Source organism: Ylistrum balloti, unplaced genomic scaffold, assembly GCF_031769215.1.
Source record: "Ylistrum balloti isolate Yb309-2 unplaced genomic scaffold, AGI_CSIRO_Ybal_v1 Utg370212, whole genome shotgun sequence".
Taxonomy (NCBI): Eukaryota; Metazoa; Mollusca; class Bivalvia; order Pectinida; family Pectinidae; genus Ylistrum; species Ylistrum balloti.
The window spans coordinates 380,736-440,745 of NW_026782181.1; the positions used below are offsets into that span (position 1 = coordinate 380,736).

The window sequence follows — 60,010 nt, forward strand, 5'->3', positions numbered from 1 at the left end:
GACCACCAACACTATCAGATAGTTTAGTCCTGGGGTCGCTCGGGGTGGGGAATCTGATGAAGATATGGTATACGGAATTACAACGGATTGGGTATGTTTACACCACTATGTCCGTGCTCAATTTGTACACATAGGGGAAGATAGCACGAAATAGCAGTCTTATGTTTGTGAAAATAGTTACATATATGCCCCAGGTCCTTTTGATGTTCCTGGCACGACTCGTTTTACCGTTTTGAAGTCCCTGTCGCTACATATGATACTCGCCTTGACGTCCTCGACTCCACATGTGGTACCCCTCTTGACGTCAAGTCAATGCACGACCTCTGCTACCTGTTAAGTAGGTGGTATGTATGGTAACGATATGATATTCATGACCTCGTAACCGCAAGTAAGAATCGTTTTTTATAGAAGCACGACCTTCATTTGTGGGTATAGCCAGTCTGTAAGGAAATTAGAATATACAGAACATCCAAGACGGTAGTCTTGGAAACGCCCAGTTGTCCAATCTCAAATTGTTTATCACGTTTTGGATTAGCTTCCTGATGATAGGGCGTCCGCGTCATCATTCAAAAAATCAAATCCGTTGGTGTCAAATGCAATTCTTGTCGACTGTTGAGTATTGGCAATGGCAGTTCAGGAGCCAAAACTAGTGTGAACTCGTCTTCGTTCTCTGTCTATGGTGTGGCGTGTTTCATACGTTATTCATGAATCGCAAATAAATGTTTTTCTTTGTCTTCGTTCAGACGGTACTAGGATGTTTTAAATCTTTTTTTCGTGAATCCAACTCGGCCAGTTGCAGCATGAAGTATCAAGACTTCATTAAAAAATTATAAATGATGAAAGCATATTATATAGGAAGTGGTTTCTGACGCCCTGCTCGCTCGTAACGCCACAAAAGGCTATCATGCTTGTGCTTCAGATAGATAAATGTTTGGGGTCGATCGATGAACTGCTTTATATAAGAACAAGTCCGCGTGAAATAATTTGCACGTATCACTTTAAAGCTGATTTTAAAGTAGATGTGGACAAAATATTTCATGCTAAGCGAAAGGAAATTCGTATCCTGTTCAGCACAGATTGGTCTGAACTTGTATCAAATGAAATCCGTATCATAAGATATGTATATTTAAAAAATGCAAATAAAAACACTATTTAACACACACACACACACACACACACACACATAAATATACAGTATATATAATTCATACTCAATGCGTTATGTGTCCATATTTAACTTCTAAATCTCAGGATAACCTTTTATGTTAATTTGCACAAATTTAATACGACATTCTAGCATACACAGAACGTGAACAGTGCTAGAAATAACAAACTACCGTGCCTTTTTTTCCTCTGCTGGAGTTTGTATTGTGTGATAAATTAACTTCGTTCTCCGACGAAAAGGATTTATCGTGTTTCACGCTGACGTTAACGAACTAGTGTGTATCAGGACTAACCCTTGATGATGTCTACGAATAAAAACTATGTTATATTTCACTATAACCATTGTTTTTCATCTTTTAGTAAACTATTAAAAAATGACACACCAATACAAGTTTTGAAATGTATTTGACGTTTATAATCTCTAAATCTTTTCTAAAAACAGATTGATTATGTAACAGAACAAGGAAAATACCTCCCTTCCAAGCGCCCGTATAGGAATCGAACCCGTGTCTTCAAAGTCATTACCAACGGTGAGACTTTCTCTCACTACTTTACTTTTTATTTCAAATTTCCAACACCAACACAGCGGAGAGTCACGGAACCTCGGGTTCATTAACGCATTAAAGAATCACGTCAAATACACCCACTCATAATGGATGTCAGAAAACGTGATGGAACAAACACGTGACCGATATTTTACACGTGTTACATATGAGGCCATTATCGCTATTAATCCTAGAGATTATTTTAACAGACCTGGAAACATCATGGTAAAATTTGTTACAATTTCAGCCATTTTCTCCCTTATTATTAGGTTTAATGTTTTATGAAAGTTTGGAAACTGCGTTTCAGAAATTATGTAAAACCATTTATTGAAGAGATTGTAATGTAAGTAGCATATTTATAGAGATTCGAGTTTGTAAAGTCTTTGTGACGGTTTAAGTGTATATCATTTCAGAATATTTTGTTGATATAAACAATCAACAGGATTAGATAGCAGGTTTAAGCCTATATAAGTCTTCTCCCAATACAACATGGTGGTCAGACATAAACATAATATACCATAAACATACATACATACATACACACACACACACACACACACACACACCCTCACACACACACACACACACACACACACACACACACACACACACACACACACACACAACACACACACACACACACACACACACACACACACACAGACATACATACATACATACATACATACATACATACATGCATACATACATACATACATTACATACATTACATACATACATACATACATACATACATACATACATACATACAAACCTTACATTACGTATATACAATCATAAATTAAGTGTTGACAGACTGATCAATTCTAATCAATTTTAAATTATGAGAGACAACTCTCTTATGATTAAGATAATTACCAATCCACCAGCTTTTCAGTTTACTATGTCTTATGATATTAAAAAAATGTGCAAAACATGTACTTTCTCTCTCATATAAAAGGGGTTGGGGGGAATAACTATTAACCAGCATTCATCACATTATTGATAAAAGTTGAAGTAACTATGATTATGGAAGGATATATTTTTTTCCAATTAGATTTTGCTTTAGGTTTTAGATTTGTTCTATAATTTCAACTCGTGTCAGTAGATATTTAGTAAGACATTAAAGCATTTCTGTATCATCAATATACTTAATTACAGCATCAAACAATGATTTATTGATGTGGGTGGTACAGATTGGGCAGCCATGCAAAACATAGTCTAGTTCATAGCGGTTATGATTATGGTTGTTAAGGGTTTGTAATATACTTTGTCTAGGGTTCACATATCTAGGGCAGTCAAAAAGGAAATTTGATGTATCTGGTAGCATGGTATTAAAACAGTTTTTCAAGCTAATAATTATCATCGTTACACATAACATTAACATCAAGGACACTACCTGTCACATGTAAACACCTGAGAGGAACACATACTTAATTGTTTCCTTTTGTCATTTTTATTTCCTAAAACGTTTTCTATTTACTTTCAATATGCTGTCAGATAACTGCCATAAAGATACACATTTTAAAATGCATTCATATTGCATTTTATCTGAAATCAGATTGTATTTATTGTGCATAGCAAAGAAGGGGAAAATTTTACATTACGTTAGAGACACGTTCTGAAAGGCATTACATTATCAACGGTTTCTGATTAAAAGTTTGTATAACATACATGTGCCTTCTTGTTTACTTCTGAAAATACAGGCGAGGGACATATCGTTTATCTGTAAAAAAAATAACTGAAACTATGAGAAAACAGTCTGGGTTTTCTATTTTTCTGAAATTACAGGCGCGAGACATAACGTTTGTCTGTGTAGAAATTAAATGAATCTATAAAGAAAATAGTCTGGGTTTTCTATTTTATATGCTTTGGGGGTGTATATTGGAGGAAAATTACATTTTAATCAGATGTATGTACTCAATACATAAATATCAACGATGCACTTTTAGTCATTTTCATGTTCTACTGTATATAATTCTAAATATATATTAAAAGGTGTTATTCACTCGTGTTTCTTTTATACAATCTTCGAGATCGCAGGTTGTAGTCACCACTGCTTGACTTTTAGTCCCCGGGGTTTGCCGTAACCAGCATGTCAGCATGCCACGTTTTAATTCCTTCGAACAGATGCACGGTTCAGAAAATACATATGTATATAACATTGGTATTCGATTATCAGATGTATGGAAATTGAAAAAAAAAAATCAAATTGTTGAGCTGGTGCCCATCTTTTGACTTTTGTGCACTGATGTCTATAGTCACGTGACCTGTTTCATCAACACCATTATAACTGTTATCACGTCAGCAGTAGCGAGTGGTTTGCCGTGTTGTTGCAGCAGCCATAACACGTGTTCTTAATCCTACGACTCTTATGGACTATTAGAACACGTGATGATAAAACCATGTGACCAATCTTTTGTTAATGCTCTCAATCTGCCTATTTCAAGTTCAGTTAACTCAACGTTCCAAACCGCACTTGTACTGACAGATAATCTATGCAGAACCGGAAACATCAAGGTAAATTCTGCTTTAATTTCAATAATTGTGTCCTCTACCTTATTTTTAAGGCTTGGAGACATTTGTGAAGTGTTTGTGTAAACCATGCATTGGGGATTTGAGTTTTAAATTTTATTTCATTCATTTTATTTCATTCATTTCATTTCAGTACAAATTTTAGATATGATGAGAGTGGCAAATACGATCAAGAGAGTGAATGACACATCTTTCAATCAAAGTTTCTTCCTGCGTTCATCTTCCCAACCAGGCAGTCCAATCATAAGACATTTTGGTGAGATAGGGTCTAACGCTATGCCTCCGATGGTTCACCATAGAAAAACATACCAGAATCAATTCGGACTGAACAAAATTGTCTTGAATCAAGTCTGTCTACCACTCCATAATGAGACATCGCCGATATGTCACCAAGTGGAAACCAGCTCAGATGTCGGTATTCCTGTGCGCGCAAAACGACAGTTTGTACCAAGCAACAAAAAGGACGGTTCTTACTGGCTAAAACGATGTAAGAATAATGATTCTGCCAGAAGATCTAGATTCAAACGGAAATGCATGGACAAAATCCTAGAGAAAAAGCTAGCTGTTTTACAGAGCGAAAATTGCAGGTTAAAACTTCACCTCAAGATGTATAAACAAAACTCGGAAAAACATTCATTGACTAGCACAGACCAAACGGTCAGTACTAGAAATGCGTTCGACGCATACTCGTGTTTCCAAAACGGAGATAGCTTTCCGAACAGATCTTATCCGGAGGCGACCAATATGACAATGTTGAGTCATTCTAGTGAGGACGAAAACGACTCGTCACAGAGCCCATTTACCTACGATTATGGTAAGAACATATAATTATTTTTCATGAATCAATGGGTAATTTTAATGATGTAATCGTTTTCATTATGTGCCTTTTTGTACAAACCATTGATATCACGTGAGCATGTATTTATATGGTGTGATTAATATATCAGAATCAATGTGATTAATTTCATATAAGTAAATGGACATTTTTCAAATGTCCTTTCATGAAAACAAACTCGGTAATCTGTATTTCCAGTAAATATCTTTTACATTATATACTTCCCAGTTTAGTTTTTATCGCCATTTGTTGTTTAAATAAAAACAGCCTCGATCATCCCCAGTAGATCACCCTGTCACTGTTGTGTCCAGAAGAAAGACAGGTCACCCCTGTCTACCAGAACATAACCAAGTCAATCTTGTCAACAAAGTAAATAATCCAGTCACCTTTGTTACCAGTAGATAATTTGATCCCCTTTGTTACCAGTAAATAATCTGATCACTTTTGTTACTCGTAGATAATCTGATCACCTTTGTTACCAGTAGATAATCCAGTCACCTTTGTTACCAGTAGATAATCTGATCACCTTTGTTACCAGTAGATAATCTGATCACCTTTGTTACCAGTAGATAATCTGATCACCTTTGTTACCAGTAGATAATCTGATCACCTTTGTTACCAGTAGATAATCTGATCACCTTTGTTACCAGTAGATAATCCAGTCACCTTTGTATCCAGTAGATAATCTGATCACCTTTATTACCAGTAGATAATCTGATCACCTTTGTTACCAGTAGATAATCCAGTCACCTTTGTATCCAGTAGATAATCCAGTCACCTTTGTATCCAGTAGATAATCCAGTCACCTTTGTTACCAGTAGATAATCCAGCCACCTTTGTTACCAGTAGATAATCCAGTCACCTTTGTTACCAGTAGATAATCCAGTCACCTTTGTTACCAGTAGATAATCCAGTCACCTTTGTATCCAGTAGATAATCCAGTCACCTTTGTTACCAGTAGATAATCCAGCCACCTTTGTTACCAGTAGATAATCCAGTCACCTTTGTATCCAGTAGATAGATAATCCAGATAATCTGATCACCTTTGTTACCAGTAGATAATCCAGTCACCTTTGTTACCAGTAGATAATCCAGCCACCTGTGTTACCAGTAGATAATCCAGTCACCTTTGTATCCAGTAGATAATCTGATCACCTTTATTACCAGTAGATACTCCAGCCACCTGTGTTACCAGTAGATAATCCAGCCACCTTTGTTACCAGTAGATAATCTGATCACCTTTGTTACCAGTAGATAATCTGATCACCTTTGTTACCAGTAGATAATCCAGTCACCTTTGTTACCAGTAGATAATCTGATCACCTTTGTTACCAGTAGATAATCCAGTCACCTTTGTTACCAGTAGATAATCCAATCACCTTTGTTACCAGTAGATAATCCAGTCACCTTTGTTACCAGTAGATAATCCAGCCACCTGTGTTACCAGTAGATAATCCAGCCACCTGTATTACTAGTTACCAGTAGATAATTCAGTCACCTTTGTTACCAGTAGATAATCCAGTCACCTTTGTTACCAGTAGATACTCCAGCCACCTGTGTTACCAGTAGATAATCCAGCCACCTTGTATCCAGTAGATAATCCAGTCACCTTTGTTACCAGTAGATAATCTGATCACCTTTGTTACCAGTAGATAATCCAGTCACCTTTGTTACCAGTAGATAATCCAGTCACCTTTGTTACCAGTAGATAATCCAGTCACCTTTGTTACCAGTAGATAATCCAGCCACCTTTGCTGCCTTCCTTAGCCAGTGTGGTATTCAGTTGACGTTTTAGTGGTTTTTGTCCCTTCATTCACACAAGTTCCTTAACAAATTATCTTGACTGTTTAAACGACCTGTTTATCAGAACAATTTTTGCAGATTATTGGTTTTATTAAGTTTATTACCATATTTTTCTTTAATAAGATATATTTTATATCTTCAAAAGACTTCCATTAAGAAGGATTAGATAACTAGCCAACTTATGCAATTCACCCCGAAATAAATTACCTGAATTATGTCTTAAATGAATATTAAAAAGAGACAAGATATAAATGATAAGCAGTGAGAAAATAAATCAGTTAATAAAATTATACACCTTGTCATGATACTATTTTAGTCCAACAGATTTGACGTAATAATAAGGGTTAGCGGTATTTCTATAGATCCAAATGCTATTTATAATTATGTAACATAAAGTAAATATTGACAATTATATACTGCAGTTGAATGCACTATAGGGCTTATCTTCTAAACTCTAAATTTGATATGATAAAATGTATTATTGACTTGTTTGTAATTAATGATTAAAGTGTAACAGCACTGTAATATTGATAAAAGGATGGTTATATAATGACGGATATCATATAATGATGCTATGATCCAGTTTATGTAACTGTAGGAAATATAGATTTAATTTTCGTGCAAAATACTGGATAGGTGACGCCGCCTAATTGTATAGGTCTAACGTCACATCGGTTGCTATGCTATCGACATACCTACTTACATTAACACAGGGAATGCTTCCTTTTGATAAGTTTTGCACTTACACGTGTTGATTAATATCTACAAACCTCTCTTGCAACACTTAGTGTATATATTACATAACGGTAACGTGTCAGGAATATTCAATACGGAAGGTATGTAGTCACATTAGCAAACGAGGATTATCTGTATCGATAACCCCTCTATAATATTTACTTGTCTGGTTCTACCTACTAAGTGTATTCATACCATGTGGTTTGTGATGACACAATTTATGTATACAGTACAAACTGGTTGTTGTTTACTTACATGTACAGAAAAATCAATAGTATTTCGTTTTCATTATTGTCACAATGTCAGATAAGTTTGAACAAACCAAGCGCAAGAAAACCATCTCCACACAATTTTAGAATTAGCTACCGTAGAGCAAAATAATCATACAACTGTTCCGCCCTTCTTGTACTCGCCGTAATGCCTACGTGAATAGATTGTTGAAACTTAGGGCATTAATTGTTGAAACCTAAAGAGAGCTAGGCGCTAAACATACGCACCGTTACTTTTTAAACATGAATATAGCTATGATTACATCAAATATTTACTCATTAATATTTTTTTTTTTTCAAAATATACTTAAAGTGTCTTTATATTTTATGTTCTTCAGGCAAATATCCGAATTTGTCAGGTTCACCATTGTATACATCTGACCAGGAAGTGTGGAGATCGACAGGTTCCAATCAGTTTAATGATGGAAGAAATATTTCGGACTACAATGCGTTGGACTCTGACCGTAACCAAGATGATTTGATGTCGACAGAAAACCCAGACGAGAAAATTTCGAGTCTGCACTCTATCAGAAATGTTCAAAGAGTTCCTCATAAGTTGCGTTTAAAAAAGAACATGTGTTCCATTTTTGATCGATGTTATGTATCAGATAAGAAAGTTTCAAGTGAAGATTAGTGATATTGTCTACCATATCTTATTAAAATCCATCTCCACCATTCCATAACTATACAGATTGTACAAAAGACACAAATAATACGATTTTAGAATCAGATACAAACGAGCCAAACAATGAATGCAACTGCATCGTACAGTTGTTTCGTCCTTCAAGGACTCGTCAGTGATGTTCAGGGCCTAAATTTTGAAATCTAGGTGGCGAGTGAGAGAGAGAAAAAAAAATAAATAAAAAAGGAAAGAATTTGCCAATGTCTTTCAATAAGTCTCGTAATTTTCAGATATCTGATACTAAAAAACACACCCACCCACAGAAATTGTTTTTAGGTACATATGAATACCGTTAACCGTGCAACAATTTGAATTAAAACGCGTGACAGGTGCTAATTAGATTCCACTTTCGTGACAGATGTTATATCTTTATATGTAAATTACAATGGTTTGCATAACGTTTTACTTTTCAATATATATCGGTAAAATAGTCTAGCTGGGTCTTGAAAATACTTGAGAGAGCTTATACATTAGCGAAACATTTACATAACCGGTTTTATAAAGAAAAAAAATAAAAAAAAAAAAAATCCACCTAGATATGCATGTCAGGTTTGAGATGAGCGTACTTTAATCAATTCTAAAACGTTTAGAGAGGGCGCTACGTGAGGCACATTGAAGTATTACTGATTTACCATCTTATGCCATAAATGAATAGAACGAGACGAAAACTTATATTTGTCCCTAAAGTAGGTATAGTGTATGATTTAATCAACATTGAACGCTGTAGAATCATCAATTCTAAACTTTCTATCGCTTATTCCTCTTTGTACATTAAAATTTTGCGATTCTGTTGAATAACATATCCTTTTCTTTAACTTCTTTAAAATCAGCCCGTCATTGGTGATACAATATATTGTTTACGTGAGGACAGAAAACTTAATATTCTTCAGACCAGACACGAACGTAGTGCTCTAATATACGATCTTTATCTTGATAAAGGTAAAATAGCCCCGAATGGTGGCTACTGTTGTGAAAGTGTCTATCGTTTTATGTTTGTCAATCTTATACGTATGTTCATACTGCATCGTTAGATAATTAAGTATGTTTATCACTTTTTAGTTTGTACTCTTTGGTGAAAAAATCTGGTTTTGAATATTGTACAAAACACACAAGTAAATAGCATATTTCAATACGAATTCAGAGCTAGAGTAAAGCTCTTTAAGTTCGAAAAGTTATGTAATGTCTTTTTCCAATTTAGATCGATGAAATATATTTAAAGTCAAAACAAAAGTGAAAGAGAGAGTGAACACTGCCGCAGTACATAAGTATAATAGGCCTACATGTCCCTTGTCCTGTCAACTGTAATTCAGTGGTCACGAGAAGAAAAATGTTTAATTTGAACTCTCTTTGTCATTGTCGGTAAACACAAATAAACTACAAATGAAACGCTTGCATTGAACTGTCTTGTCATGGCATTTATAGACGATATAAATGACAAAGCTTTGCAGGTAAAAATATATTGTGCGCTACCACAAACGTCATAACACGAAATTATGAACATTTTCTAGTCTACATATCTTGTTTCCCTACGATGATTATACCCTGAATGTATTATACGTCATTTTTATTGACAGTGTAAATCGTTAAGTCGAACAGCCATTTTGACGGCGAAACGTCACCAGTTCTATGCCCATTATACTAACGTGTAAATGGTAAATATCTGGATGGCATTTATTGTATCATAAATCGCGCATGTTTCTTGTTAGTTTATATTATTTGCTGTACAAATGTAAATATTAATTATCATTGACTGAAAAAAGATCGGAACATCTTGTAGTCATCCTGTATTTGAAACTGTGTTTAGTGCAAGAATGTATCTATGTATGTACAATTAATATATATAATGAACATGATCTAGTAATACAAATGTTAACGTGTTTTATTTGGATGTACAACACATTATCACTTTCTGGTTCTACATATTTACACGACATAAATGGAATTAGCGCAAAACGTTCAGTGACTAAAGTACTAAATTGAGTTAACCGATAAAACATGCTTGATGCACGTTTTACCATATACACGTGTAGGGGTTGTAACAATTACATTGTATATTATATAGGTAATTGTCTTTTGTTTGTTTCAAAACTTATTTCGGATGTGTTGATGAATGTGTGAAATAAATGATAATTATTAGTAGAGTGTTTTAATCGTGGAATGTTTTAACCTACAGGAAGGACAAGGATGAAATTTTGTTTGTACGGTGTGAAAGTATCACTTAATTTATCGTGTATCTTCTTTGTGTTTCAATCGTAAATAAAAGATTTCTGAAATAATACATCGAAATTACCTTTCTATTTCTACCTCCTTATAAAGATCTCCGTCTAAACACATGCTATTAAGTCAAACGCAGTACGAGCCCAATCTAGTGACCACTGTGCAGTGACAGGTAACAGATAAACGTGGAGTTTTAGAAAGAACAGCTAGAACGACTCTCACTAACAAGTATAACACGAACCAAAGTGGGACAATGTCCAAAAATGAGAGACAACTCTTTGCTCTTTTGCCCTATTGGGCCCGCCCCTTCTGCCCTATGGGACAGAGGTCAACCATTTAAACCAAACTGAGTCTCTTTTACCAAAGAATGCTTCAGACCAAATTTGAATTTGCCCCCTATTAGGCCCGCTCCTTTGGCCCCATAAGGCCGAGGCCTACCATTTATAGGGGGAAAAAGATCACCCTTCACCAAAGCTAGCTTCAGATCAAAGTTGGGCAACATTCATCCCGTGAAGTCCATTATAACCCTTTAATTTCTCTCATCATATGAAAATCTTTGATATTAGCCAAATTGCATGTTTTCATTACTCATGGAAAATCAATTAAATCTAAATCGTTTCTCAACTAAGTTGTATCTTAGATATTTTGGATTAAAATCCTGCAAACGTTGTATAACTACTTGACGTCATCAACGGAGATAGAATTAATGTTCAAACACTACTCTGATTACGATTAAATGTCCACTCTTTAGCTCAGCAAATGTCGACAGAACAGAAGTCAAACACTACCCTTCATCAATTGCAGCCATAGCATTATCATCGCCGTTGCCTATATCAACCATTGCTTTATCATCGCCCTTTCCTACATCAACAATTGTTTTATCAACGCCGTTTCTTATATCAGCCATTGTTTTATCATCGCCGTTTCTTATATCAACCATTGCTTTATCATTGCTCTTTCTTATATCAACCATTGTTTTCTCATCGCCGTTTCCAACATCAACCATTGTTTTATCAACGCCGTTTCTTATATTAATCATTGTTTTAACGTCGTCGTCTTCGATATCAACCATTGTTTTATCATCGCCGTTTCCCACATCAACCATTGTTTTTTCATCGCCGTTTCCCACATCAACCATTGTTTTATCATCGCCGTTTCTCACATCAACCTTTGTTTTATCATCGCTGTTTCTTATATCAACCATTGCTTTATCATCGCTGTTTCTTATATCAACCATTGTTTTATCATCGCCGTTTCCCACATCAACCATTGTTTTATCATCGCCGTTTCCTACATCAACAATTGTTTTATCATCGCCTTTTCCTATATCAACCATCGTTTTATCATCGCCTTTTCCTACATCAACCATTGTTTTATCATCACCGTTTCTTATATCAACCATTGTTTTATCATCGCCGTTTCTTATATCAACCATTGTTTTATCATCGCCGTTTCCCACATCAACAATTGTTTTATCAACGCCTTTTCTTATATCAACCATTGTTTTATCATCGCCTTTTCCTACATCAACCATTGTTTTATCATCACCGTTTCTTATATCAACCATTGTTTTATCATCGCCGTTTCTTATATCAACCATTGTTTTATCATCGCCGTTTCCCACATCAACAATTGTTTTATCAACGCCTTTTCTTATATCAACTATTGTTTCATCATCGCCTTTTCCCACATCAACCATTGTTTTATCATCGCCTTTTCCTACATCAACCATTGTTTTAGCATCGCCGTTTCCTATAACAACCATTGTGTTATCATCGCTGTTTTCTACAACAACCATTGTTTTTTCATCGCCGTTTCCCACATCAACCATTGTTTTATCATCGCCGTTTCTCACATCAACCTTTGTTTTATCATCGCTGTTTCTTATATTAACCATTGCTTTATCATCGCTGTTTCTTATATCAACCATTGTTTTATCAACGCCGTTTCTTATATCAACCACTGTTTTATCATCGCCGTTTCCCACATCAACCATTGTTTTATCATCGTCGTTTCTTATATCAACCATTGCTTTATCATCGCCGTATCTTATAACAACCATTATTTTATCATCGCCGTTTCCCACATCAACAATTGTTTTATCATCGCCTTTTCCCACATCAACCATTGTTTTATCATCGCCTTTTCCTACATCAACCATCGCTTATCATCGCCGTTTCCTACATCAACCTTTGTTTTATCATCGCCGTTTCCTACATCTACCATTGTTTTATCATTGCCGTTTCGTACAGGAAAAGAATAAAAATGAACGTGAAGAAGAGAATGAATGAAGGGTCGTACAGGAAAAGAATAAAAATGAACGTAAATAAGAGAATAAATGAAGGGGTCGTACAGGAAAAGAATAAAAATGAACGTAAATAAGAGAATAAATGAAGGGTCGTACAGGAAAAGAATAAAAGTGAACGTGAAGAAGGGAGCAAATGAGGGGTCGTACAGGAAAAGAATAAAAATGAACGTAAATAAGAGAATAAATGAGGGGTCGTACAGGAAAAGAATAAAAATGAACGTAAATAAGAGAATAAATGAAGGGTCGTACAGGAAAAGAATAAAAATGAACGTAAATAAGAGAATAAATGAAGGGTCGTACACGAAAAGAATAAAAGTGAACGTGAAGAAGGGAGCAAATGAGGGGTCGTACAGGAAAAGAATAAAAATGAACGTAAATAAGAGAATAAATGAACGGTCGTACACGAAAAGAATAAAAGTGAACGTGAAGAAGGGAGCAAATGAAGGGTCGTACAGGAAAAGAATAAAAATGAACGTGAAGAAGAGAATAAATTACCCTACAACATAAGTATCCCTCTCTCAGAGTATAGTGATAATGTTACCTTACAACATAAGTATCCCTCTCTCAGAGTATAGTGACAATGTTACCCTACAACATAAGTTTCCCTCTCTCAGAGTATAGTGATATTGTTACCCTACAACGTAAGTACCCCCTTTCAGAGTGTAGTGATAATGTTACCCTACAACATAAGTATCCCCCTCTCAGACTATAGTGATAATGTTACCCTACAACATAAGTATCCCCCTCTCAGAGTATAGTGACAATGTTACCCTACAACATAAGTATCCCCCTCTCAGAGTATAATGATAATGTTACCCTACAACATAAGTATACCCTACAACATAAGTTTCCCTCTCTTAGAGTATAGTTATATTGTTACCCTACAACGTAAGTACCCCCTTTGACAATGTTACCCTACAACATAAGTATCCCCCTCTCAGACTATAGTGATAATGTTACCCTACAACATAAGTATCCCCCTCTCAGACTATAGTGATAATGTTACCCTACAACATAAGTATCTCCCTCTCTCATACTATAGTGATAATGTTACCCTACAACATAAGTATCCCTCTCTCAGAGTATAGTGATAATGTTATCCTACAACATAAGTATCCCTCTCTCAGACTATAGTGATAATGTTACCCTACAACATAAGTATCCCCCTCTCAGACTATAGTGATAATGTTACCCTACAACATAAGTATCCCCCTCTCAGACTATAGTGATAATGTTACCCTACAACATAAGTATCCCTCTCTCAGAGTATAATGATAATGTTATCCTACAACATAAGTATCTCCCTCTCTCAGAATATAGTGATAATGTTACCCTACAACATAAGTATCCCCCTCTCAGACTATAGTGATAATGTTACCCTACAACATAAGTATCCCTCTCTCAGAGTATAGTGACAATGTTACCCTACAACATAAGTATCCCTCTCTCAGAGTATAGTGACAATGTTACCCTACAACATAAGTATCCCTCTCTCAGAGTATAGTGATAATGTTACCTTACAACATAAGTATCCCTCTCTCAGAGTATAGTGACAATGTTACCCTACAACATAAGTATCCCTCTCTCAGAGTATAGTGATAATGTTACCCTACAACATAAGTATCCCTCTCTCAGAGTATAGTGACAATGTTACCCTACAACATAAGTATCCCCCTCTCAGACTATAGTGATAATGTTACCCTACAACATAAGTATCTTCCTCTCTCAGAGTATAGTGATAATGTTACCCTACAACATAAGTATCCCTCTCTCAGAGTATAGTGACAATGTTACCCTACAACATAAGTATCCCTCTCTCAGAGTATAATGACAATGTTACCCTACAACATAAGTATCCCCCTCTCAGACTATAGTGATAATGTTACCCTACAACATAAGTATCCCCCTCTCAGAGCATAGTGACAATGTTACCCTACAACATAAGTATCCCTCTCTCAGAGTATAATGACAATGTTACCCTACAACATAAGTATCCCTCTCTCAGAGTATAGTGATAATGTTACCCTACAACATAAGTATCTCCCTCTCTCAGAGTATAGTGAAAATGTTACCCTACAACATAAGTACCCCCATCTCAGGGTATAGTGATAATGTTACCCTACAACATAAGTATCTCCCTCTCTCAGAATATAGTGATAATGTTACCCTACAACATAAGTATCCCTCTCTCAGAGTATAGTGATAATGTTACCCTACAACATAAGTATCCCCCTCTCAGACTATAGTGATAATGTTACCCTACAACATAAGTATCCCCCTCTCAGACTATAGTGATAATGTTACCCTACAACATAAGTATCCCTCTCTCAGAGTATAGTGACAATGTTACCCTACAACATAAGTATCCCTCTCTCAGAGTATAGTGATAATGTTACCCTACAACAGAGTATAGTGATAATGTTACCCTACAACATAAGTATCCCTCTCTCAGAATATAGTGATAATGTTACCCTACAACATAAGTATCCCCCTCTCAGACTATAGTGATAATGTTACCCTACAACATAAGTATCTCCCTCTCTCAGAGTATAGTGATAATGTTACCCTACAACATAAGTATCCCCCTCTCAGACTATAGTGATAATGTTACCCTACAACATAAGTATCCCTCTCTCAGAGTATAGTGACAATGTTACCCTACAACATAAGTATCTCCCTCTCAGAGTATAGTGACAATGTTACCCTACAACATAAGTATCCCTCTCTCAGAGTATAGTGATAATGTTACCTTACAACATAAGTATCCCTCTCTCAGAGTATAGTGACAATGTTACCCTACAACATAAGTATCCCTCTCTCAGAGTATAGTGATAATGTTACCCTACAACATAAGTATCCCCCTCTCAGACTATAGTGATAATGTTACCCTACAACATAAGTATCTTCCTCTCTCAGAGTATAGTGATAATGTTACCATACAACATAAATATCCCTATCTCAGAGTATAGTGACAATGTTACCCTACAACATAAGTATGCCCCTCTCATACTATAGTGACAATGTTATCCTACAACATAAGTATCTCCCTCTCTCAGAGTATAGTGATAATGTTACCTTACAACATAAGTATCCCTCTCTCAGAGTATAGTGACAATGTTACCCTACAACATAAGTATCCCCCTCTCAGAGTATAGTGACAATGTTACCCTACAACATAAGTATCCCTCTCTCAGAGTATAGTGACAATGTTACCCTACAACATAAGTATCTCCCTCTCAGAGTATAGTGACAATGTTACCCTACAACATAAGTATCCCTCTCTCAGAGTATAGTGATAATGTTACCCTACAACATAAGTATCCCTCTCTCAGAGTATCCCTCTCTCAGAGTGTAGTGACAATGTTACCCTACAACATAAGTATCCCTCTCTCAGAGTATAATGACAATGTTACCCTACAACATAAGTATCCCTCTCTCAGAATATAGTGATAATGTTATCCTACAACATAAGTATCCCTCTCTCAGACTATAGTGACAATGTTATCCTACAACATAAGTATCTCCCTCTCTCAGAGTATAGTGATAATGTTACCTTACAACATAAGTATCCCTCTCTCAGAGTATAGTGACAATGTTACCCTACAACATAAGTATCCCTCTCTCAGAGTATAGTGACAATGTTACCCTACAACATAAGTATCCCTCTCTCAGAGTATAGTGATAATGTTACCCTACAACATAAGTATCCCCCTCTCAGAGTATAGTGATAATGTTACCCTACAACATAAGTATCCCCCTCTCAGACTATAGTGATAATGTTACCCTACAACATAAGTATCCCTCTCTCAGACTATAGTGATAATGTTACCCTACAACATAAGTATCCCCCTCTCAGAGCATAGTGACAATGTTACCCTACAACATAAGTATCCCTCTCTCAGAGTATAGTGATAATGTTACCTTACAACATAAGTATCCCTCTCTCAGAGTATAGTGACAATGTTACCCTACAACATAAGTATCCCCCTCTCAGACTATAGTGACAATGTTATCCTACAACATAAGTATCTCCCTCTCTCAGAGTATAGTGATAATGTTATCCTACAACATAAGTATCTCCCTCTCTCAGAATATAGTGATAATGTTACCCTACAACATAAGTATCTCCCTCTCAGAATATAGTGATAATGTTACCATACCACATAAGTATCTCCCTCTCAGAGTATAGTGACAATGTTACCCTACAACATAAGTATCTCCCTCTCTCAGAGTATAGTGATAATGTTACCCTACAACATAAGTATCCCTCTCTCAGAGTATAATGATAATGTTATCCTACAACATAAGTATCTCCCTCTCAGAGTATAGTGACAATGTTACCCTACAACATAAGTATCCCTCTCTCAGAATATAGTGATAATGTTATCCTACAACATAAGTATCTCCCTCTCTCAGAATATAGTGATAATGTTATCCTACAACATAAGTATCTCCCTCTCAGAGTATAGTGACAATGTTACCCTACAACATAAGTATCCCCCTCTCAGAATATAGTGATAATGTTACCCTACAACATAAGTATCTCCCTCTCAGAGTATAGTGACAATGTTACCCTACAACATAAGTATCCCCCTCTCAGACTATAGTAATAATGTTACCCTACAACATAAGTATCCCTATCTCAGAGTATAGTGACAATGTTACCCTACAACATAAGTATGCCCCTCTCATACTATAGTGACAATGTTATCCTACAACATAAGTATCTCCCTCTCAGAGTACATAAGTATCTCCCTCTCTCAGAGTATAGTGATAATGTTACCTTACAACATAAGTATCCCTCTCTCAGAGTATAGTGATAATGTTACCTTACAACATAAGTATCCCTCTCTCAGAGTATAGTGACAATGTTACCCTACAACATAAGTATCCCTCTCTCAGAGTATAGTGACAATGTTACCCTACAACATAAGTATCTCCCTCTCAGAGTATAGTGACAATGTTACCCTACAACATAAGTATCCCTCTCTCAGAGTATAGTGATAATGTTACCTTACAACATAAGTATCCCTCTCTCAGAGTATAGTGACAATGTTACCCTACAACATAAGTATCCCTCTCTCAGAGTATAGTGATATTGTTACCCTACAACCAGAGTATAGTGACAATGTTCTCTCAGACTATAGTGATAATGTTATCCTACAACATAAGTATCTCCCTCTCTCAGAATATAGTGATAATGTTACCCTACAACATAAGTATCCCCCTCTCAGACTATAGTGATAATGTTACCCTACAACAACATAAGTACCCCTCTCTCAGAGTATAATGACAATGTTACCCTACAACATAAGTATCAATGTTACCCTACAACATAAGTATCCCCTCTCAGAGTATAGTGACAATGTTACCCTATCTCCCTCTCTCAGAGTATAGTGATAAATCCCCTCTCAGAGTATAGTGACAATGTTACCCTACAACATAAGTATCCCCTCTCAGAGTATAGTGACAATGTTACCCTACAACATAAGTATCCCCTCTCAGAGTATAGTGACAATGTTACCCTACAACATAAGTATCCCCTCTCAGAGTATAGTGACAATAATACCCTACATCATAAGTATCCCTCTCTCAGAGTATAGTGTGTTTTGTTTGCTGGTGATCCGCAGCAGCATTAGTACCCGGAGACAAATCCATCTGAAACACTTGACATATTTATACAAACTGGTGTCAAGTATTATCTCATCACCTCTCTGGGAAGATAGTTGTCATATGGTACTATTGTTTTTTGTCGATGAAATTAATAAAATGTGCACACAAGCCTGAAAAAATTCTGAACTTTCATAAAAAGCAAAGCTGAGATCATGTATTCCATACAAGTATGCGTTTTTATGCACATGATAAATCTATATTGCTTTGACATATATTCACAAAACTTCTATTTTTTCCCCATTTCCTTTTTATATCTACTTATACATACCTGAGATATGGGTATAAACCATATTCTAATATGCAGTGCTTCAGAAGTTGGTGTCAAAAGCAAGAAAACTATATTTTAAAAAAAGATCACTTCCTACTGATCCTAACTTCTTTAAGGAAGAAACAGGAGAGACAGATTTTTCGGGGCTTAGACAGTGCTAAGTCAAAAAGGAGAAATATTCTTAAAATATTTTTGGCAATATCATCATATCTTTTATATTCATCTATAGTTTACGATCATCTTTTGTCCAAAGTTTGTTTCTTATGACCCTGAAATTTGGAACATTCTAAATGTCGATGTATCACATGACTTGTGAATGTCCGAAAAGGGAAATAACTCTCCTGACAATTCATTCCATACATCTGTATCTCATCATCATTCTTCAACAGTTATATTTATCATTACATAAACATTACTGCTGTGTTCACAAGGAATTTGGTGCATGAATATTGATTAAAGATCATAAATGAAGTTTCGATAGAAAGTTATCTGTGAAAAAAAAAAAGACAATACTGAAGATTTTCACTTCACCATAATCGTTTCTAGTAAATCTTATCTTTATAAAACGCCAATTCAAGCAGGAGTTGTTCTCAGATGAAAATGTGACAGACCAAATGATAGACTGAATCACACAAGGGGTTAAAATATTTAGTCTCCTCTGGTCAGTCAAGTAAGAGACTATAGTTTATAAAGAAAAAAAAAAAAACCATCACAATTTGAGTTAAACATTATTTTCATTTAATTCAGTTTTTTTTATCATTTTCATATAAATAATATATATAATATATATACAAACATGTCTGATAAATACATAGAAATGTAAATCAAAACACATTAATGAGTAACATAAACAGATTCTGAACAATGTTTAACGAAACGCCGGTCAAAACAATCTTCTTATGGCAAAAGATGTGTTCATACAAAGAACGGACAGTAGGACACTTACAGAAAAATCAGATTCCTTAGATGAGAAAAAAAAACACATGTAAATTTAACAATGCCTATTTCCTTCTTTTAAAGCTGATAGGTATTAAAATATGGATGAAATACTATGTCCTTGGAATTATTACATAAAAATGTAGTCTCAGTTTCATTTTCTATCACAATATACTTAGTTTTCAGGGAAAATAATCTCTATGCTATCACAGTCAGAAATAGAGACAGTTTTGTATTTGGTATCACAGTTTTGTCTCAATCAGAAAATGTTATAATAATCAAATATCTTAACATAGTTATGAAATTAGATCAATGTTGCCTCCTTTTCATCTTTTTTTTGCAGCTGACAAAAAACTTGGAAAACTAAGCACAACTACAGTGTCAGTTAATTTTGCAATTTCTTTCACAAAATTCAAGTTCAACAATATTTTGATGGTCCCAAAATCAAGGCAACATCAAAATATGTGAAGGAATGTCTGTTGTATGGTTTTATTTGCTTGCTCTTGTATCTTAATCACATGACACCAGTTTCCTTGACAACCTAGCACTCGGTACAGATCACATGTCTTATACAACCAATCCTAGATCATCGGGACGACACTCAACACCGTGATCACTCATCAGCCTTAACTCCTTCCTCCTCCTCCTTCTCCTCGGTGGTTTCTGTTTGAAGCTGTGTAGCCAGTGATGCTTTGATCACGTTGTTTAGTGCGTCAGCCTGGAAGAAGAGAAGTACAAGGTACAGAGTCAATCTAAAGCAGACTAATATACGATAACTGGAGCCTTAATTTCCTCAAATTCAGCATTCTCATAGACTTTTACACTACAGTACTACATCTCATATCATATGATAGTGCATATAGATTATTTTAAATGACATATTAACACAATACACTCCTCAACATGAAATGTTGGTGGCTACTGTTAAGATTTAAACCCAAAACATCACTTCCAGGGTTAAAACCTGTTACCACATAACTATACCACTTGATTTTTTTTAAAACCATGAAACAACAAAAAGTTTTTACAACATAGAAATTTCATGTCATACAGTATCTGGATTCCATTGTAAGAAAAAAATGAAAATCTTTTACCCCTTTCCAGTTTAATTGCACATTAAGTGGCAGATATCATTTTCAATATTGTATCAGTTAAGGTATCGGTATACTCAATATGTACCTGGTTCTCAGGAGGCTCCGGCATACATCTCAACTCGTACACCGTCACTTGTCCCTCACTGTCACCAACCAGGATACACTGTCAACAGTAACATTATAGATACATTATACATATAACACATTCTCTAAATCTATATACACTGTAAACAGGGCCATAGTAACATTATAGATACAACACATTCTCTAAATCTATATACACTGTAAACAGGGCAATAGTAACATTATAGATACAACACATTCTCTAAATCTATATACACTGTAAACAGGGCAATAGTAACATTATAGATACAACACATTCTCTAAATCTATATACACTGTAAACAGGGCCATAGTAACATTATAGATACAACACATTCTCTAAATCTATATACACTGTAAACAGGGCAATAGTAACATTACAGATATAACACAGTCTTTAAATCTATATACACCGTAAACAGGGCAATAGTAACATTATAGATACAACACATTCTCTAAATCTATATACACTGTAAACAGGGCAATAGTAACATTATAGATACAACACATTCTCTAAATCTATATACACTGTAAACAGGGCAATAGTAACATTACAGATATAACACAGTCTTTAAATCTATATACACCGTAAACAGGGCCATAGTAACATTATAGATATAACACATTCTCTAAATCTATATACACTGTAAACAGGGCCACAGTAACATTACAGATATAACACATTCTCTAAATTTATATACACTGTAAACAGGGCAATAGTAACATTACAAATATAACACATTCTCTAAATTTATATACACTGTAAACAGGGCCATAGTAACATTACAAATATAACACATTCTCTAAATCTATATACACTGTAAACAGGGCCATAGTAACATTACAAATATAACACATTCTCTAAATCTATATACACTGTAAACAGGGCCATAGTAACATTACAAATATAACACATTCTCTAAATCTATATACACTGTAAACAGGGCCATAGTAACATTATAGATATAACACATTCTCTAAATCTATATACACGGTAAACAGGGCCATAGTAACATTATAGATATAACACATTCTCTAAATCTAAACAGTGTCCACAGAGTAACATTAACCCTGTAGTAACAATACAAACACAATACATCTTTGTTGCATTTACCAGTAGAGAAGTTGCACAGCATTAAAAACTATCATTTTTATCTCTAAGCTGTTAGTTTGACAAGCCTTAAGATAGTTTACAATTCTATTTCTCAAGCTTCCAGCTTCTTTATATACTAGACTAGTAATAGATCTAATTCCATGATCTTAAACACTGTTTATGATAACATTACCTCAGAGTTTTTGGCAAATGTCACTGCAGTCTGTTTGGCTCCAGATGTAGGGTTGCTGACTATCTGTGGGTCGAGCCTAGAACATAATCATTGACATAATCAGACACAGCATGAGACACAGCATAAAACATAATGAGACACAGCATAAAACATAATGAGACACAGCATAAAACATAACCATTAGCATTATTTGAAACAAATACATAATTGAACAAATATATAGCATACTTTAATTCATGGATATTAAAAGAAAACTACAGCTAGACCATGATTGAATAATGTAGATATCAGTGACAAGCAAATGCATAAGGAAGTCATGTTCCTGCTATGGCTGAGGTCCCAAACACTGAAACCTGCCCCTCATTCACACTTGCCTCAAGTGATCATTGACAGAATGAGGAATATACTTACGTGCTTAGGCTAAGGTCCCATACTTCAACTCGCCCCTCATTCACACAGGCAAACACTGTGGACGATCGTGGTGACCATGTTACATCATACACTGATTTCTGTAAAATCAACATCACACACTGTAAATCTTCATTTTCAAACTCTAAACTTGTGTTATAGCATGAATTCCATTAACTAACTATCACATAGCATAGCATTAGAATAAAACCAAAGTGAGCAGGAATTCACATCAAAATCATAAAAATAAATCATGTAATTAATCTATTGAAGTCAATGATGAAGTTTCTTGAAAACTTGTTCAGAAAGTAATTAGTAGTACAGCTGACAGACTTCTATCCTGTACAAAGAGGGGTGGATTATCAGATTTCAGTATGTCTCCAAATCAATTACTAGCAGTAGGCAATAAAATTCCCTCAGCTCTGAAAACCTATACCTTCACCTATGTAAATACTAAAAGGGGAGGGGTGTGTGTCTTTTTACATATGGTATAAGACTGGGACATTTATCTATTTTTGTTACAGTATACTAGAAACTGAGGACTGGGACATCTGTTAATTGTTGTCACTGTATACTTAAAATCGATGACTAGGACTTACGTTAAGTGAGAAGAAGCTAAGGATTGGTTTATTTCTCTCTTGGTGCCATAACCGAATACTCCAATCTGCACTGCAACTGAGGAAAATATCATTGACGAAGGGAGACCACTCCATTTTGTAGACTGGACCCTGCAAAATAAAAATTTAAATACACCGATATTATATATATAAAACAGTCACAATATAGTTACTATAACAAGTTCCTATTCTAATTTTGATGCAAAAGGATCCAATTGAGGTTTTTATTTTTTATATTTACTTGTATAATTTAAGCTGTAGAAGATTTTGGAATTTTATGGGCTGCAAATAGTGTTTTTATGCTGTGTCTTTTTTTTTATATCCTTCAAAAGTTAAAGTGTTTTTGACTCACAAAAATGAGCGAACTCTTTGAGTTTGAAGGACATGTCTATTTCACATCATTAGTGTGAATTGTGAGCTATACAATATCTATGTGCAATGAACACATCATAAGTGTGAGCTGTGAGCTATACAATATCTATGTGCAATGAACACATCATAAGTGTGAATTGTGAGCTATACAATATCTATGTGCAATGAACACATCATAAGTGTGAGCTGTGAGCTATACAATATCTATGTGCAATGAACACATCATAAGTGTGAGCTGTGAGCTATACAATATCTATGTGCAATGAACACATCATAAGTGTGAGCTGTGTCAATATTTTGCAATGAACACATCATAAGTGTGAGCTGTGAGCTATACAATATCTATGTGCAATGAACACATCATAAGTGTGAGCTGTGAGCTATACAATATCTATGTGCAATGAACACATCATAAGTGTGAGCTGTGAGCTATACAATATCTATGTGCAATGAACACATCATAAGTGTGAGCTGTGAGCTATACAATATCTATGTGCAATGAACACATCATAAGTGTGAGCTGTGAGCTATACAATATCTATGTGCAATGAACACATCATAAGTGTGAGCTGTGAGCTATACAATATCTATGTGCAATGAACACATCATAAGTGTGAGCTGTGAGCTATACAATATCTATGTGCAATGAACACATCATAAGTGTGAGCTGTGTAATATGTATGTATGATACACTAAAAATTGGTCAGATCTCTTCAATTATCGTGTCCAATGATCAATGATAAGTGTGAACTATATGACATCTGATATTTCCAGAGTGGGTTACCAAAATCAGGCATTTCAATGGCTAGTTACAGCAAACGACTTACATTATGACCTGTGTAGCTGTCCAAATATTGCTCATTATAGGAACATGAACACTTATGAATGTGGCCTTCTTCTGTCCCAGCTAGATAACTAATCAATGAAACCGGGACATAAATAACATTTTTTGTATTAATGAAAAGAAACAAGAAATGACAATATTAAAAATCATTACCATTCCTCAATTATTGTTGATAAAAATATGTGTTCTGATTAAATAATAAAAGAAAACAGGGAAAATTTACTGCATATGCTTTTATTAAGGGTTATGAGCCTGTCTATATCTATAATACAAATTTATATCCCTGACTTAACATTGAATATGAAATTTTCACAGAAGGATGCTGAATGCTGCGATTACAAATCTATGTTTTTGATATACCTGAACTTTCAACAGTTAAAATGAGCTCATTGTTTTATCTGTAAACCACCACTTCCACATGTTAACAAAATGACACACTTACATATTAGAATCTCTGCTATGGAAGTCAAAACACAGTCCTCCAGCATGTCTAGAAATGAAAGCCTCGCCCTTCTTTTCTTTTTTACCTCCCATCCTGGTTGGCATTCTTTTCAGCCTCATTAAATCTACAATTGGCAAGCAGTTAGATTTACATCTGACAATTAGATTGATAATGACACTAAAATTACAGAAAAATGAATAGGAAATAATTAAGAAAATAAATTGTGTAATTTTTAAAGAAACATATAAAATACTAGTCTTCACATTTTTAAAGAATCTAATGAGAAATCAAGGAGCATTTTTAATTCCAAATCATACGTATGGAAATTAGCTGTTTGAATAAACCAATCACATATTGAACAAGCACTGTTTAAATTTTATACATAAGTAAATGTCAATATGATGTCGATGACATTAAAATCAGTACCAAAAAATAACGTTTATATTCTTTACCATAGCTTTCAAATCCTTTTCTGATGGACCACTGTGTCACTCTCCCGTCTGTGGAGATAGAAACAAGTACCTCTGTGCGGTCTTCACCTGATCCTCGTTCTTTTTCTATCCATCGAATGTGCCATACAGGTGCTGTGTGCTTCCCGGGGATGTGGCTAGACATTACATATAGTTCTAAGTTAACATGGATTTAAATTATCAATATATGTTGGTGGTGTAGAATAAGATAGTCAAAACAAACAGTTGTTTTCATAAAGATGTTTCTTTTGTTTAGGTTGTAATATGACACTACACGTCGTACACTATTGACAATATACATGAAATACATTGTTTATACACAGATATACCACAAATACTGGACAAATGATTTGTTAGGTCAACTGAGAAAATTATCAATTTTCTTTATGATGTATGGCTAGTACTAATACAATTTCCTATAATTTCAATAATGTTCAACTGTCATTGTATTTTGTACGAAAGCAACATTTGTATCGAAAGAGACAAAGTGGATATATCACACTTTAAAACTATCAACAATGGGCTGACACTAGGTAGACATATCACACAAGCTATCAACAGTGGGCTGACACTGGGTAGATATATCACACACACTATCAACAATGGGCTGACACTGGGTAGATATATCACACACACTATCAACAATGGGCTGACACTAGGTAGATATATCACACACACTATCAACAATGGGCTGACACTAGGTAGATATATCACACACACTATCAACAATGGGCTGACACTAGGTAGATATATCACACACACACTATCAACAATGGGCTGACATAAGGTAGATATATCACACACACTATCAACAACAGATTACTGATATATCACACACACTATCAACAATAAACTGACAGATTAGGTAGATATATCACACAAACTAACAACAATTGTTATATACTACCCTTAAATATATCACACACACTATTAACAATGGACCCTTAAACAACATAAACAACAGATTATTGATATATCACACACACTATAAACAACATAAACAACAGATTATTGATATATCACACACACTATCAACAACTACAACAACAGATTAGTTATATATCACACACACTATCAACAATGGGCTGACACTTAGATATATCACACACAGATTATTGTTATATAGGACCCTTAAACAACATAAACAACAGATATATCACACACACATAAACAACAGATTATTGGGACCCTAAACAACATAAACAACAGATTATATATATATACACACATAAACAACGTTATACACGACCCTTAAACAACATAAACACAGATTATTGTTATACAAGCGCTTAAACAACATAAACAACAGATATATCACACACACATAAACAACAGATTATTGGCTATCCTAAACAACATAAACAACAGATTATTGTTATACACACACACACATAAACAACAGATTATTGTTATACAGTGACCCTTAAACACACATAAACAACAGATTATGTTATACAGTGACCCTTAACAACATAAACAACAGATTATTATATCACACACAACATAAACAACAGATTATGGGACCCTTAAACAACATGATTATTGTTATATATGACACACACACATAACAGATTATTGTTATATGGACCCTTAAACAACATAAACAACAGATTATTGTTATACACACACACTAAACAACAGAATTGTTATACAGTGACCCTTAAACAACATAAACAACAGATTATTGTTATACACGACCCTTAAACAACATAAACAACAGATTATTGATATACAGCGACCCTTAAACAACATAAACAACAGATTATTGTTATACAGCGACCCTTAAACAACATAAACAACAGATTATTGTTATACAGCGACCCTTAAACAACATAAACAACAGATTATTGTTATAGCGACCCTTAAACAACATAAACAACAGATTATTGTTATACAGCGACCCTTAAACAACATAAACAACAGATTATTGTTATACAGCGACCCTTAAACAACATAAACAACAGATTATTGTTATACAGCGACCCTTAAACAACATAAACAACAGATTATTGTTATATAGCGACCCTTAAACAACATAAACAACAGATTAATGTTATACAGCTACCCTTAAACAACATAAACAACAGATTATTGTTATATAGCTACCCTTAAACAACATAAACAACAGATTATTGTTATATAGCTATCCTTAAACAACATAAACAACAGATTATTGTTATACAGCGACCCTTAAACAACATAAACAACAGATTATTGTTATATAGCTATCCTTAAACAACATAAACAACAGATTATTGTTATACAGCGACCCTTAAACAACATAAACAACAGATTATTGTTATACAGCGACCCTTAAACAACATAAACAACAGATTATTGTTATACAGCGACCCTTAAACAACATAAACAACAGATTATTGTTATACAGCGACCCTTAAACAACATAAACAACAGATTATTGTTATACAGCGACCCTTAAACAACATAAACAACAGATTATTGTTATATAGCGACCCTTAAACAACATAAACAACAGATTATTGTTATATAGCTATCCTTAAACAACATAAACAACAGATTATTGTTATACAGCGACCCTTAAACAACATAAACAACAGATTATTGTTATATAGCGACCCTTAAACAACATAAACAACAGATTATTGTTATATAGCGACCCTTAAACAACATAAACAACAGATTATTGTTATACAGCGACCCTTAAACAACATAAACAACAGATTATTGTTATACAGCGACCCTTAAACAACATAAACAACAGATTATTGTTATACAGCGACCCTTAAACAACATAAACAACAGATTATTGTTATACAGCGACCCTTAAACAACATAAACAACAGATTATTGTTATACAGCGACCCTTAAACAACATAAACAACAGATTATTGTTATACAGCGACCCTTAAACAACATAAACAACAGATTATTGTTATACAGCGACCCTTAAACAACATAAACAACAGATTATTGTTATACAGCGACCCTTAAACAACATAAACAACAGATTATTGTTATACAGCGACCCTTAAACAACATAAACAACAGATTATTGTTATATAGCTATCCTTAAACAACATAAACAACAGATTATTGTTATATAGCTATCCTTAAACAACATAAACAACAGATTATTGTTATACAGCGACCCTTAAACAACATAAACAACAGATTATTGTTATATAGCGACCCTTAAACAACATAAACAACAGATTATTGTTATACAGCGACCCTTAAACAACATAAACAACAGATTATTGTTATATAGCGACCCTTAAACAACATAAACAACAGATTATTGTTATATAGCTATCCTTAAACAACATAAACAACAGATTATTGTTATACAGCGACCCTTAAACAACATAAACAACAGATTATTGTTATATAGCGACCCTTAAACAACATAAACAACAGATTATTGTTATACAGCGACCCTTAAACAACATAAACAACAGATTATTGTTATACAGCGACCCTTAAACAACATAAACAACAGATTATTGTTATATAGCTATCCTTAAACAACATAAACAACAGATTATTGTTATACAGCGACCCTTAAACAACATAAACAACAGATTATTGTTATATAGCGACCCTTAAACAACATAAACAACAGATTATTGTTATATAGCGACCCTTAAACAACATAAACAACAGATTATTGTTATATAGCGACCCTTAAACAACATAAACAACAGATTATTGTTATATAGCGACCCTTAAACAACATAAACAACAGATTATTGTTATACAGCGACCCTTAAACAACATAAACAACAGATTATTGTTATACAGCGACCCTTAAACAACATAAACAACAGATTATTGTTATACAGCGACCCTTAAACAACATAAACAACAGATTATTGTTATACAGCGACCCTTAAACAACATAAACAACAGATTATTGTTATACAGCGACCCTTAAACAACATAAACAACAGATTATTGTTATACAGTGACCCTTAAACAACATAAACAACAGATTATTGTTATACAGCGACCCTTAAACAACATAAACAACAGATTATTGTTATACAGCGACCCTTAAACAACATAAACAACAGATTATTGTTATATAGCGACCCTTAAACAACATAAACAACAAATTTAATGTTATACAGCTACCCTTAAACAACATAAACAACAGATTATTGTTATACAGCGACCCTTAAACAACATAAACAACAGATTATTGTTATACAGCGACCCTTAAACAACATAAACAACAGATTATTGTTATATAGCTACCCTTAAACAACATAAACAACAGATTATTGTTATACAGCGACCCTTAAACAACATAAACAACAGATTATTGTTATATAGCTACCCTTAAACAACATAAACAACAGATTATTGTTATATAGCTACCCTTAAACAACATAAACAACAGATTATTGTTATATAGCTACCCTTAAACAACATAAACAACAGATTATTGTTATATAGCTACCCTTAAACAACATAAACAACAGATTATTGTTATATAGCTACCCTTAAACAACATAAACAACAGATTATTGTTATACAGCGACCCTTAAACAACATAAACAACAGATTATTGTTATACAGCGACCCTTAAACAACATAAACAACAGATTATTGTTATATAGCTATCCTTAAACAACATAAACAACAGATTATTGTTATACAGCGACCCTTAAACAACATAAACATTAGATTGTTGTTATAAAGTGGACAGGAACCGGTTCCCAAACAACATATCATTTTTATACAGTGGTTAGGAACAGTGTTCCCAAACAACATATCATTTTTATACAGTGGTTAGGAACAGTGTTCCCAAACAACATATCATTTTTATACAGTGGTTAGGAACAGTGTTACCAAACAACATATCATTTTTATACAGTGGCTAGTAACAGTGTTCCCAAACAACAGATCATTTTTATACAGTGGTTAGGAACAGTGTTACCAAACAACATATCATTTTTATACAGTGGTTAGTAACAGTGTTCCCAAACAACATTTCATTTTTATACAGTGGTTAGGAACAGTGTTCCCAAACAACATATCATTTTTATACAGTGGTTAGGAACAGTGTTACCAAACAACATATCATTTTTATACAGTGGCTAGTAACAGTGTTCCCAAACAACAGATCATTTTTATACAGTGGTTAGGAACAGCATTCCCAAACAACATATCATTTTTATACAGCGGTTAAGAACAGTGTTCCCAAACAACATATCATTTTTATACAGCGGTTAAGAACAGTGTTCTCAAACAACATATCATTGGTATACAGTGGTTAGGAACAGCGTTCCAAAAAACATAAACATAAGATCATTGTTATACAATGACCAGTGTTCCAGAACAACATATAAACAACATCTCATTGTTATAAAGTAGCCCAAAACAACATGAATACTGGACTGCTCTTAATCAGTGGATAGTTACAGTGTTCCAAAACAACATAATTAACAGATTTTTGTTACAAGTGTCTAGGAAGTGTCAACTAGAAAGCGATTCCTCTAAACAGTACAGTCTCACCTATCACCTGTCAGATATTGAGATATTGACCATAGGAAATATGTGTATACATACCGCTAACAAGTTTGGATTACTCCGTGAGAAGTCAATAGCTGTCACCCCTTCTTTACATGTATACACACGCTCAGGAAACTGAAAAATAGTTGATGTGTTCATGAAACTTCATGATCTACGTTTCATGCTTATTTTCTTGTTCGCAAATGTAAGATTGATAAAATATGGAGCTGGACTGATACACATTCCAAATCTCTCTCAAACAGGCAGATGGCAATGTGAATTATTTTATACACTTAAAATGTAAATCCCTTTTCACTATATTATCAAGACAAATAAGTTGATTAAAAACTCTCAACATTCTTTATATATTTGGTCTTTGTGTCCGAGTAGGCCAAATTGCATTATACAGCTGTATTTAAATTCATAACTTCATATACCAACCTCAGGATTCTTCAGGGACCAACAGCAGATCAAGCCAGATTTCTGATTTGAAAACTCAAACTGTCCATAACCAATGGCAATAAGATCCTGAAAGAGAGACATCATACAACCATGGTTACGATGTCGTTCTAAAAGGTGATATAAAAAATGACTATGAAACTGAATTATGAATTAATTTACCTTACTTTTAGGCACTCCCATTGTTAATTCTATCTAACAACTATATATACAATATGATAACATGCAGTCTCTTTACCGGGTTGAGCTTGTTCCATGTCATGCAGCTGACATTACGGCCTTTGGTCATCGGACAGGAGTAGGCCCATAGCCGGTCAACATTAGGTCCCATGTCGGCCACACTTATCTGCTGGGTGGGGTTAGCTGCTTCACTGGCATTGTCAATGTCTGTTAAAGACAACACAACTACCTCACTATACAGGCACAGTATCTATTTCTTCTATCTATACATATTCTGTGGCTGATATAACCATGATTGATAATGTATCACAAAGAAAAATGAAAGAAATAAAATGAAAGAGATTTTATTGACAGAAATTTACCAATAAGAACTCTTCTGCATGTTTCCACAATGAACTGAGAAAAAATACATTTCATTTTTGATAATTATACGAACTTGTGATAAGAAAATAAAACATGTTATATATCCTAGTGAATGTGATTCATTTCTAGAAAGATACTATAAATGGATAACATGACACAGAACCCATCTGTGCACAAAGCAGCATTAACTGTCAGTTAGGTCCCATTTAAAATTCTACAGTTTGTGACAATTGTCTTTTGAAAGATCACAACGGGCCAGTTAATGATAAGTAAGATATATTACCTGGCACAATATCATATCCTCTGTAACAAGCTTGCTTTGGCTGGTAGGTATTTAAGTTAATAACTCTTTCCATGATGAATAAATCTCTTTTGAAACAATCCGACTGAAAATGCAAATAATGAAAATTACCTCACTGGTCAAAAAAACAACAGTTTTCATAACTATGTATATATCTCTATATAGCCACAAACTGCCTTCATTACATCATAATAATAATTTGTTATCAGAGATATCACTACATATTTTTCCAAAATGATTAAATAAATTTACAATTTGACCCTTATTGAAATCATTTTCTGAACCACTAAACTAGGATATGAAACTGCTAACTGAAGTCAGTTTATAAAACGCCTGTCATTTACACAATTAAAATTAAGTAATATTTTCAACAGATAAAATGGTTCTTAACCTTTGAAATTAAGTAATCTTTTTTTTTTGTTAAAATCTACACCTCACATTGTAACACCATGAGAAATATGTGAAAGTTAGGCCCTCTGGATTCTGTGGAAGTCTGTGGAAATGAAGGTGAGTATGGACACCGACTGGCCCTGATTTCTATAGAGAACAGGCATTTCAATGTAAGGACCTAGATATTCTGTTATACCTTTAAGATTTTGTCTTCCTCTATTGCTGTAAGGTCTGCCGCTGGCATGGAAGACACGCCAGTTTCTCTGCTTGCAAAAATACTCTCTGAGCCTGCCACTGAGGACATAGTTGCTCGACTCTCTGTAGAAAAAGAATCTGACATATTATACAATAATCTTAATACTGAAGTTTAGTACAATTAAACCTTAATCCATACAGCTAACATTACGACCACCAACCAGAAATCTGCCTCAAGGTAAACTGGACATAGATATTATAGTTTTAGTTGGAATGTGAATTAATACATTTGATATGAAACAGAAACAATACAATGCTCTAATGATGAAGATTCTATCACTAGTTGAGACAGAAACAATACAATGCTATACTGATGAAGATTTCATCACTTGGTACAGAGCAACTTTATGTTCATCAGTAAGGAATGCATGATTACCTTGGATCATTAACATGGTAGAATCAGATCAGTGTGTCAATTTTATTTTTGATAATAGTTTCTTTTAACCAATTATCTTAATAAAAGATTATTGAAGAAGTAAAATATGTAAAACATGACACGTGTTGTCGACACAAAGAGAACAACTGCTACCAACATACACCCAGTTACTACACAAGCAAATGGTTAAACACATGCAGCACAGATCAATCTATCACATTAATCTAACTGTTGTTGTTGTTAACATATATGGAACAAATTTTAATAATAATGATAAATATTGGCCAACAAAAGGTGGAAGCTTGTTTTGCATTTTTTGTAGAATAAATAAAAAAAGGATTCCTGAAGATAAAAAGCAGGAACAGGAGGAGGAGTAGATGCTGGAAAGTGGAAGAGAAGAAATATGAAGGACATGGGTTGGAGCAGGAGAAACATGGTTAGGGTAGGAGCAAAGGAGTGAAGGCAAGGCTAGGGACAAGGACAGAAGCAGATGCAGAAGCAGTAGATGAGAGCAGCAGGGGTAGAAGCTGGAGCAGGAGTAAGGAAAGGAGCAGAAAGTGAGGTGTAGGATCAGGAGCAGGAGAAGCAGGGGTAGGATCAGGAGTAGGAGAAGCAGGGGTAGGATCTGGAGTAGGAGAAGCAGGGGTAGGATCTGGAGTAGGAGAAGCAGGGGTAGGATATGGAGCAGAAACAGGTGTAGGATCTGGAGCAGAAACAGGGATAGGATCAGAAGCAGAAACAGGGATAGGATCTGGAGCAGGAGAAGCAGGGGTAGGATATGGAGCAGGAGAAGCAGGGGTAGGATATGGAGCAGGAGAAGCAGGGGTAGGATATGGAGCAGGAGAAGCAGGGGTAGGATCAGAATTACAAGAAGAATGGTTGATGGGTTAGTGGTGAAAATTATTTGCTATTCTTTTTGACAAATCATATGCATATATACACTGAATGTTACCTACTAACATGCAAGGTGACCTGACCAACATATTGATCATGCGTGTCTATACCTACATTGGAGTGCTAAAGGTACCACATATCTACTGACTTACCTCCCCTTGATTGTAAAGACCTTGCCTTGGCCGAACCTTAGATAGCATAAATGTAAGTTAGAATGAGTGTTTTCTTTATTTTACATTATAAATAACCTAACATATCTTCTATATCCGCGAAGCCATTCTCGTAAAAAACAATAAAGTAATTCTAAAGAGTCAGTCTGAAGGCTGTAAGACTTCCATGTTTAGTCTGTTAGATAACCACACTCTGACACTGCTAAGCACAGCATCATGAGTAATGGTGTTTCATTGTTACGTTTTACAACAAACTTCCAGAGTAACAAACAGTAGGACAGTAGGTGATGTGTGATATTAGTATACATTATATGACTGGTAATTAAACATAGAGAGAATGATGTAGTGTTTGATTTATTGGCATCTTATACAGCCAGTGTTTGAATCTTGTTGGTAAGAACATTATACCAATATCTGCAATCAAACTTTGAGCTCTTTACAACCACAAGAACTCTTATATACCAAAATCAAAGAATTTTACTGAAACCAGAGCTCTTTACAAGAACAAGAGCTCTATACCAATACCAGAGACCTTGACAAGCACCAGCGCTCATTACTGGCACCAGAGCTCTTTATTTACGCCACGACTAGAGCATTATACAAACACCAGGGCTCCTTTCCATCACCAGACCCCAATTTCAAAAATCTTTTTAAACTAAAGAATTTTCCTTAACTTAAACTTGTGCATAAGAAATCATTACATGAATTAAAGAAACTGCCTTAAATTCGAAGTTTTTCCTTAACTGACATAATGCTTACCTCATGGAAGTTAAGATTTCCCAAAGTTAAGGAAAATTCCTGAATCTAGGGCTAGGGCTAAATCTTATTATTAGCACCAGGACTAAACTGTCACTGAAGTTCTTTGCTAGTACAACAGATTTCAAGGCTGTGGATCAGGCTATTAGGACAACATGTACTAAAGCCTCTCACTTCAGATATCAAATTGGCAATTTCTACTTCAGTAGCCACTGATTTCAAATGTAGACTGCCTCATAGGCCTCTAAATCCAAATAATGTAGGAGTAGGCTGCTGCAGAGGCCTCTATCTCCAGATGTAGGAGTAGGCTGCTACAGAGTCCTCTATCTCCAGATGTAGGAGTAGGCTGCTACAGAGGCCTCTAACTCCAGATGTAGGAGTAGGCTGCTACAGAGGCCTCTATTTCCAGATGTAGGAGTAGGCTGCTACAGAGGCCTCTAACTCCAGATGTAGGAGTAGGCTGCTACAGAGGCCTCTAACTCCAGATGTAGGAGTAGGCTGCTACAGAGGCCTCTATCTCCAGATGTAGGAGTAGGCTGCTACAGAGGCCTCTATCTCCAGATGTAGGAGTAGGCTGCTACAGAGGCCTCTATCTCCAGATGTAGGAGTAGGCTGCTACAGAGGCCTCTAACTCCAGATGTAGGAGTAGGCTGCTACAGAGGCCTCTAACTCCAGATGTAGGAGTAGACTGCTACAACGGCCTCTAACTCCAGATGTAGGGGTAGGCTGCTACAGAGGCCTCTTACTCCAGATGTAGGAGTAGGCTGCTACAGAGGCCTCTTATTCCAGATGTAGGAGTAGGCTGCTACAGAGGCCTCTAACTCCAGATGTAGGGGTAGGCTGCTACAGAGGCCTCTTACTCCAGATGTAGAAGTAGGCTGCTACAGAGGCCTCTTACTCCACATGTAGGAGAAGGCTGCTACAGAGGCCTCTAACTCCAGATGTAGAGGTAGGCTGCTACAGAGGCCTCTATCTCCAGATGTAGGGGTAGGCTGCTACAGAGGCCTCTTACTCCAGATGTAGGAGAAGGCTGCTACAGAGGCCTCTTATTCCAGATGTAGGAGTAGGCTGCTACAGAGGCCTCTAATTCCAGATGTAGGGGTAGGCTGCTACAGAGGCCTCTTACTCCAGATGTAGGAGTAGGCTGCTACAGAGGCCTCTTACTCCAGATGTAGAAGTAGGCTGCTACAGAGGCCTCTTACTCCACATGTAGGATTAGGCTGCTACAGAGGCCTCTAACTCCAGATGTAGAAGTAGGCTGCTACAGAGGCCTCTAACTCCAGATGTAGGAGTAGGCTGCTACAGAGGCCTCTAACTCCAGATGTAGGAGTAGGCTGCTACAGAGGCCTCTAACTCCAGATGTAGGATTAGGCTGCTACAGAGGCCTCTAACTCCAGATGTAGAAGTAGGCTGCTACAGAGGCCTCTAACTCCAGATGTAGGAGTAGGCTGCTACAGAGGCCTCTTACTCCACATGTAGGATTAGGCTGCTACAGAGGCCTCTAACTCCAGATATAGAAGTAGGCTGCTACAGAGGCCTCTATCTCCAGATGTAGGAGTAGGCTGCTACAGAGGCCTCTATCTCCAGATGTAGGGGTAGGCTGCTACAGAGGCCTCTAACTCCAGATGTAGGAGTAGGCTGCTACAGAGGCCTCTAACTCCAGATGTAGGAGTAGACTGCTACAACGGCCTCTAACTCCAGATGTAGGGGTAGGCTGCTACAGAGGCCTCTTACTCCAGATGTAGGAGTAGGCTGCTACAGAGGCCTCTTATTCCAGATGTAGGAGTAGGCTGCTACAGAGGCCTCTAACTCCAGATGTAGGGGTAGGCTGCTACAGAGGCCTCTTACTCCAGATGTAGAAGTAGGCTGCTACAGAGGCCTCTTACTCCACATGTAGGAGAAGGCTGCTACAGAGGCCTCTAACTCCAGATGTAGGAGTAGGCTGCTACAGAGGCCTCTAACTCCAGATGTAGGAGTAGACTGCTACAACGGCCTCTAACTCCAGATGTAGGGTTAGGCTGCTACAGAGGCCTCTTACTCCAGATGTAGGAGTAGGCTGCTACAGAGGCCTCTTATTCCAGATGTAGGAGTAGGCTGCTACAGAGGCCTCTAACTCCAGATGTAGGGGTAGGCTGCTACAGAGGCCTCTTACTCCAGATGTAGAAGTAGGCTGCTACAGAGGCCTCTTACTCCACATGTAGGAGAAGGCTGCTACAGAGGCCTCTAACTCCAGATGTAGGGGTAGGCTGCTACAGAGGCCTCTATCTCCAGATGTAGGGGTAGGCTGCTACAGAGGCCTCTTACTCCAGATGTAGGAGAAGGCTGCTACAGAGGCCTCTTATTCCAGATGTAGGAGTAGGCTGCTACAGAGGCCTCTAATTCCAGATGTAGGGGTAGGCTGCTACAGAGGCCTCTTACTCCAGATGTAGGAGTAGGCTGCTACAGAGGCCTCTTACTCCAGATGCAGAAGTAGGCTGCTACAGAGGCCTCTTACTCCACATGTAGGATTAGGCTGCTACAGAGGCCTCTAACTCCAGATGTAGAAGTAGGCTGCTACAGAGGCCTCTAACTCCAGATGTAGGAGTAGGCTGCTACAGAGGCCTCTAACTCCAGATGTAGGAGTAGGCTGCTACAGAGGCCTCTAACTCCAGATGTAGGATTAGGCTGCTACAGAGGCCTCTAACTCCAGATGTAGAAGTAGGCTGCTACAGAGGCCTCTAACTCCAGATGTAGGAGTAGGCTGCTACAGAGGCCTCTTACTCCACATGTAGGATTAGGCTGCTACAGAGGCCTCTAACTCCAGATATAGAAGTAGGCTGCTACAGAGGCCTCTAACTCCAGATGTAGGAGTAGGCTGCTACAGAGGCCTCTAACTCCAGATGTAGAAGTAGGCTGCTACAGAGGCCTCTAACTCCAGATGTAGGAGTAGGCTGCTACAGAGGCCTCTAACTTCAGATGTAGGATTAGGCTGCTACAGAAATCTATCATTTTATATGTAGGAGTAGGCTGCTACAAAAGCCTCTAACTCCAGGTGAAGGATAAGGCTGTTCTGAAGGTTCTCCCTTCAGATATAGGAGTAGGCAGCTATAGAAGCCTTTCACTTCAGATATAGGAGGAGGCAGCTATAGAAGCCTTTCACTTCAGATGTTGGAGTAGGCTGCTACAGAGGCTTTCCATTTCAAAATTAAGAGTAGGCTACAGTCTCTACAGAATCAACTTCAGATTTAGTAAATATGAAAAGATACAAATGGAGAAGACAGGAATGAGACTATGTGTATACTATAACCAGCTTTGTGCTGAGATAGGAAACATATGTGCTTATTTCTTCAATGGTTCATCATTTATTTGTTTTGAGGTATGTGTTCAATGTTACAAATGATCTAGTAATACATTTCACTTAAATTTCCAAGTCTGCAGATCAGTAAGAACACATTGTAGAACTGTCTGTATGGTATGATGATGATTATATGCTGTTGTGTATAGGACATTGGTCTACTGTTGGTTCTATATAGTGTTGAATATAAGACAGGAGTCTACTGTTGGTTCTATACATAGTGTTGTATATAAGACAGGTGTCTACTGTTGGTTCTATATAGTGTTGAATATAAGACAGGTGTCTACTGTTGGTTCTATACATAGTGTTCTATATAAGACAGGTGTCTACTGTTGGTTCTATATAGTGTTGAATATAAGACAGGAGTATACTGTTGGTTCTATACATAGTGTTGTATATAAGACAGGTGTCTACTGTTGGTTCTATACATGGTGTTGTATATAAGACAGGAGTCCACTGTTGGTTCTATATAGTTTTGTATATAAGACAGGTGTCTACTGTTGGTTCTATATAGTGTTGAATATAAGACAGGAGTCTACTGTTGGTTCTATATAGTGTTGTATATAAGACAGGTGTCTGCTGTTGGTTCTATATAGTGTTGAATATAAGACAGGAGTCTACTGTTGGTTCTATATAGTGTTGTATATAAGACAGGAGTCTACTGTTGGTTCTATACATAGTGTTGTATATAAGACAGGTGTCTACTGTTAGTTGTTTATATAGTGTTGTATATAAGACAGGTGTCTACTGTTGGCTCTATACATAGTGTTGTATATAAGACAGGTGTCTACTGTTGGTTCTATACATAGTGTTGTATATAAGACAGGTGTCTACTGTTGGTTCTATACATAGTGTTGTATATAAGACAGGAGTCTACTGTTGGTTCTATACATAGTGTTGTATATAAGACAGGTGTCTACTGTTGGTTCTATATAGTGTTGAATATAAGACAGGTGTCTACTGTTGGTTCTATACATAGTGTTGTATACAAGACAGGGGTCTACTGTTGGTTCTATATAGTGTTGAATATAAGACAGGAGTCTACTGTTGGTTCTATATAGTGTTGTATATAAGACAGGAGTCTACTGTTGGTTCTATACATAGTGTTGTATATAAGACAGGTGTCTACTGTAAGTTGTTTATATAGTGTTGCATATAAGACAGGTGTCTACTGTTGGTTCAATACATAGTGTTGTATATAAGACAGGTGTCTACTGTTGCTTCTATACATAGTGTTGTATATAAGACAGGAGTCTACTGTTGCTTCTATACATAGTGTTGTATATAAGACAGGTGTCTACTGTTGGCTCTATACATAGTGTTGTATATAAGACAAGTGTCTACTGTTAGTTCTATACTTGGTGTTGTATATAAGACAGGTGTCTACTGTTAGTTGTTTATATAGTGTTGTATATAAGACAGAAGTCTACATTTAGTTCTACACAAGATTTGGTATATAAGCACAATTCTACAGTTGGTTCTACACATAGTCTCATTCCTACCTATCCGCACGCTGCTACCTTCTCGTGTGAGTACTGGTTTTTCCTGGCTATTTGTCTGTGAGCTGGTCTCTTCTGTGCCATCTCCATCCTTAGGACTTGTAGGCCGACTAATTGTACCCTCTTCTTCACCATTATCGTCTTTCTCTGTAGAGGCATAAAGCAACAAATTGTGAATATTTTTGGGAACAAATGCCACAGGCTGCATGGCTGAGTACCTGGTATGTAAACATGTATATATGTCTGTATTCAAATCAACTATCATCTAAAATGTAGCTTCAACCTTTCACAGTTTACTTTAATATTACAAGTAAATAAATGTATATATAGTTATCCCATAAACTCTACAGAAATGTATTGGAAATTATTGTACATAGAGAGACACTGAGCGATGCACAAAACACACCCTCAGCCGGTTTCAACTTGCAAAGGATAACGACCCATTTAAATTTGTACATTTTCAAAATTGAAACTGCATACCTTTTATAAGCTTCTCGTATTCTTTCAACAATATTTAAATAGAATTGTATTTTATGGTAAACATAGAGAAAGTTTAAGTTGAAGTCCTTCATTATTGAAATAAAAAATAGCACCTACAATATGTGATTATTATATTAATAGCCCTCTCTGATCATGAGTTCCTAATGGAACATGATGTCTGGTCATTAGATATTAATATGTATTACGTTTTACAGGATTAAAACCACAACTTCCAAGATTTTCATACTGGTATTAAAACAGTTAAATGGACAAACAACATCCATGAGTTCCTGATATACAGATACTGTATATCTCAGCATAAATCTGGATATTAGCAAGTAGTTGATTAAACACTCAGACACAAGTGAATATTATTACATCAGATGTACAACCCAATAGTACCATATACTAAGTCATCCGGAACATTTTATTTACAGAAATGTAGGCATGTAAATCAGAAAAATATTAGAAATTCAATTGAAGTAAAAATTGTAGGTCTTTCACCTGAAGGAACAGACTTACAGGAAAGTTACTGGACAAAGGAAACATACAGTAAACACATAGTCGCATAGCTTAAATTATAGTAGCAACAAAAGAGTCCAACATCAGTAATATGTTAAAGTTTTTAAAAAATGTTCATTTTATACATAGCCTTGACTAATTATTCACATTCATCCATCCCAAAGATTTGGAACTTATGGACCCATGATAACGATATGTTGCTGTGAATATTTTGGTATTTGGCATCAACAGGGTATAAGCATCATTAAATGAATGATAAGTAAAAAAAAATGTAGGATTCATCAAGAATTAAATTAATAAATGTTGATTTTCACAAGTCAGGAAATATGTATATTACAAATTAGTAATTAGAAATGATTTATGGTTTAAGATTAATTAATTCCACACCATATGACACAATAATACAACACTGAATCTTACTCTCATTTTCTGGTAAACCTGAAATAACATCTTTTACTTTAACATTGATAAAAAAAAATGTATAAATTGTATGATGAAAGTTTTCAATTGTAATCTTTACCTCTTTAACTCTTTCATGTTTTATACTTTTAAAATTAAAATAAGAACAGAAGTTGAAAACTCCAAGAAAATTTGTTCATCCGCAAACGGTGAAAAATTCTACCAACTATAAATCTGCTTGTATTGCAATAGATTATATCTAAATTGTTTACAATAGGATATGAGCAATTTACCTTTGTTTTCCTTATCCTGTTCCTCATATGTATCATACATGTCCCATGTGGTAGCTGTGATACCAACATCCTGTAAAATATAGCAGGAGTATTCAAAACATAGCCTTTATCTATCATTACTTACCACAAGTAAGTCATTAAGTCATTAAGGCTCTGCGATTCTTATTTGCTTTTTTTTTTTTTAAGATAACATATATATAATTTTTTTTTAAAGAATATAAGTAGCCAGCATCAAATAATCTTAGATAACCCATAATAAAATGGTCAACTATTCTGACAAGAAAAAATCATTTTAGAATTTCAGGCACGAAATACAAATATTAGAAAAATTAGACACGAGAACAAAATTTTAAATCTGTATGAGGTATAACACAGTATTAGAAATTATCTCATTTCTAATTCTATCTTGATCACTCATTACATGGAACACTTGTGGTGACTAGGTTCAAAATGATAACTTAGTCAACTGCAAGTTAAACACTTAAGAGGTACAATACTGGACCATTGATTGCGAAAACTAACATTATATGAAATTTTGTTGGTCTGGATGGTTTTAAATTTGGGTGGCTCGTTAAATGTGTTCATTCCTCTCTCCATGTATCTGTCATTGCCAACTCTGCTCTTGATCAACTGAAATCATAAAAAAAACATATCATGTTATATATACTTGTACTAACGGTTAAGGGTGCATGCTACATGTAATATATGTTTTAACTGTCCATTGGTTCTCTACATTAAGAAGCTATTACATATCTTAAATAAGCTGTTCAATGAGATCTGGTTCAACTGAAAATGATGAAAGAAAGTAATATAATGTAACAAAGTATCTATTTAGCTCTTTTAACACAGCTGTAGATAAAAGTACAAATGACAAGTTTCAATATGGAGTGTAATTTGGGTGATATGTAAATAACGAGTGCCTCTTACTTCTTGGTACGTTTCAATTCTCTTTTTGATGCCTGCCGCCTCATCTGACTCTGTAGACACACAGATAGTGGGAAGGTCTAGCAGCCATATTGTTTCAGTCTCTGTCAAGGTCAGGTCAACTTCTTTCTCTAAGTCAGCCTCTGTCAGTGTTTCCTTCACCTCCTCTCGCTTGTGACGAATGTCTGTGACGAAAAGTTTGTATTCAACTTTAAACATACTGAACAAAGAAAGTAACAACCAAAATGAAAATACATTTCATATATTCACTTAAACTGAATGTCTGTGGTTAAAGAGTATATTCAACTTTACAAAATGGTAAACATGGAAAGTGACAAAGACAACAATGTTTTTTATTTTTATATATTTTTTTCAAAACATGTATCTCCAAAACAATTACCATTACTGTGAAATCAATTGTGTTTGTGAAATAATAAGTTCTGTTTGCATAGAAGCTAAATAATCTTGAAGTGGAAAAAAAGTAATGAAGTTTTCTCTATAATTATCTTTAAAATCACAAAACTGTAAAAAAAAAAATGTATGACAGCATCATGATGTTTTATAAACATTAAAATGAAGATTTTAATGACATTTTGAATATATATTATAAAAAATACCTCTAAACCAACTACAAAACCACTACCAAATTTAAGTATGATGATGAAGTCTGTTGGATAGCTATCAGTGTACCATGTAACTAGTAAAACATTGAATAAGATTTTAAAAAAAAACACCATACCACAAATACTGTCCTCTCTATCACCTTAGGTAAAAAAAAATCTCCTTCGACAAATAATTGAATATCTAAAATACCAATACAAATATATTTATTAAAAATAAATAAATCCTTTTCCACAGAAACTAAATTTTACCAATAATATATATTGACTCAGGAGAACTCCGTGTGAGAGATGGTAACGATGCATCATCTAAAATATAAATGTGACCTAAATACACCCTGCTCATAAACATTTGATACTTAATAGATAAAAACCAATTTACCACATAAAGGATATCTAATGGTTTCCAATTTAATATCATACATGTTTCACCACTATAACTGAATATCTTTTTTCACTACAACGATGCATAAGTGAAAAATATAGAGATATTCTGTCATATGAGTGAAATATATATATATATAATCCATTAAGCCATAAATTTTCCTTTTTTATTACATTCTTAAAGAAAAATTAAATTAAAAAAGGAGATCCAAACATGAAATGCAGTGGTGTTCAAAAAAGTTCGGGAAATATTTGCACATTCTTTTAGGACAGACAGTTTGAAGTTCAAGAAGATGACGCCATTTTAAAATGCTGCCTTACTTTGTATTCTACCATTTTATGCTGTTATCTCGACAAGATTGCTTTTATACATGTATAACACAATCAGAGAAAAACAGAATTAAATGTTCACTGAAATTATTTAGTGGAAAACCAACTTATTCAACTTTCACTTCATTTGTGTCTGAACAGGAATATCAGCAAATTTCAATGCAGCAACTAGAAAACACCTCTCTCATTGGTCAAAATTATAAAAATTACATCCTCACTGATGATGATATAAGGTTTTATCAAATTGATAAATTCTTATAGTTCTCTTGCAAAAATGTGATAAATATACATAGAGAATACATGGTCAGTGTCTTAAAATATCAGCTGTATTTTGGCGAGGGTGAAACAAGACAAAGATGGCGAGCCTCTGGTGAGCTTTATATTTTAAGGCACTGACCATGCATTCTATTTATCTTGTAACATTGATTGAAAATCAGACAATCAAAACTTAAGCAGATTTTTTGTTCAATCTTTGTTTTTGCTTGATGACATACATCAAAATAATTGCTCCGTGCAGAAATGTAGTTCCAAACTTCAACGGATATAACAGCGATTTTATGAATATTTGAAAATAAACTTATTCATTACAACAAATAAAATCACTAATTTCATCAGTTAGTCACATTATTAAACGTAATTTTCTAGTAAATTCAGAATGTAATTCTGTCAAATTACTGCATGTGCTAAAATACAGCTGTTTTTTCCGTCACTGCCGAATACAGCAAAAATATATGCATCAGGTGTATTTCTGACAATGGCAGTCCCAGTTGCAAGATAAATGTATATGTCTAATGCTTCATCAATGTTTGTCAACATTTTGACAACATATCAGATAGTGGGTATTATACATTTAAACTTTGGGCTTTATTAACAAGAATATATTCATAAAACATCGTCTTTAATAAATATACAGCTATGACTCAACTGTCCATTTGATGGAAAAGACACTGAATTGAAGTGAGAAAGTGTTGTGTTCACATCGTAGACATGTTCAGTAACACGTTCTAGCTTTCAACCTCTAGGTACAAACATCCAAATGCAGGTGTGTTTTTATTCCCAGATTTAAAAACAGCAGGATATATGGATTTATAAATGAATAGTCTAATCTTTCCATAAATGAAACTCGAAATACTAACACCCTCATTACAGATTCAAACAAATCAGGTTACAAGTTCATATTCTGTATCTAAGGTAAATATTTCACAAAATGTTGTCTGGAAGGTGAAGTTGAAAATCCTAACAGTAGACAAAGGTTCAAATGAAAATCAAATTGAATGTACAGCTGTAGCTTACCTGCCCAGGCTGTCTGTTCTGAAGAAGGCTCTGTAATCTCATCTTCTCCACCCATCATGGAGTCTGTCCCTGTACCCTGTGACTGACTAAATACTGACCTGCAGAACAAACCAAAAAAATTCAATCACAGTATTTTTTTCAATTTAATATTTGCATACATTCATTCTTTTCGAATTAAATCTTTAACAAAAATATCTGTTTACACAATTCTGTCTGTACATATGTTTAATATACAAAGTAACATACATGTATGATAGTTTGAGTTTACCTTGTGAATGGGCCACCACCAAATGTACTGGCAGTCACATTGGCTGTGTTGTATATGGAAGCTTGGGACATGAGATCTGTAGGCTGTAAAAGTGACAGATATGAATTTAAAATTCTTATAAAACTCCTTTTCATATTTTTTTAAATACCTAGAAACTTCAAGGGAATTTTCCTTGTGCAATATAAAAAAATTCAGTTGATATGTTAACTGGAAACTTTTATTTTTTTTTATGTATTAATCTAGACTACTATCATGTTTGCATATTTCATATAATTGAATTTTCTTACAAATACCTGCCTACATTTCATAAAATTCATTATAACCAAATCTTAAACCCAGCAAACAATACTATTAACCTCAGTAAAGAAAAAAAGACTTCCTTTGAATAATTCTTAACATATATTATTTGTGTACATTTGTTCATGTATAGAAGAATACATTATTAACATTATGTCTTCAAAATTTTGGTCCATTTATTATATACCATTTGATATAAAAGCAGTTTTGGTATTAGGGAAATATTCTTACTGTTCCAGCAGAGCTATCCAGAATGTTACTCTGGTTCTTCTTCACAGTGGCGTGATCATGACCTAACAGTGGAACTGGAGTCACATCGTTACCAGCTTCATCAATCACCTTTAAAACAAGAATAAAATTAAATCACCATGATTTCACAATATGAATATGAAGTCAGTGTTAAATTTTAACTTTGAATCTGGATTTTTTTTTATATTGCATTTTTACTTATTCTCTAGCTAAAAGATATACTGAAATTATCAAGTATGCAGAAAATTAGGGGAAAATCTCAAATGATTTTGGGAAACTCTTCCAAGGAGTTACAATTATTAATCCTACTATAAACAACAAGGCATAACTCAATTTAAATCATTCAAGAAAGCAATCAAAACAAATGTTTTTACGCTTCAGAACATCAAACCTGACCAAAAAAAACCTCTTATCTTTCAACAACAAACAAGCTGAATTATTTATTAGTGCTTTTTATAATGTTCTATCTTTGATCTCGGCTTTTGGGTATACTGTATCAAACTATATATACATGTAATACCTTTTTAACTCATTATAAATCACTCTATTACCTGAACTGGTGGCTTTCCTACCAACGCTGCTTTCTCAGCTTCCCTTGCAGCAATACTTCTGCGGCTTGCTGATGACAAGACATTTGACCGTGATCTTGTACTTCCATATACTCCAGTATTTCCACCATATTTACTCTTTGATACAGAACCAGCAAGGTTTCCTTTTCTGGAGGCAGTACTGGCACCTTGACCACTGCCACTGAAATAAAGGGGACATGATCATATAGCATACACCAAAGACAGAAAGCTACATATATAATGTATATATGATAAAAATACAAATATTCTGTTATGAATTATATTCTTATCCATATATATATGCTTTATAGATTAGATGACTTGATTAATAAAGATAATAAAGTATCTTCTTAACAATTTAATTATTTAACAAATTACAATCAAAATTTTCGTAAATAAAATTTCCATGCAAGGAAAATGACAACTGTTGAAAAAAAAAAAAACACTTTGTGTTGTCAGCTGACTGCAAAAGCAATTCATTTCACATGTAGGAGTCTTGTGTAACTGTAAATAGATATCTACATAAAAATCTTTGAAGGATACAAGATATGTATAATAAGCTTCAAATATGACTTACTGATGAATTTTTACAACACCCATATGATTTACATTAATATAATGATATGAATATTAAGGGTGATACCACCAGAATTAAAGAGAAAGATCTGGCTAAGTAGCAAAGAAGGAGCAGACGACAACATTATAATACAATAAAGTCAGAAGTCCCATGAACTACATTTGGTCAAAAGATGAATTTTGTATTATTTGATTTCTCATAAGTTACTTGTACTAAGCAACTTCAAAAGATAAAGAAAATGTCATATATATGTGAGTTTCTGTGACTGATTTTAACAATTAAGCAAATCCTCTAAAATTGCAACACAACATAATTTCATACTATGGCATAATATGCATGTACTGCTGACACCTCCATAAACTTAACTGCCTACATTGATGCATTTGGATAAAGTATTACTGAGTTTACTCATGTAACATACAGAACCCATCCCCCTCTTCTGCTGTCATAGGTCTTCATCATGCATGGTTCTATTGAAGTTTCAATGAACAGCTTTTATTAAAATATATATTACTTGCAAGTTACATAGATACAGTCTGCATTCCCTAAATTAAACATTAGTCTTTAAACAACATTGTCATCAATTATCATAAAACATTGCACTCAAAAATATATCATTATATTTGAAACAATTTTATCATATATGAAATACAACCAAATGTAAATATTTCACCATTTTGACACATTTACACAAAATTACTGTTTAATCATGACAAGCATACCCTGGTTGTGATAAATAATTAGACTTCTTTGATTTTGACGTTGACATTGTCACTGCTGAATGAATCTGTGCTTTCAAGCTACACACTATCACCACACACTGTATACTTTGTAAAATCAACAGGGCTTCGCCATGTTCAAAGTTGTGTCGTGTTGCTATAGGTAACCAAAAGTCATATGCAAACAAACATTTGATTGGCTAGGGCAGTATCTCCCTTGAGATAATTTAGAATGGAAAATGATATTTCGAAGAGTTGTATTGGTATTACACTATTACAAAGGCAAAAGATCAGTAATATAGTTCCATAATGCAAATATATAACCACAACAAAATGTCAAATACATTTACATTTTCCAATAATGTAGTGTATAGTTAATCTATACATTGTCCAATCAGAAAAGCTGTAATAAAAGAAATTATAGCGGCAGGTAGTTGTTGCCTCGTTTTCGAATGTAAGCGACGTATCCCATAATTTCTCATCAAAATGGCGGAGGTAAGTAAGGAAAAGAACCGAAATATCCCAAGGAATTTCCCTTAGATTTCTTCTCTGATATGTTTTTGAATTTCGAGACCGATGGATTCTTATTCCATGATATATTAACTTCCTTTGTTGTTGATATTTGGCTGTTTAGGGGTGATTTCGCTTGAATATTTACAATTGAATTATGGCGCGCTCTCGATTGAAATTTTGACATCGCTGTCGCACCGCGAAGTAAAGGAATTTCCCGGAGTTTTTGCCGAATCGGCGCACATTAGTTAACTTATTTTTGCATTTTATTTCATTTTTCGTCTTTGCAGACTGGTGCCAGCGATTCCAGCAGCCCAGGTAAATATGTGATGCCAAGAATTGAGATTTATTACGTTTCCTATACAAAATGAAGATATTTTATGCAAATTACCGGGGTCATAGTGATGCTGGAAAGAAAGTTTCATTGAAAGCTGTGACTTTTTATCGAAATATTGACGCATTCATTTTAACGACGCCATCTGAATTTAAAGAGATGCACGTCTAACTGCTTATTTAGTTACTGTATTGTGAAGTAGATTGCATTTTATCGGAATGCCCAATGTCAATGATCGTTATAAGTTGCATAAGCCTAGAGCCAAACTTTTGTAAATATTTCGGCACAAGTAACATTCCAAACCTACCATAACCATAAAATGACCACTGCATTTGCTTTCATAATTATAATTATTCACGTCTTCAAAGCTTGATATGCAACAGGTTTCAAGGGGAGTCATTTCAGAACTGCTAACGCTAACCAAAATTTCAAACCCAAATGTTCAAATTTTTCAGGCTGTCTAGAGGTATTCAATGGGGATTTGTCTCCCAAAACTAAATTTTTTTTTAGGGTAGAAACAGATCTACCGAGTTTGCTGTGAAATGTTTGCCATAGTCTTGCCAGTCATAGAAAAGGACCCAAGTTATTTTCAGGAATGCCACTCCAAAGATACTGAATTACTCTATATAATCTTTAAATGAGATAATTAGTAAGATACCTGATGTGATCTCTGAATAAGTCATATTGATGTAGATCTAGATCAATTGTTATCTCACTCCCTTGACAGACTACATGTCATTTGCCAACTTGAGAAGTTAAGACAGTACTTTTTTTATGATAACTGAGATGGGCAGCTATCAATTACATCGGTAATTATGAGATTTTACAAATTCATTTGATGACTCTGAAGATTACTTTTTCTCTAAATATTGTACATAGTTGATGGGAAAGCATGTAAGAAATCTGATATACATTTAAACTGAAGGTTTTGAAACATGAAAAGTTGAGGGTTTTGATAATCTGTATTTTATAGAGACCGACCGTGATTTTGATCCGTCTGCTGACATGTTAGTTCATGACTATGATGATGAACATACACTTGAAGAGGAGGAGGCCATGAGTGGGGACAGTTGTTCAAATGAACTAGATGATCTGGAAAGAGTAAGTCCTTAACATGACTTAAACAATTTTTAATGACTTCCAGAATTGTTCATGTTGCTGGAACTGGTCAGAATGGAAAAAGGTCTTTTTCAACTTTGACTTGATATACCTATAAAACTGATGCTAAGTGAAATGTTGTAAAATGGTCAAATTTCAGTTGATTAGACACAGTGCTATGTACATAGTCACAAGAATCTCTATTTGGTAATTTGAAAAACTGCATGTATCCCTCGCTTGCACCTGTGATGTATATTCTGATAACATTGATAATAGTAATTACAGGAAATGGTGTTCAATATTTCAAAACTTGTGTTAATATTATTGTGTGGTAAATGAGATATCAAATCTTCTATAGTGGTATAAGTATTGCTCTACATTTTCTTTTTTCTTTTTCGTCATTCTAGGAAGGGGATATGCCTTTGGAGCAACTATTAGCCATGTATAAATATGCAGATGAGCCACAGGATACACGTTCAAGTAGTGAAGAAGAAATCCTCAGCAATCAGGATCTGACACTTGACAAAGAAGAAATAGCTCGCGATCTGCTCAAAACCAGTGATGATGATGACGACAAAGAAACAACAGTGAATGACCTCTTGAACAGTGTGCATGTGTCATCTTCACAGACAAACAGACTTCTTAGATGTAAGATTTCAAATGCTTTAGATATTTATAAGGAAGTTCTGATATTCTCTAATTTATCTACAGATTAATCTTTTTGTACACTAAATTCTGATGGGACGTGTTAAATGCTGATGGTTTAATTAGCAGCAGGATTTAAACTCTTTTGGTGTGTTGCATTGTTTGGGTAGAATTACTTAAACTGAAGGTGGAGGCAGAAGGAAGGCCTTGTTAGGTGAAACAAATGGCTGTATTTGAAGGCGCAAGTTTGGCTTAAAATGAGAATACATTTGCACATTCACAGCATACAAAATTTTGTAAGTCAGTTTAAAAGTCTAGTGGTAGTTTTAAGATAGGCTTTTTTCAGAGTATATAGAAAAGAGAAACTGAATTTAATAATCTGTCATTGAAAACTTCAGTAACAAACAAACGCCAAGGTAGAAACAAATGTGTAACCTTAACAGTCAGTCAGCTTACTAAGTTACATTAACCCTGATACAACTGATATATCATAGTAAATGTATGTTAATAATTCCTTACAGCCAATAGTCAAGATGGAAGTGAAAATGAAGATGAGGATTCTGAAGAGGACAGTGATTACCACCAACCTATAGAAGTTGTTGATGATTGGAAAAAGGTATGAAAAAGTAATGACTCAGAGATTTGAGTCCTGGGCTCATGATTCTTCTGTTGGATTCACTCAAATTTTGAGGACCCTGTATATCTCTTAATAATTGGACTCTTCAAAATTTTTGAATTGGAGCCCTGGACTCGCTTGAAAGAATATTACAAAAAATACTGATTATTATGAAAGTCTAGAGAATGTTTCTAATTCCTGTTGAATATTTGTCATCTGAATTACATGCTAAATTATCTTTGTTATTACAGACAATCCAAGTTGGCTCTGATTATCAAGCTAGTGTTCCAGATGGTCTCTGCAAATATGGAGATGCTCCAGGTAAATGACATATTTAATGCCTGTAATTCAAAAACAGAAATTCATTCCAAACTCGATTAATGTGTGATGTGTGGGATATAGTAAAACAACGAATTTTCATTTTACATGATTTAATTGTATTAGTGTGAAACTAAGTGTACTCAATTAGGTCAAACTATTGGGTGATCATACTTTTTAACAGTATTTAAGTTTAATAGTTACAAATGAAAACAATCTGAATACCAGCTTTTTCATTCTTTAGATTTAGTGTTTTGAACATGCTCTACAAGTAAGCATTAAGTAAAATATGGAAAATTCAGTCCAGCCTGATGACATAACTACCTACCTACCATCTACCCACCAGATAAAAATTGTTGACTTTGTCTCAATGTTGTCCTTTGTTTAACAGCCTATGAGAATGAAGACCGACTACTATGGGATCCTAACAAATTAACAGATTCTGTTGGTAAGTTGTGTATGTTATATTTATTAGAACGAATTACTGGTTTTTCAATGAAATTGATTTTAGTGATTTTAGTCTTCAGTTTGTCAAGGGCATATCTGAAATACTTAATCAGCTACAGTTTCAAAGCTTTAAATTTGAGGATATCCTCTTGTTCTTAATTGAACCTCAAGCTGTACTTTTTAACTGTGACATGAGATAATGGAGTTTGTAGAGATTAAGGATTAATTGCAGGATTTCAGCTCATAACATTACAGAGATATTCACACATATGAGGAAAATATTTCTTCAAATATCGAGGGCAGTGATCTCTCTCTGATAGCGTGGATTGTGGAAGATGTTTGTTACACCATGTTAACTAACTAAAAATTACTTAGTTTCAATTGAAGAGTTTGTAATTTTCAGCTACTTTGTTGATATTGGTTTTTTGTTTAATTTTTTTTCTCTTTTTCTTCTGTTTGCAGTTGAAAAGTACTTGGATGAAATTCAAACTCAGTCATTAATCAATGCCACAGGTGTAAATGCAGTGGGCACTGGTATACATATTCGAGATGATGAACAGGTTGGTTTATCAGAAAATATTACCTGTACTTACAGGTGTTTTTTGTCAGTAACAAACAGGATTATTCTTATTTTTTTTATAGCAACTTTTGAAACTCGTGTGTTAGTGTTTTGATACTATCAGTGACCAATGCAATGTGTAGCCTATTTTTATAAGACAGAAATTTGTTTTGTCGTTAAGCCTGGATATTAAAGTATAATTAATAGAACAAGCCTCCAATTTGTAAGTAAATCACATATGCGAGTAAAAAATATCAAAAATGTGAGTTTAAATGGTATTGTTAAGTGATGAGTACACAAATCCATGTTTTTTGCTCAAAATTAGGATTTTGTTGTTCGTATTATCTCATAACATGAGAGCATTTTAAAATTTTTCATATGTTCTTTTGAAGCTGCTTTAATTCTGTTTAATTGCTTTGTTCAGGCTTTATATTTACTACTGCAATGTGGACATAATGTTGAAGAGGCGCTTCGCAGAAGGAAGATGCAGGCAGTTCCTCCCACAGGTAAGAGGCAAATCTTCTGTTATTGAGTATCTGAAGCTAGTTTTCCTTATGTAAGATTGTATATTTAATTAGTGTTTAACCTATTCTACTGATTTGAATGCCATATAGACAGTCAACAGTATTGAAACAAAATATGCAAAAATGAAAGATAGGTTTAAAATATGCCAATTGTCACATGACCTTATATGGCTTCATTTGTTTGAATATATATTTACGAAAGAATGCATCTCCATCACTACTTTTAAAAACTACTTATTATCTGGTGATAGATCCTATGAGTTTATGGTCAGAAGAAGAATGCAGAAACTTCGAAAATGGTCTAAGAACTTACGGAAAAGATTTCTACTTGATCCAGCAAAATAAAGTGAGTAAAGAATTCCTGTTTTCATATGTATCTGTGTTCTTTTGTGTTGAAATAACACTTTGTGCGTGTTATTCATGCCAGCAATGAATATTTAATATCAAGAATGGTGATGTTATATTCCACCAAATCCTTAATACATTCATGGGGCAGTGCAAATATTCCAAAATATGACATGTTGATGAATTTTATCAAGATCATTAAGAGTGATTATTTTTTCCTGCTGTAAATAAAATAAGTTTATGTAAATCGATTATAAGTTATGTTACAATATTTAAACACTATACAATACTGAAATTTCCAAACTTCTTGTATCAACTCTTTAGTAAGATGCCTACCCAGTGAGGTACACACAGTTTGTTGAACATGTGCTATTCAGAGAAATAATTCAAATGTTGACGTATAAACAGCTAGCATGCATATATATATATATATCAAGTCTACAAGTTAGTTTAGGTTCTGGCTTTAATACTAAGTTTTTTCCCGTACTTACCAACAATATAGATGACATATATTGTTCTAAGAGTTCTGCTGAGTTCAAATAGTTGTATATATATTTAAATTTTTTTTACATGTTCATGAAGAATTTGGTCCTTTGAGAATTATCGTTTTAACCATCACCTTCAGTGGATAGAAATGAATGAAGCATGCTTCAGACAAGGGAAACATATCTAGTTAGCGAAGGGTGCTGTCATCCTTCTGAATGTTTTGAGAAGAAATAGTCCATAGGAACATCCCTTTTACAAATGTATGTATTAATCTCTTAATTGTCATTTTACAGGTGAAAACAAGGTCTGTTGGAGAATTAGTACAGTTTTATTACCTTTGGAAAAAGACAGAAAGACATGACATGTTTGCCAACAAGAACAGATTGGAAAAACGCAAATATTCCTTACATCCTGGTGTCACGTTAGTATTTTCTCTGCTGTCATATTTTATCCTTATGATGTTTGATTGTTTATTCCATAGCTATTATTGGACCTCACATAAAATCCAGGTGTCCTGTAGTGATAACTGTGTCCATCTGTCAATAGTTTTTAATTGCTTCCATTCAGTGTGTATTTCCAATTGATGATCTCATTCTGCATGTCTGTTATATGATTTCCATGAAGATGGAACGTGGCAGAAAAGCTAGAGGTTTGTAGAGAAATCTTATCCATCAAAAACAGAAGACAGAAAAACAAATTTCTTTGTTGCTTTATAGTGAATTTTATTTGCAAATCTAAAAGAATTTACTTGGTTACATCAGCATTATGTAACACATTCAACTTTTGACCTTGTTTTATTGCAGAGATTACATGGATCGCTTCCTGGATGACCAGGAGAGTCCAGCTGCAGCACCTGTAAGGGAGAGATCAGCAAGTCCTATCAACTCTCTCATTTATGGTGATCCAAAAAGAAACCAATTGAAACCTCCATCATCGGACACAGAGACATCTTCCAGTTATCATGTTGGGGAACCTAAAGACTTTGATCTCAGTGCTGCTTCACCAACTGTAGTTCGTCCCGAGATTAAGAGACATAGTCCATCTTCTCCACGAGCCACAAATAACGTAATTCATGTTTCATCTGGCTTAAACGGCAGTTGTGAAGACGTGATTGAACCAATAAGCAAAAAAATGAAAACAGATTCAGAACATTCACATTACGAACTTCAGGAGTCATATTCAGACAACAACCATATAGATTCTGTGTCTCTATCATCTGTTGCCTCAGGACTCACTCAATCAGAACACACATTAACATCTGTTGGTGCTTTAAATGCGGACCTTCATCCTGTAAAGCATGCATCAGCCGAGTCTGTGGTACTGTGATGTTGTCTAAAGTTAGATTAGCTAGGCTTTAGGTATATCAAATAAGAAAAGAAATTCACTTAATGTTACATCCAAGATCCAGTTTTATACATCTTGACATCTCGAGGTACTTTATAGAGAAAAGTTTTCAACAAAGTAGTGGTCTTTTTAAAAAAAAATTTGTCTTTGTTTTTTTTTGTTTTTTTTTTTTTTAAGTTGTGAAGTTTAAAAAGATTTTGTACACAATTTATGATGCTCTTTAATATAGAACAAATTTTAATTAGACATTTTTTTTTTGATGTAGCTGTATAAAAGTGGGTCTTGGATGTTTAAAAAAAAAACATGGAAAAATCATTCCATTCAGGGAATTTATTTATACAAACCAAGAGAAGAAGTGACATAGACCAGCTTTGTCTTGACATCACTTACAATGTGCAATATCGAAGATGATCGTTGAACAAAGTCTGACCATTCAGCTTTTGTTCATTACAGAGTGTTCCAGGATCAGTAATGGCCAGTGGGTCTGTCTGTTTTAAGGCAGACAGTCAGTGGTGCAGATTTGTTTTATAAGACCACCCATCCTAGCAGTATCTTCTTGTATTTGCTTAATATATTGATACAGTCTTGGCGACCTTACGCCGATAAGCCGAGGAAGACAACATTTTTTGATTGTCACACCTTAAGTTTTGTACATGAAAGTAGATACCATGAGTATTCATAAGTTAGAATTAATAAGGATAGGTGAGTAAACACAAAGTTGTGAAAAATAACTTTTGTTTGATTTGTGTGTGGTTTTATGTCGGCAACAGCTACAGTGACAAAGTAGTGATGGTTGTTGGATAGAGTGAGGGTGGGGGCTTGGGGCTGCTCTTTTATAGAGGGAGTGATGTTCATTTTCAGAAAAGAATCAAAATCCTTTGTTAAAAAAGAATATACAGTAGTTGTATAGAAGTAGGAGTTTAACAGGGATTTCACTCCACAGTAATTGTGAGAGTAGACACCATAAGGATTGTTTTTGTTATTGTGTTATTGGAAGGAGAGATTATAGTCGTCTTGCTTCATTCAGAGAGTGGAATGAATCTAATCTGAAGAGATTTATGCAAAGAATGTTGTTTGTTAAGAAAGTGTAAATAGTCCTGGTTTGTTAATACATATATACAACTCTCTACCACTATGGCCTACTTTACACAATGTACCAAGTGTTTTAATACAACTGCTCGTTGATGTATCAAAGATGTTTTATTCTTTTGAATGTTTTTATTAACATCAGAACATACAAAGTGTATTTAGCATAAGTAAGATTCAGTCTCCCAATAATGATTTTCTGAAATAAATTGTATGGGAGAAATTAGATGCACTTTTTTCAGGGACCCATTATCCTTCAAATTTTTACTGACATTTAGCAACATTGTATGTATGATAGTCTATGATACCACAATATAGTGTGTGATATTAATGTATTATTCAATACCTTACGATTCTGCACTACAAATTGGTGGATAACATTAGTATACCTTTTGCATTTTGACATTGAAATTTGATTTTCACTTAATGCAGATAGCTCAAAGCATTTTATATCGCATTGCCAAATATATGAATTGTGAAGAGAGGGAAGGGGGCACACAAAAAACACCCTAAAATAATCTACTTATAGATGTTTTTATGTGACTGTCAAAAGGGAGGAAAAAGATATACTTTGGCAGTAGTGGTTTTATGTGTGAAAAAATTGATTCTGCCCATGTCATATATACAACTGCTTTATTTGTGCTTTAATCAATATATGTCCCAAATGTGTTATTCAAATGACTTGATATTTTTAAGTATATTATAGTCATTGTTAGCTAAATAATCCATTTCAAGTCAACACACTCTTATAATTTTGCTGAATTGAACACAGATATTTTATCACATGCAAGTTTCATTTCGGCAAACACTTTCTTGCAGTTAAGGTATGTAGTATGTTCTCTCCCAGTATACTAGTTCATCGTTGATCTATAATTCCATCCATTTCCAAAAATTCAAAATGATTGAATATTACATAAATTGATAAGTAATTCTTGAGGTCAAAATAATGGGTTTTTTTTATTTGCAATGAAATAAATTTTTCACTGTATGGATATGTCAGATTTAAGTACAGTCTATTGTCATTTATCTCTTTGTTTTCATTCAAGGTGTAGTTGCCTTCCATTGAAAATTTGATTTAATAATGTAATTAAATATGACACTTTGATTTTTACAGAATCATCCATCCAGCTTTCTTCTCAGTTAGGTATTGAGTTAACTGTAGGAAATGAACTAGTCACAATCTCCAGTTTAGAATTCTTGTACAATTTTTAACCATTTGAGTCTAATAGATGTGATGGCTGTTTAATGCTAAACCATCAAGGTATGGTAAATAAATTTTATGTTATTTTCTTGTAAACTGGAAGTCAAATGTTCCTTTACAGCTATTCCAGTAAAACATTTACCCCAGAACTCAAAAATAAATCCCTTCTATCCATGGTTTCCTGCCTATTACTTCAAAGGGAATTATCTATCAGATTCTTTGGGTGGTAGTCCTAAACAAAACCTGGAGTCCTGGGGTGAGATAGATGCTTTACTGGAACAACCCTTACCTATACATATGAATAAATACCTTTGTGTCGTGATGTGTGTTTGGTATACATGGAGAGCCATTGAGGGCAATCGAGAGACATGCTCACCTGGGCAGCATTGTAAAGCATTGTATCTAGTGCTCCACACCTGTCTTTGTTTATACATCTGTTTTAATGGGTCTTCATAGCCCTCTCTTTTTTAAAAAATATAAGAGTTTTCTTTAACTTCAGAATTCAGTCACTTGGACAGAGGAAGGGATTGTTATTTCACGGGATGATGAATAATCCCAAAAATCATGTATATAATCATTTGTTTATATCGCAGTGCCAGAAATGTAAATAAGAAATATGACTTTCTGGAAATATATTACTAAGTTCATACCAAAAGTATTTTAGCCATGAAAATCACAGTATACATGTAACTGAGGTCATTATCTATTTTAATGCCTCCTAGGATTTAAATCCAGGGCCTCTGGCTTACTAGTCTGAGCAGTATGTTGCAGCAAGTATTTTATCAGGGTTACATACTCCTCATTCAGGAAATATCTCTCTCGTCCTAGAATTGCCTGGCGTTACAGCAATGCTTGTGAATGTAACACAAGTCCATACATGGGCACCAATGTAATAGAGGTCATTATTTACTTCAATGCCCTTTTTTGGATTTGAACCCAGGACCTCTGACTTACTAGTTTGACCCTCAACTGATCACGCTAAAGAGAAGTTCTCTATAGCTGAGCGGTATATTGCAGCCAGTATTTTACCAGAGTTACATACAGATACTTCTTTGAAATTGTCATCCCTAATGTTTCTTGGAAGTTCAAGCTGTATCCTCCTGTTTGGAAACTTTCAACAATACCGATATACTCTTATATGATTGATTGGCTGACTAGATCAATTTACAGGCTGAATGATATTGATTTCATTAGTCTGATTAAAATTCCTATTTAGTATCGATATTATTATTGTAATTTAGATAAAAAGGTAATTACAAAATGACCAGCCTTTATAAATTATGTACTTTTTTTTTCCTTCTTTTTTCCAGTCTGAATTTTCCATACTCTGGAAGGGTGAATTTGCTTTTCACATTTTCAGCATCATGTACTGCTACAAAATTGTCCATTTATTGTGTTGGCGTCTGAAATTTGCAATATTTATTACAGAGTAATGTAAAAAGAATAATTGTCTTTATTTTTGTACAAATGAACTGTACATAACTGCCCGGTTTTGCTGTATAATTACTACCCATTTGATGATATGTATATCATTGTGTTCTCCATCACAATCACTCTCCTATCCATAGTGTTGTAGATATTGTCAGAAGTATACATGTTAACATATGGTTTGTACTATTTATTATGTACATAGACATAGATAGACTCTATGCCACACAGAAAATTAAACATTTTTACAGAAAGTAATCCCTGTTGTATTTGTCCTATTTCCAGCTGATCTCCCAGTAGTGTTTGCATCATGGGGCTTGCATTGTCCGCATTGTACAACATAAGTTAGATATACAAGTACTTATAATAATACTTATGCTCTGGAGGACTGTTTTTCTCACGAGACTGGTGAGTGGAATGGTCTGTGCTGTTGTGGATGTATCCTTAGGCATGACGCATTCAGATAGCCTGTATGTCAAGCGAGATAGCCGTCGACTACTTCAAGGATGTCACATCTCAGAACCCCAACAAAGAAACATGCATGGGTACTTTCCAATTACAGTGATTGAGAGCCATTGTAAATTCCATCATGGTTTAAATATAAGAAATAATAAACATTCCAACGAGGAACCTTTACATCTAGCTTTAGATTCAGGATTGTAGGGGTCGAGATTGTACCATCCTTATCCCTGCTCTGGCAACATCATTCCTTCCAAGAGTTTGTACAGTGTTAAGACACTTATAAAGGATAATAGTATTTATGTGAGGTCCTAGTTTCAGGGTTGTTGAGTCAACATTGCCATTACCTTTAACCAGGGTATCGCAAGATGGAATATTATATGCCAGTCTTATGAAAAGATACAGGATGGCTTCCAAACATTGTTATCAGTCAAAATGAATCAGCACTGCAAAATGATACTTCAGTAGATACCCCAGGGCCTACAACAACCAACTGGGGACTACGTAGCACCGCTAAACAAGAGTCTCAGCAGTGCTACCACAGAAGTATATAATGAACTACCATTTACTCTCCAAAACTGGCATCAGCCGTCATAAAGTCTATG

At 34.7% G+C, this 60,010-nt stretch overlaps 4 protein-coding genes across 4 annotated transcripts; 2 read left to right on the forward strand and 2 right to left on the reverse strand.

The window, feature by feature from the left end:
- Positions 1 to 4,391: 4,391 nt before the first annotated feature.
- Positions 4,392 to 8,520, forward strand: LOC132551748 (nuclear factor interleukin-3-regulated protein-like). Its single transcript, XM_060215881.1, has 2 exons — positions 4,392 to 5,058; positions 8,225 to 8,520. Exons 1-2 carry the CDS (start codon positions 4,392 to 4,394, stop codon positions 8,518 to 8,520), a joined length of 963 nt encoding a protein of 320 aa, XP_060071864.1.
- A 3,049-nt stretch (positions 8,521 to 11,569) lies between these two features.
- Positions 11,570 to 12,946, reverse strand: LOC132551749 (protein PFC0760c-like). The gene has a single exon (XM_060215882.1). The coding sequence runs from the start codon at positions 12,944 to 12,946 to the stop codon at positions 11,570 to 11,572; it is 1,377 nt and encodes a 458-aa protein (XP_060071865.1).
- Positions 12,947 to 20,304: 7,358 nt separating this feature from the next.
- LOC132551750 (dynein axonemal intermediate chain 4-like) lies at positions 20,305 to 48,055 on the reverse strand. The gene is made up of 24 exons (XM_060215883.1): positions 48,009 to 48,055; positions 46,692 to 46,890; positions 46,123 to 46,230; positions 45,595 to 45,677; positions 45,327 to 45,424; positions 42,703 to 42,884; positions 42,298 to 42,405; positions 41,776 to 41,845; positions 41,504 to 41,521; positions 40,103 to 40,228; positions 34,475 to 34,510; positions 32,994 to 33,115; positions 32,390 to 32,492; positions 31,802 to 31,950; positions 31,546 to 31,632; positions 31,115 to 31,239; positions 25,588 to 25,742; positions 25,136 to 25,259; positions 24,677 to 24,764; positions 23,460 to 23,588; positions 22,864 to 22,961; positions 22,453 to 22,528; positions 21,150 to 21,227; positions 20,305 to 20,688 (listed from the first exon to the last, which is right to left on the reverse strand). Exons 1-24 carry the CDS (start codon positions 48,053 to 48,055, stop codon positions 20,584 to 20,586), a joined length of 2,514 nt encoding a protein of 837 aa, XP_060071866.1. The 3' UTR covers positions 20,305 to 20,583.
- Positions 48,056 to 48,808: 753 nt separating this feature from the next.
- On the forward strand, positions 48,809 to 59,204 carry LOC132551754 (mesoderm induction early response protein 1-like). The gene is made up of 11 exons (XM_060215889.1): positions 48,809 to 48,833; positions 49,823 to 49,950; positions 50,355 to 50,595; positions 51,114 to 51,208; positions 51,460 to 51,529; positions 51,918 to 51,974; positions 52,436 to 52,533; positions 52,957 to 53,038; positions 53,308 to 53,402; positions 54,181 to 54,308; positions 54,691 to 59,204. Exons 2-11 carry the CDS (start codon positions 49,855 to 49,857, stop codon positions 55,211 to 55,213), a joined length of 1,485 nt encoding a protein of 494 aa, XP_060071872.1. The 5' UTR covers positions 48,809 to 48,833; positions 49,823 to 49,854; the 3' UTR covers positions 55,214 to 59,204.
- Positions 59,205 to 60,010: the final 806 nt, after the last annotated feature.

What these genes read in the sequence shown, in the direction of transcription:
- LOC132551748 (XM_060215881.1), top strand. Translation starts at nt 4,392, where the DNA reads ATGATGAGAGTGGCAAATACGATCAAGAGAGTGAATGACACATCTTTC. An exon ending in CCCATTTACCTACGATTATG is followed by an intron (nt 5,059 to 8,224) that starts GTAAGAACATAT and finishes TATGTTCTTCAG; the next exon opens with GCAAATATCCGAATTTGTCA.
- LOC132551754 (XM_060215889.1), top strand. Translation starts at nt 49,855, where the DNA reads ATGTTAGTTCATGACTATGATGATGAACATACACTTGAAGAGGAGGAG. An exon ending in GACAAACAGACTTCTTAGAT is followed by an intron (nt 50,596 to 51,113) that starts GTAAGATTTCAA and finishes AATTCCTTACAG; the next exon opens with CCAATAGTCAAGATGGAAGT. An exon ending in GCAGGCAGTTCCTCCCACAG is followed by an intron (nt 53,039 to 53,307) that starts GTAAGAGGCAAA and finishes ATCTGGTGATAG; the next exon opens with ATCCTATGAGTTTATGGTCA.
- LOC132551750 (XM_060215883.1), bottom strand. Translation starts at nt 48,055, where the DNA reads ATGTCAACGTCAAAATCAAAGAAGTCTAATTATTTATCACAACCAGG. An exon ending in AATTATTTATCACAACCAGG is followed by an intron (nt 46,891 to 48,008) that starts GTATGCTTGTCA and finishes CCTTTATTTCAG; the next exon opens with TGGCAGTGGTCAAGGTGCCA. An exon ending in AGAACAGACAGCCTGGGCAG is followed by an intron (nt 42,885 to 45,326) that starts GTAAGCTACAGC and finishes TTTTCGTCACAG; the next exon opens with ACATTCGTCACAAGCGAGAG.
- LOC132551749 (XM_060215882.1), bottom strand. Translation starts at nt 12,946, where the DNA reads ATGGTTGATGTAGGAAAAGGCGATGATAAAACAATGGTTGATGTGGGA.